The following is a 72089-nucleotide window of genomic DNA, read 5'->3' as shown; positions in this document are numbered from 1 at the left end:
GTGTGTGTGTGTGTGTGTGTAGCCAACAAGAAAATCTTATGGGCTGGCTAGATGGTTCACAGAAGAATGATGCTTGCTTGCCTTTGTGCCTGATGAATCCTGATCTCTGGGTCCCCCATCTGGTGGAAGGGGAGAACTGACTATTTATTGCAAATAGTCTATGAGATCCACATGTGTGCAGCAGAAATGCCTGTGTGTGTGTGCGCATGCATGCTTACACAGTAAATTACAGCATGTACAAAAATTAAAATACAGATCTCCAGGTCTTATAAAAATTTATTACTAATAAGAAATGTGATGAAAATGACAGTGATAAAAATGACAGAAAAGTGGACTATAGGGTACAGTAAAATTTAGCTTCACCCTTCAATACTGAATGCAGTGGAAAAGGATGTGTGCATGTGTGTATGTGTGTTGTATGTACGTGTGTGCATATGTTTTATATGTGTATTGTGCATTGTGCTTGTGTAAATGTGTGTATATGTGTGTTTTTATGTGCATGTGTCTATGTGCATGTTATGTGCATATATGTCTGCATTTGTGTATATATGTGGTGTGAATGGGTGTATATATGTTTGTGTTTTTGTGCATGTATGTGTGCATTTGTGCGTGTATGTGGAATGTGTATATATATGTATATGTTTGTGTCCTTATGTGCGTTTGCATATATGTGTGTATGTGAGTGTGTATGTGTGAGTATGGGAGAGTATGTGTATACATATATATATATGTGTGTGTGTGCATGCATTTGTGTGTATGTGGGAGTGTGTATGTATGTGTATGTTGAATGTGTGTGAGTGTGTGCATGCCTGCATGTGCAAGTGTGTGCATATGTGTATATGTGTGAGTGTGTATTTGTGTTTGTGTGTATGTGTGTACATGTGTATTGTTATTAAGACTTAAAATTTGAGGACATAATTATTAACAACCAGTATTTAGTAGGATGGTTGTGTGACAGGGATCAAAACTAGCTCAAACTAATTTAAATCTTTAAAGGGGTGTTAACAAGATGCAGGTGTCTCTGCATCAAAGGACAGAAGTGACATGTCTCTTGCCCACTTCTTTCCGTTTCTCTCTGTTCTCTTGTTTTGTTTGAGTTGATTGTTGGCTTTATTAAAATGGGTTTGTGACAGCTAGAAAGCTTTTTCAGACACAGTGTATATGTAATTGTCTACTAGCTTTGAGGTGCTGAGAAGAAGGCAGATTCTTTTGTTTTAGGATGAAATATTCTATAGGTGTCTGTTAAATCAATTTGGTTCATAACTTCTGTTAGTTTCACTGTGTCTCTGTTTAGTTTCTGTTTCCATGATCTGTCCATTGATGAGAGTGGGGTGATGAAGTCTCCCACTATTATTGTGTGAGGTGCAATATTTGCTTTGAGCTTTAGTAGGATTTCTTTTATGAATGTGGGTACCCTTGCATTTGGAGCATAGGTGTTCAGAATTGAGTGTTCATCCTGGTAGAGTTTTTCTTTGATGAGTATGAAGTGTTCTCCCTTATTTTTTTTTATAACTTTTGGTTGACAGTCGAGTTTATGTGATATTAAAATGGCTACTCCAGTTTGTTTCTTGGGACCATTTGCTTGGAATTTTTTTTCCCTGCCTTTTACTCTGAGGTAGTGTCTGTCTTTCTCACGATGATGAGTTTCCTGTATGCAGCAAAATGCTGGGTCCTGTTTGTGTATCCCGTCTGTTAGCCTATGTCTTTTTATTGGTGGAATTGAGTCCATTGATATTAAGAGATATTAAGGAATAATGATTGTTCCTTTCTCTTATTTTTGTTGTTAGAGGTGGAATTATGTGTGTGTTGCTATCTTCTTTTGGGTTTGTTGCAAGAAGATTACTTTCTTGTTATTTCTAGTGTGTAGCTTCCCTCCTTGTGTTGGAGTTTGCCATTATCCTTTATAGGGCTGGATTTGTGGAAAGATAATGTGTAAATTTGTTTTTGTCATGGAATATCTTGGTTTCTCCATCTACATTAATGGAGAATTTTGCTATGTATAGTAGCCTGGGCTGGCATTTGTGTTCTCTTATGGTCGGTATGATGTCTGTCCTGGATCTTCTGGCTGTCAGAGTCTCTGGTGAAAATTTGGTGTAATTCTGATAGGTCTGCCTTTATATGTTACTTGATCTTTTCCCCTTACTGCTTTTTAATATTCTTTTGTTTTGTGCATTTGGTGTTTTGACTATTATGTGATGAGAGGCATTCTTTTTCTGGTCCAGTCTATTTGGAGTTCTGTAGGCTTCTTGTATGTTCATGGGCATCTCTTTCTTTAGGTTAGAGACGTTTTCTTCTATAATTTTGTTTGTTATTTACTGCCCTTTAAGTTGGGAGTCTGCTGCCTTCTATACCTATTATCCTCAGGTTTGATCTTCTCATTGTGTCCTTGATTTCCTGGATGTTTGGGGTTAGGAGATTTTTGCATTTTCTTTGACTAGTGTGTCAGTTATTTTTATGGTGTCTTTTGCCCTCGAGATTCTCTCTTCTATCTCTTGTATTCTGTTGGTGATGCTTGCATCTGTGACTCATGATCTCTTTCATAGGCTTTCTGTCTCCCGAGTTGTTTCCTTTTGTGACTTCTTTATTGTTTCTATTTCCATTTTTAGATCCTGGATAATTTCCTTCAATTTCTTCACCTGTTTGGTTGTGTTTTCCTGTAATTCTTTAAGGGATTTTTATGTTTCCCCTTTAAAGGCTTCTACCTGTTTAACCTGTGTTGTGTATTTCTTTAAGAGAATTATTTATGTCCTTCTTAAAGTTCTCTATCATCAGCTTGAGATGTGATTTTAAGTCTGAATCTTGCTTTACTGGTGTGTTGGGGTACCCAGGACTTGATGTAGTGGGATAACTGGGTTCTGATGATGCCCTAGCCTTGGTTTCTGTTGCTTATATTCTTGTGCTTGACTCTTGCCATCTGGTTATTTCTGGTTTTAGCTTGTCTTTCTGTTTCAGACTGGCACTCCTGTGAGGCTGTGACCCAATGAGCCCTTGGTCTGAGGTGTGTCAGCACTCAGGGGAGACCAGTACTCTCCGGGTGGGATTTGGGTGTGGAGAGCTGTGTCACAGGGGTGGCTCTGCGGTGCTGATGGAAACCTGAAGGATCCTGTCTCTGGGTGCTCTGAGATTCCTGTGCCCTGTGGTCTCCTGGAAGGTCCCTCTTTGTCCAGTTATTGGAGCAAAAGGGCTGGTCTCACTTGTGAACTTAGGAGTGACAGCACTCCTGGGAGACCAGCTCTCTCCAAGAGATTTGAGTACCTCTTTCTTTAATTTTTTTTCTTTTTGATGGTGGTGGTGATGGTGTGTGTGTGTGTGTGTGTGTGTGTGTGTGTGTGTGTGTGTGTGTGTTTAATTTGTCAGTAAAGGGGCTGTTAGTTTAGTCTTTATGTTGGGAATACTTCCTCAGCCTGTTGTGGGCTCTCCTCTTTCTATTCTTTATAAAAATTAGAAGAAAATTCTTGTGCATTCAAAACTGTGTGTTGCATCAGTGAAGAGTACGCCCGGCTACAGGAAATAGACAAATTAGCTAACAATGCCTCGAGAGATGAAAGAATATTTTATTCAAGCGACATGAGGAAAATAATTTGTTCTTCAATGAAACTGCATTGTCCTGGGTGCACCTTCCTGTGTTATCTGATTCAGAATCTCTTGGAGTCATTTTACAATTCTGCAAGTTTCAGATTACTAATAACTAGTAATTATAGTCCATGCACATGCAAATGAATCTGATGGGACACCTTTCTCCCATTGTCATAATCTCATAGAAAGACAACTTGCACATTTTTTGGATGTTCTCGAATTTAATTTTGAAGAAACTTAGTTTAGAGTGGTGTGTGTAGTGTACTTTTTAAATTAGATACTTTGTATTTCCATTTGAGATGTTATCCCTTTTCTCCCCCTCCCATCTCCCCTCCCCTCCAGTTGCCTTTGCAAAGGTGCACTCCCTTCTAATTCCCTTCTCCTCTCCATTGCCTTGGCATTCCCGTACATTGGGAAAACATGCCCTCCCTGGACCAAAAGCCTCTTCTCACGTTGATGCCAGACACTGCTATCTTCAGCTTCATATGCACCTGTATCAATAGATCTCTCGATGTGTGCTCAATGGTTGGGGTTTTAGTTCATGGGAGTTTTGGAGGGTTTGGTTGGTTGATAATGTTGTTCTTCCCATGAGGTTGCAACCCCTTTCAGCTCCTTCAGTCCTTTCTTTAGCACCTTCATTGTGGTCCCCATGTTCAGTCCGATGGTTACCAGCAAACATGCTAGGCTGTATCTGTATAAGTTTGGTAGAGCCCCTAAGGAGTCATTTCTATCTGGTTCCTGCCAGTAAGTACTTCTTGGCATCAGCAATACTGCTTGGATTTGGTGGCTGCATATGGGGTGGATCCCAAGGTGAGGTAGCCTCTGAATAATCTTTTCTTCAATCCCTGCTCCTCTATTTGACCTTGCATTTCCTCCTGTGAGTGTTTTGTTTTCCCTTCTAAGAAGGACTGAGGCATCCCCATTTTGGTTTTCCTTCTTTTTGAACTTCATAAGGTCTATGAATTGTTTCTTAGGTATTCAGTACTTTTTGGGGCTAGTATTTGATAACCAGTGAGTGCATACCAAGTGTGTTCTTTTGTGACTGTGTTACCTCACTTGGGATGATAGTCTCTAGTTCCATCCATTTGCCTACAAATTTCATGAAGTCATTCTTTCTAATAGCTGAGTAGTATACTCCACTGTGTAAATGTACCACACTTTCTGTATCCATTACTATGTTGAAGGACATCTGGGTTCTTTCAGCAAGTGTTGTTTCATCAAATAACTTTGGTGGTCTAAGGACTGATAGGTCGTCGCGTTTGTATATTATTTTTCCAGTATAATCCTAGAGTTAATCTTCTTGGGTTTCATTTTACATCCTTGCATCAAATGCTTTTGCAAACGAGAATTCAGAGAGCTTGGAGTCGGCACCAGCTGGCCATTGTGGGGCAGAATGACTTAATTTTAGGAAAGTTGGAGACGCGGGGTAGAGTGGGGTAGGGTGGGGTGGTGGGTATGCCTCTTTTCAGCGAGAGATGATCTACAGCATTTATGCTCGCTCTTCTGCAACGGAGGATTACAACCGCAGAATTTTGTCTAAGACGCATGCGATTCTGAACGTCGCCGCTAGATGGAGTGCGAAGACTGCAGAACGAGAGGATGCACGCGGGGGATCAGGGAGCTCTGGGCTTTTTCACCCACTGCTTCTGCAAGGCTGTCAGACAGGGTGTGTTTGCTCCTTTGGTCAGTTCCTCTGGGAAGTGAGGATGGACAAGGTACAGATCCGAGGTCCTCCGCGCTCTGAAACTACGGGAGATACAGCAGAGGCCAAGGGTGAGGGGCCAGAGTGTTCCAAGGACACAGCTTGTCCTTGAGTGGGTTTGAGGAACTCAGCCCATCACCTCTGGTGGAAAATGACCCTAGTGGGGCTCTTTGGGTCCTGACCCGGGGTGCAGTGCAGGGTAGTGAGGGAGAGGGCTGGTGAGTGAACTCCATTCAGATCTCCCAGCCTGAGAGCCAGACTTTATAGGTCCTCTTAGGCTCCCAGTATCCGAGACTTAGATCCAATAAAATCAAGTATATTTGAGATGAAGAGATGATCTATAGAGGTTAGTGACATTGGTTGCTTTCCCCAAGGACCCAGGTTTGAAATAACAGACTGTCTAGCTACGTGTGGTGGTACACACCTGTACTCTCAGCACTCAGGATGCTGAAGCAGGAGGATTATGACTTTTAAAATCAGCCTGGTATACATAGTGAGACTCTGTCCAAAACCAAATTAACCCCCATTCCCCAAGAGAATAACACCAGCAATAGTCCAACACACTGGGCTCCCTGTGCCCCAGTGGCAAGGGTGGCCTTGGTTTCGAAGCCCTCTCTTCCAAAGACCATTCCCAGTATATCCCACATCTGGTGACTCAACAAGGTGGGGCCATAATGTGTAATTAAATGATGTGTAATAATGTATGGCCTGTGATGTATAATGCATAATTAACCTTATCCAGAATACCCCCTAACACCTCCCTGTTGGGTTGATGATAAGGTCTGAGTGTTTCCCCTTTAGCTGTGCATTGAAATTTAATGGCCGACCTGTAGTAGTAAGAGACGGGCCTCTAAGGGGATCAGGAACAAGGATTCCTCTTGTGAGTGGACATACCCATGTAAAAGAATCTTTATGTGGCAGTGAGCTCGCCTTTTTTGCAGTTTGTAGTCACAGCATCTCTTCCCGCTGGAGGATGCAGAAGGCAGAGTCTTGGAAGCAGGACAAACACGGGAGCTGGCAGGTTTTGCCCTGTTTCCTTCCCTCCCCCTTGCTAAACAGATCACTAAAGCTAGCCCCCAAGGTCTGTTCCCTTATTTGGCCACTGACTCATTCCTGAGACTAAACATCAATGCCCACCAATCGAAATTCATTATTTGGTTTTAGCGGCTAACCTGGGCAATCAGAACTTACTAACTCATCCCAGCTCAGACTTGGCACTTTCTTCTTGACTGTCCCACCTGTAGAGACACCTGCTTACTGCCTCTGTCCCAGGAGAGTCAACCCCTCCACCCTCATTCCTCTTAGGTGATAAATCTCCTTGGTGCTGGGAACTTGGTGTTTGGGTGTGTTTTATACTGACTTGGAGTGACTGGTCCTTACAGGCACCATTGTCTTCGATTTTACAGCTTCCAGAACTGTGAGGAAGGACTCTTATTTAAAAAGATTTATTTTCATTTTTAAACACATGTATGGGCATATGTGTGTTTCTGTGAATGTACACCGAGTGTGTGCAGGTACCTGTGGAAGCCAGAAGAGGGCATAGGATCTCCTGGGTCTATGGGGGGTTGTGGGCAGCTCAGTGTGTGTGACAGGAAGCAACTCTGGTCCTTGGGGGGAAATATCAAATACTTTTAACTATTGTCCCACATCTCACCAGCCTTGAAATTTCTTTTTGTTCTTTCTTTGTAAAACAAAGTGCTCAACCTCCGGTGTTTCCTTACACAGAATAGACTGAGCTAGCCAGGGTGATTTCACATGAACCGGGACTGAGCTCTGGAACAGTACACATTCTGCTGATTGTGGAGAGATGACTCTGGATAGGCATAGGTTCATTTAGTCTAAAGTGAATTTTAAATCCACATGGTTTGAATGTAAAGTGTTCCCCATAGGATCATGTTTGAATACTTGGCCAGTAGCTCATTTTGGAAATGAATGGAAAGTCCCAAAAGGATGGGACTGTGGTCTGGCTAGGGCAGGCCTGGGCTCTCACTGTTTCCTTACCAATATGCTGTGCTGTAAGCTCTCACTGCCGTGGTTGGAGCTGCCCCAGCTGCCGGCCTTCCCTTCCACGGTGGTCTGAGGTTCCTGAAATGGTCAAAACAAATTCTTCCTCTTTGGAGTTTTTTCTGTCAGTTTTCTGTGTTGTCACTGGGACAAAGGCCAAGGCTCATCTTCTGATGGTCTTCTAATCGATAAGAGTGGGTGTTCAGGGACTACGGTGGTTGCAATTTCTCTTCTTCAAGTCATTTAACGATTTATGCATTTAGATACTCTGATGTTGTGTGCACAAATATTTACAACTGTATATCTTTTGGTAAACTTGTTCCTTTATCATTATTTAAGAGACCTTTGTTGTCTCTTTTTTTGTGTTTGACTTTCTGTTTGACTATGTTTACATCAACTAATTGTCTGAAATAAACACAGCTACAGTTTCTAGTTCCTTGGAAGATACACACACACACACACACACACACACACACACACACACACACACACACACACACATGAATATTTCTTTGCCCATTTACCTGTTTACTCTCAATCTGTATGTATCCTTTGAAGTAAAGTGAGTTTCTTATAGACAGCATTTGGTTGAATCCCACACCCTCTATCCTTCCGGTTACTGTATGTGTTTTGATTGGAGAACCATATCTGTTTATCTTTAAGGTAATTAATTATTCACAGGTGTGTATTTGCCACCATCACTTTGTATCTTGTTTTCTGGACAATTTTGTTCTTTGTTTCTCTCCCTTAAAGGAAGGACTGGTTTATTTTGGCTTATGGCATAAAAAGGAATACAAACCAGCATGAGGCAGCTGAGCAAACTGTGTCTGAAGTTGGGGAGCAGATAGTGGTGTCTTCTTTTCCCTCCTGTGTTCCTGTGATGCATTTCACTGTGAAAATGCCTCAGGTCTTTCCTTTTTATATTTTGTGCAATCACTATAGACAGGTTTATCTTCATTGCTATTATGAGGTTTGAATAAAACATCTTATTTTAGTAACAGGCTGTTTTATGTGAGTGATAATTTTTTTGGTCAGAGAGATGGAGACTTTCATTCATAATCTTGCTGAGGTCCACCTTTTCCATCTTAATATCTGTTGTCTACTGTTACTATAGCAATATTTTACTTAAAATATGGTGTCTGCCAATTTGTAACCCTTTACCTTCGAGCTTTGTTGTTTATTTAATTATTTTAGTGTTCTCTCTCTCCCTCTCCTCTCCCTTTTTCCTCTCTTTCTCCTTTCTCTCTCCCTCTCTCTCCTTCCCCTTTCCTCTCCTCCCCTCTCCATTTCTCCCTTCTCCTACTCCCTCTCCCTCCATCTCTCTCCTCTCTCTGTTCCCCATCTATCCCCCTCCCTCTCTCTTTCTCTCCCTGAACCATACCCTCATATATGCTCAGCAAATGTTCTACTTTGAGCTTCATCCCCAGCTGTAGCATCTTTTTTTCCTTTTGTTTATTTATTTTATTTTTTAAAAGATTAGTTTAATTTTATGTGTATGACTATTTTACCTGCATGTATATCTGTGCCTGGTTCACACAAAGGTCAGAAGAGGGAATTGAATTCCCTGAAGCTGGAGTTGTAGACAGTTGTGAGTTGTCATGTGGGAATGGAACCTGGGTCCTCTGGAAGAGCAGCAAGTGCCCTTAATCGCCCGAACCATCTCTCTAGCCCTAGTATTTATGTCTTAATCAGATAGATACACATATTCAAATCAGTGTGGGAAACTTTGCCTTTCAACTGATGAGGTAGGTTCATTTACATACAATTTTACTTATTTCTCACAATTAGCTGTGATCTCCACATTTATGCTTGCAACCCAGTTTGAAGGTTTTAATGGACATTCAGTAAAATATGTTAATGAACAGCAGAATGATTTCCACATCAACTGAACCTTGCATTCTACATACAGTCTTACACCCCTCTGGCTCTATTGATTCATCTCTAAAGAATTTCTTCCGAACCACCATAGCTCAATGACCAATAATCAGCCACTATTGCTTTTTTGTGCACTTGGTGTATATGAGATACAACAAGAGGTGTCTGTATGTCATAACTGGGTCTATCTGGAAAAGCCAGAATATGGTCCAATGGTCAGGCACATTGAAAAAAATCTGACAGTGCAATATTCTAGGGTTGGCATTAGTGTGACCTTATTTATTACCAAAGATGGTGAGGTCTGAAGGGTGTCTTTCCATCACCACAGAGGTTTTATTTCAAGTCAGAGCTGTGTGCCAATACTCCTGCATAACCTGCAGGGTGATGGCTGCATATATTGAAGGCCATATGCTCCCCACTTCATCTCCCAATTTCCCAACAACCCTCAGGCTAGCTTCTGAAGCGGCTTTCTGAGCAGTTTTCCTAGAGCCCCATGCATGTCCTTGTTCCTCAAGCTGTAGATGAAAGGGTTCATCATGGGTGTCACCACTGCATACATCACGGTGGCTACTGAGTCTTTCATGGAGTAAGTGTGCAGGGGTTTCAGATACACCATACAAAGTGTCCCATAGAAGAGAGCCACCACAGCCAGATGGGACGCACAGGTGGAAAAGGCTTTGTACTTGTTAGAGGCTGAAGGAATTCTCAGGATAGCTCTGACGATCCAGACATAGGACATGATCATGAATCCAAAAGGAACAAGGAAGATGAAGCAGCCCGTGGCGATCAGCATCGTGTGATTGATATGGGTGTCAGAGCATGCAAGCCTCAGCAGGACGTACATTTCACAGAAGATGTAGTGGATTTTCCGAGACCCACAGAAGGTTACTCTGGTCATGAGGAGGGTGTGGATGAGGCCATAGAGGACAGACAGGATCCAGCACAAGATGAGAAGGGAGATACAAAGCTTGGGGCTCATGGCTGTAGTGTAATGAAGAGGGCGACAGATGGCCACATAGCGGTCATAGGCCATGACAGCCAGGATGAGATTGTCCAAGGCTACCAAAGACACCAGGAAGAAGAGCTGTGTCAGACATCCTGTGTAGGAGATAGCTTTGTTCTGGGACTGAAGGTTCACCAGCATCTTGGGGATAGTGTTGGTGACAAAGAAGAGGTCAGTGAAGGAGAGGTTGGCCAGGAAGAAATACATGGGAGTATGCAGGTGAGAGTCAGAGCCAATGGCCAGGATGATGAGCACATTTCCTACCACTGTGACCAGGTACATGGACAGGAAGGTTCCGAACAGGATGTGCTGATGTTCAGGAACCTCTGAGAGTCCCAGAAGTAGGAACTCAGAGTCGCCACTCTGGTTGCCTCCATCCATTTCCCAGTTTTCTGCAATGTGAGCACCAACAATGGCTTACCAAGCACTCTTGTTAGATACAGAGTCAGCATAAGCAAACCCAACTGCTTTCTTAGCATTAAAAGTATCTTAGAGCTAGGTGAGCACTCGCCCATACTCTCTGCTACTCAGGAGACTGAGGTTAACTGCTTAGGCCTGGGAGGCTGAAGCCAGCTGGAACAACATGACAAGACTTTGCTCCTTCCATCCCTAAAAAGAAACTCAAACTCAGATTGAATCCAGTGCTTTGTGTGCAGGTAAGTACTTCACTCCTGAGCTACATCTCCAGCTGTGTAACACACACACACACACACACACACACACAGACACACACACACACACACACACACACACACACACACACACACACTGCAGAAAAATGAATTGGGAGGGAAAATCATCCAGAAATTTCCCCAAGCAAACACAACTTCTTTGGAACATTGTGTTCATATTTTCCTTTTTGATTCAATAATCCTTATTCACTTAATGTGGCAGGGAAATGTTCTTTAAGGTATTGTTATAACTTATTGTTATTTCTTAACATCAAGCAATGTAATTTTATACCTTCTTAAGTCTTTCCCCTTTCTTTCTTCCTTCCTTTCTTTTTTCCTTCCTTTCTTCCTTTCTTCCTTCCTTCCTTTCTTCTTCCTTCCTTCCTTCCTTCCTTCCTTCCTTCCTTCCTTCCTTCCTTCCTTCCTTTCTTTCTTTCTTTCTTTCTTTCTTTCTTTCTTTATTTCTTTCTTTCTCTCTTTGCTTTCTTTCTGTCTCTGTCTCTCTCTGTCTCTCTTTCTTTGAGACAGGATCTCACTATATAACTCTGGTTGACCTAGAACTCATTCGTCAGAACCAGGCGGTCTTGAAGTCACCTAGATCTGCCTGACTCTGCTGCTCAAGTGCTGAGATTAAGGTGTGTACCATCACACCTGCCTCTTCCCTTTATTCTTAAAGATTATGATCTTCAGCAAGTAGTATTTCTCCCTCATTGCTTTTGTTGATATACAGTGTGTTCCCCTATAAAAAGTATGTCTTTTTCATTTTAGAACAAGTTTTCTTTCTTTCTTTCTTTCTTTCTTTCTTTCTTTCTTTCTTTCTTTCTTTCTTTCTTTCTTTCTTTCTGAGCACTGGAGTTTGAGCCTAACGCCTCATGTACACTAGAGAAATGCTCTACCATGAGAAGCATCTCAAGCCTCTTTCCTTTACTGTATAATCCGTACTACATTCCATACTAAAACTGTATAATTCATGCTTAACTGTAATGCCATGTAATTAGCACTCAATTATGGTGATTCTAATCTGCCTACTGTGTAGTATTCATAGCAAATATTGCTCTCTTCCTTGGAATAGAAAGGCAGACTAAACTACTCACTTGGACTTACTCAAGAGTTTAAAACAAAATTATTCTAAGTAATCTGCGGAATGTTCTTTCAATAAATTAGTCTTTCTTTATGGAAAAGAGAAAAGTTAACAAATGAATGGAACCAATGGTAAGGTTGTAGTGCGTCTGCCAGAGGCCCAGAGCCCCTGTCAACCTTTAGGAGGGAGAGGCAATAGAATCATTGCAGTTTGAGGCCTGTCTGGTTGACACAGGAAGTTCTAGGCCAGCCAGGGTTACATAGCAAGATCATTGCTGTACAATCAAACCAACCAAACAAAAGCACCTCTGCTCTGAAACCAAACCAAAGCAAACCAAACTAACCCAACCCAACCCAACCCAACACAACACAACCCAACACAACACAACACAACCAACCAACCAACCAACCAACCAACCAACCAACCAACCAACCTTCCCCGACCCAAAACCAATCCCAAAATACTACCAACAAAAAAGAATCCCCAACAACAACAGCCTAGTTTAAGCAAAACAGAAGACAGAACCAAGCCAGGGGTAGGTGGCCCATGTCTTCTTTAATCTGAACACTCAGAAAACAGCATGTTTGAGTCAAGCCTGGTTTATATGGCAAGTTGTAGGGCAGCCAGAGTTACACAATGAAACCCTGTCTCAAACAACAAACAAACATACAAAAAGTAGACAAAAATGAAAGCCCAAATCAAACAGGGATCAGGCATGTATGGTACACAGGCAAAAAACCAAAAAGTCAAATTTCAGAAATAGTTGGGATAACAGTGTGATATCAGACTTTACTGAAGAAAAAATAAATAAACACAAACAAACAAATCTAAAATCTCAGTGTAGTCATTATAAATATAAACAGGGATGGTTTAGATGTGTGAAAACTTGGATTCTCTCCTGAGAAACACACACACACACACACACACACCGAGACAGAGAGACAAAGAGATAGAGAGAGACAGAGTGGCAGAGCTTTCTGTAACCCACATAGGTGCAGGGGAGGGGGAGGAAGAGGAAGAGGAGGAAGAAGAGGAAGAAGGAAGGAGGAGGAGGAGAAGAGGAAGGAGGAGAAAGAGAAGGAAAAGAAGAAGTAGTAATAGTAGTAGTAGTAGTAGTAGTAGTAGTAGTAGTAGTAGTAGTAGTAGTAGTAGTAGAAGAAGAAGAAGAAGAAGAAGAAGAAGAAGAAGAAGAAGAACAAAGACTCAGAAAATCATAGGATATCAAGATCTAGAAAAGCCAGAGGGAGGGGGAGAAGGGATTCAACACACCCATGGGGAACCCAGCTGACAAGTTCCCAGAGTAACAGAAAAGCTCTGGTTCAAAAACCACAGCTGCTGTTGAAGACACAAACCACCCCTATTTGGCTAGTTGTTACTAAGTCATTTACTTCATGAAAGACATTTTCTTTTGTCCCATTTTATAGATAGGGCCACAGAAGTGTTTAGAAGGCTAATGGATTTCACAGATTTTCTTACCTGGTAACTGGTAGGGCTGGAATTTGGTACCTCCAAACCTCCTTCCCCAACAGCTCTCTCACATATCAAGCAAGGGTGATAATGCTCATCTCACCAAGGATTCTGGTCAAAAGCCTGAAATTCCACATGGGGGCATATTTCTACAACCCTAACATATGATTATAAATTGGAGACTTGTGGAAAGGGCTATGGAAGACCTATCCTTAACCAGTTCAATCTTCTGATATATTTTACTCAATTTTTTTATAGGAAATTTTGCTTAGGTGGGAGAAAGGAAAAACTGCATGGCTTCCAGTGACCTCTCCATCTGGAGCCTGGTTCTGCTCCTTCCTTAGGAGAAGCCTCAGCTCATCCTGTACCAACAGAGAAGGGCCTAGGATGCTGAGATGGTTGGTGACCGGTCTGTGTCAGACCCTGAGTTGCAATTGCACAGGAGAGAGGAGCGTGGGGGTGAATTAGTTTTGGTTTCTCTGCAAGAGGAGATTGTCCATGTCAGGTATTAGAGAGCAGCAGACAGAATGAGGTGGGTACCCCAAGCAAGTGCCATGCCAGCAAAGAGACCTGGAGAGGCAGAAGATTCCTCATCCTGGAAGTCACCCAAAGAAGCCTTAGAAGCCTGGCTCTGAATGTTTTAGAGCTGATAAAGTGGGGTAGGTGATGGCTAGGGTTTCTTTATCAAAGAAGGTATCTAGCTGTGGAGGGGCAAGGGTGGTCTTTTGATATCTGAGAGGGAACAGGAGACTACCACAGCTTTTTGTAACCCACATAGCTGCAGATTTCACAGTGCCTGAGAATGCCTTTGAGATGTGATTGTCCAAGTGAAAGGGAGGCTTACTCCCCGAATCAGTACAGGGCACACACAGCAAATTCTCTGCACAAAGGAGATTCCTTACCCTGCAGGGTGGTTGTGGTTAGATGGCTGCAGAGATATAAGCCCCTCTAGTATGTGCTTTGTGTGTGTAAAGAATGTAATGTGAGCCATAAAAAGAACTCTATGCTTGCAGAAAAAAGGCTTTGTCAATTCCTCTGTGAGTGGGGACATGGTTATGGGCTTCTTGTCTCATCTGTGCAGCCATCCTTGTGGATGGAGAACTGCATGTAGGGCACGTGGTAGTACTTTGAAGTAAGAGATAGTGTGAGTGAAAAGATGAGAGAGGATGAGGGAGAAGAGAGAGGGGCAAGTGGAGGGGGGAGAGAGACAGACAGACACACACACACAGAGAGATAGAGAGACACACAGAGAGATGAACAGATGGGGGAGAGAGACAGAGAGATAGAGAGACAGAGAGGGAAAGAGGGAGAGACAGACAGATGGGGAGAGAGACAGAGAGGGAGGGAGAGACAGAGAAAGAGGGAGAGAGAGACAGAGAGAGACAGAGAGAGAGGGAGAGAGAAGGAGAGAGAGAAAGAGAAGGAGAAGGGGAGAGAGAGAGAGAGAGAGAGAGAGAGAGAGAGAGAGAGAGAGAGAGAGAGAGAGAGAGACAGACAGACAGACAGACAGATCTTACCCTCTGCTCTGTGTGGCTCTAGTTCTGCTGCCTTCATTTTTCTCATATACAGGATAAAAATTCAGTCTGTTAGTTTTTAAAAACAGGACTTTGTGACTTGTTTTATGGGCTACAGGTGGAGAGTAGGAGCTTCTTTCTTGGGTCTTCAGTCCTATAAATCAGAAGACAGAATTTAAGACTCTTTGTGCTGTGATTGGTCCATGGTTTCTGAAAACTGATGCTTGAACCTCAGTTTCATGAAGAAAGGGGCTGAAAGGGGCTATTTATTAGTTTTGGAGAGGCCTTGGGGATACAATCCCAAGATGGTTACCCGTGGTGAGCATAGAACTAATTGCTCCAGTGTTAATATCTGGAGGCAAAGGAATTGGGAAATGAACCTTGTTTACAGGAAGGGAAACAAATCATTATATCAGAGAAACCTTCACATTTCCCTTGGAGTAAGGATAAGCCAAAAATAAATGGCTCATAAGTTCTGAAGTTGGCTTGAGCCATTAGAGGTTTGCAAAACCTCAAACACTAGTGACTTCAAGTACTAAGTTAAAGCAGTTTTAAACAATCAAGGGTATAACCGTAGCTCAGTGGTAGAGTGATCATCTCGCATGCATGGGGCCTTGGGTTTGATTCTAAACTTTGGAAAAAATTGCTAAGTCTTTGCTAGATATAATGGCGAGTTCTTGTGACCTTAGCACTGATGATGCAGAGGCAGGAGGATTATGCACAAGGCCTGTCAAGGTCACATAGTGAGGAGTCAAACAATATCATTGACAAGATATTATACACGGAGGAGATAAAGTCACCTAGATCTCTAAGTCTTAAAAGTCTTAAACCTCGACTCTTAAACATGGTGTCTACAGTGTGATGAAGGAGAGGTGGACTGATAAGAAAGTGAGATCACAGGAGTGTGAACCAGCAGGAAGCATTCAGGGAATCCAGACAATGTAGCTGCCAGACACAAACTGGAAAGCAATGATGCTTTTGGTTTAGGGGATACAATGAATCTGAAAAGTCAGTGAGAAAGTTTGATAAACTAAACAGTCATGAGCATTCAGGGAAGATCACAGTGTGAGCTTCTAATCCATCCTCCCCAAATTTTTACTGAAGCACTTATCACAACAACCAAGAGTTGGAAACAGTCTGAATTCATTAGTGTATGGGTCAATATGAAAGTGTGGGGTCCTGTTTGGCTGTAAAGATACCCCAAGTCTAGCCACTGGCAGCAATGTGGATGGAACTGGAATCTTGTTAACAAACCAGGCGTGGACAGACAAGCACTGAATGACCTTACTCACATGCGGAAACTAAATGACCAGGACTTCGTCTTTGCTTTTTTTTCCCTCCACAAATCTCTTCTCTAAACTCTCTGGTTTGTCCTTTCTTAGTTTTAACTTAACTAAGACCCAGCTTAGCAGTATAGCAGTACATGGGTTCAAATATGAACAGATTTTGGCAAATACTGGTTATGGTGGTTTCAATAAAATGTCCCTTATAGTCTTGGATGTCTGAACACTCGATTCTAACTGCTGGTGCTATTTGGAGGGTCTGGGAGGTGAGGCCTTGTTGGAGGTTATATACTACTGGAGTCAGGCTCTGAGGGTTTAAGGACTTGTGACATTTTGAGTTCTATCTCTCTGCTGCTGGGTTGTGGTTCAGGAGTGAGCCCTCAGCTTCCTGCTCCTGTTGCCATAGCTACTGATTGCTCTTATCTTTGTGGAATTGTAAGTCTGATTAAACTCTTTCTTTTATAGATTGTCATGGTTATAGAAGTAGAGTGGTTTTGGGGAATGGGAAAAGTGGGTATTGAAGAGTGGATGCTCTAAGAAGACAGAGTAAGGATGTGGGCTGCACTACAGTCTCACCTGGCATTAGAGGAGCTCTGGGGCAGAGTTCACACTAATAGAGTCACACCTACCCAGAGGCAAGAAAGCCAGCCTTGGATCTCAGTGTCAGTACTTGGTCATGGCTTGCTTACCCATCTCCTGGAGCAGTGGGAACAGGGAAAATTGATCAGCTTCTCAGGCCAGGAAAATGGACATTACAAGGTATTCTCAGCCAACACTCAGAGAAGGTGAGAGTGGGGTGGATGAAACTGCCAGAGAAGGAAGGGTGCCCACAGTAGCCACTAGTACTGAAGTTCATAGAGCCTTGCTCCCAATAATCCATTCTGGGCTATGTGCTCTGGAGAATCTTCACTCATGTCTTCAAAGAAAGCCATTTGGGTTTTATATAAGATGGTAGAAACTAGAAAGTTGTAATTAAGACCTTTCTCTAGCAAATATAGGGACAGATCTAGACCCATATGCATAAAATTTTCTTGTAGAACTCCCTTCATTGTTATCCTATAGGTTTTAGTGCTGCGTTCCATTTCATTCAGTTCTAGAAAGTTGGATTTCTTTTTTGTTTTAATTTGTGACCCATTAATCACTAATCAAGTGCAGCATTCCTGTTGTGTCTGGAAAACATTTCCCCATAATCATCTACCCCGTATGGCTATTACACTCTTTCTGGCCACTCATCTGCAATGATCCGTGAAGTCCAAGGAGGGAGTGTGCGACAAATGCTGCGTATAGAATGGCAACAACATTCTGCAGACTCTTATTCTTCACCTTGGCCAGTTTTGGGTCTCTGTGTTACTCACCATCTACTGCAAATAGAAGCTTCTCTGAGAAGGGTTGAGAGATGCATAAGTCTATGGGTACAACTCTAAGTACAACTAGGAGTCAGTTTAATACTATGCCTGTCTAGCAGAGTAATAGTAGGAGGAGATTTCTATTATTCTACTAAATTTCTACTTTGTTTTTATTACTATGATTATTCTACTAAATTTCCACTTTGTTTTTACAGCCCACTGTCATCAAATCATGCTGCCCATAGGCTATTTCGGGCTATCCACTGGATCATGGGAAATTACCAGTGGTTAAATTGCCAGAGAAAAATGACCATCAATTTTTCAGCCTCTATCATCTGCCAATAGAGTCTCAGGTAAGGGTTGGCCTGTGAGCCTCTTCTTAATCCATGCTGCAATTTTTACCGGCTTGATCCTGCATAGATTCTGTGTAGGTAACCACAGCTATCATAAGTTCATTAGTGCAACAGCTATGTTATGACCAGAAGATGGCACTTCTTAATACTACTTCCATTCATTCCCCATACTTTTTCACATACTTGTTCTTGATATTCCCTGAGACTTGTGAACGGTTGTTGATACTGGTTGTCCATTTAGTGCTGGGCACTCAAGATCACTTGCTCTTAGCACTTTGATTGGCCATGTAGCTCTCCACAGATCACTGATCACTGAAAAAAGAACTTCTCTACCAAGATTGGAAGTAGCTCATATCTACAGGTATAACACATTTTTTAAAACAAGGTAGTCTGACAACATGATCATTTAGCAAAACAACAACAATAGATGCCAACCTAAGGCCTATAACATCCCCAGTCACCAACTTTTGACCAGGTTTACAGTGCCAGGAATAAAATACCCCTTCTGTGGAGAAGGATTCAAGACCAATCAGGAAGTCTTTGGCATCTCCATAACATTTATGTCACCATCAGACAAATGGAAATACCATGCCTTGCAGGAGGATATTGTAGTGTGCAGAGGCCAGAACTGAGTAAGATCATTATTTTTTTTTCTTTTAGCTGTTTTAACAACACATTCAAGCATCATAAAAGATAATTAGCAGAGAGGAAATTTCTCAGTTGGCCTGAGGCTGTTTCTTCTACGTACAGCAACCAAAGTGTGTGGTGTTTTCAGAAATAGAGTTTTGCCATCTGGTCATGGCAGGCAATCAAGAACTTGTAGGAGATGCTCTCCTATGCCTGGTATGAGATTTTTGTTTGACAACCTGTGTCTTCTGGAAGCAACACTATCTACCCATACAGGACATTCACCTTTTAAAGGAAATTATATTCTGTAATTATCTTTCAAACTGGTGGGTTTCAATATGTCTTTTTTACACATCTTAAAATTTGGCAGAAAACACCTATCTCTTCTCCACTTCCTTGCAGTCATCTCTATTTAAACCTTTGACTCCTAGTGTTCTCCACCCCTCTTGCATATAACATGTGTTATACTGTCACATACAGTTGTAATTTTTGATTACTTTCTTTTTCTGAAGCTATCGTCTTTATCTCTCCTGCTATCTTTGGCTTGATGTTTATTTTTTCCCCAGATTTAACAATCAAGCATACTTTTTTGCTCCATTTGCTTGAAATACCTTTCCTTATCATTTTACCATAAGATTGTGCCTATCTTTAATGGTGAACTTCATTTCTCATAGACAACAACCAGTCAACCAACTAATCAACCAACCAAAAAATATGCATCCTAATTTCTAATCTAATCTGCTAGTCTAGTCTGTGTAATTTTATTGGGAGAATTGAGACTACTTAATATTCAGAGTTATTGTTGGATGGTATATATCAATTTCTGCCATTTTGGTTGATTTTGTGGTGTCTTTTGGTTAACTTTCTTTATATTGTTTACCTTTTCCTAGTCATTGCTTAGAAACATATTTCCTTATATTTAGTCCAAAATGTTTCTTCCAGAATCCTCTATAGAACTGCCTTACTGATCATGAATTTCTTTAGCCTGCTTTTATCATACAAAGTTTTTGTTTATCCTTTTTTAAAATTTATTTTTTTTATCCTTTATTATGACAGTTTTGCTAGGTATAATAATCCATCTTGACAGTTCTGGTGTTTTAGAACTTGAAATGCATTTTCCTAAGATTTTTTTGGCTTAAAATTTTCTATTAAATATAACTGTTATTCTGCTGGTTCAGCATTTGTATGCGACTTGGTTCTTCTCTCAGCTTTCAATAGTCTTTTTTGTTCTGTAACTTTAGTGTTTTGACTTTAAAATGCCAGAGTTTGGAGTTCTGTCTATTTGGTGTTCTCTGTGCCCCTTGAACCCAGATTGGCATCTCATTCTCTAGATTTATTTTTATTTTCCTATATAAATTTTTGGACAATATTTTCTACGCTTTTGGCATGGAATTGTTCTTCTTCCTCTATGCCTCTCATTTGTAGGTTTGGTCTTTCTATGGTGTCCCAAATGGAACTCTATCATGTTCCATTTATATATCTTAAATATTATCATTAATCTTGAATGAGTAATTGGCAAACAAATGACCTGAGTTTCCTCTCCTATCTGTCCTCCAAGTCTCTCAACTTCCAGCTTAACTCTCTTCTTTCCCTCATCCCATCCACTTCTCTGCTTCTCCTCAGAAAAGGGTAGGCTTCTCATCAGTATCAACTAGCCATGGCATATAAGTCTAGGCACCTTCTCTCCTGTTAAGGGTAGACAAGGCAACCTAGTAGGAAGAAATGGTCCCAAAGGCAGCAACAGAGTCAGTGACAGTTCTTGCTCTCTGTGTTCGGAGTTCCACACAAAGACCAAGATACATATGTGTATAGGGCCTAGCTCAGTCCCATGCAGGGTTTGTTTGTCAGTTTCTTCTGTGTGAGCTTCATGAATGCAGGTTAGTTGAATGTTTTTGGCATTTCTTGTGGTGTCCCTGATCCCTTTTCCACAAGATAATCACAGGATTGTTTGAGCTCCACCTAATTTTGACTGTAGGTCCCTGCATCTGTTTCCAACAAAATTTTCTGTATCTAATGATTGATTATCAGCTTTTTCTTTCAGTTTGATTATATGACAAATTACATAGACAGATTTTCACATATTGGACCATCCTTGCATCTCTGGAATGTAGCCTACTTGATAATGGTGGATGATGGTTTTGATGTGTTCTTGTATTCGGTTTGAGTATTTTGCATCAGTGTTCATAAGAAACATTGGTTGGAAATTCTCTTTATTTGTTGTGTGTTTCAGGCATCAGGGTGACCATGGCCTCAGAAAATGAATTTGGCAATATAGTAAAAAAATCAAAAATTCTGGCTTGGGGCTTCTTTCCAGCCTTAGACCATTTATGTTTCCAGATGAAACACACACACACAGCCTTTATATATATTTTTTAAACAACTTTATTTTACAAAACAAAGATAAATGTACAGATTTTAAACATTTTTTTGCTTAAAATTATACATTTTTGTCAGTACTTTTTTAGATTTTAAAATAATTTTTACATAAAACTATATGAATATATTTTTTAGTCAGTACTTGATTTTTTTAAAGATTTGATAGTATGCATTGAAAACTTAATAGTTACAATGAGCGTAAAGTACATGTAAAACAAAATGTAACATGGAAATAGTCAAAGTTTTCTTGTTGTGTAAATATTTTTTTTGTTTTGTTTTGTTTTCTTTATTTCTTGGACTTCATACAGTCTGTGAGTTGTTTCTGGGGGAGTGCAAGTCTCTGGGGTTAGCATCCCACTATCAGTGACTGCATATTATGTCTGTTCTTTTGTGACTGGGTTATCTCACTCAGGATGATATTCTCTAGATGCAGCCATTTTCTTAAGAATTTCAGCCTTTATATTTTAAATATCCTTAGACAATACAATAGGTAGACATCTACCTACCCTCCATGTGGATAAAATATATTTCCCTATTGGTAATCCCAAGTCATCATTTACTATTGACTATGTTCCATTTGGTTGCTCTTAACTCCAATTAGGCAGCCCTCTGGGCCACATTTTCTTGGCCCTTAGTCTATGGTGGCTCTCCTTTTCCCTTCTGCATGTTCTTTTATCCTGGTGCTGCTTCTTTTGTTTGCTTCTTCCCTTTTTCGTGTCCTCTCTCTTCAAGCTCATAAAACCTCAACCCAACCTATGTCTCTTCTGTATAGCAATTGGCTGTTGACATTTTTGTTTACCAATTACAGTTAACTAGAGACAGGCTCACTGCTATGTCTACAGATGCTAGAGTTTACATATATATGTAGACTTTAGGTCTAGGGGGCCCACACTTAGCATTACAATAGACATTAAGAGACAAAACCTCAACAAAATTTAACTTGGAGGCAGGGTTCCCAAGGGCTACCTGCACACTCCAGATCTTAGGGGTCTACACTTGACATTAGAATACAAACAACATTAGGTCAACCCACTATAGGCAGTGTTTGTTTTGTTTCTATTTTTTAGAATAATTTGAGGAGTGTTGGTATTAGCTCTTCTTTGAAGATCTGATAAAGTTCTGCACTAAAACCATCTGGCCCTGCTATTTTGGGGGAGGGGGGAGGTTGAAAGACTTTTAATTACTGCTTCTATTTCCTTCCACTTCATTTAGATTTTCTAATATTGTGGAGTCTAGATTTTTGAAGTAAGATCTAATGGTTTTTTGATCTCCTCAGTGTCTATTATGTCCTTCTTTTCATTTCTGATTTTGTTAATTTGGATATTGTCTCTTTGACTTTTTGTTAGTTTGGCTAAATGTTTAATTTATCTTGTTGACTTTCTCAAAGAACCACCTCTGTTTCTTTGACTTTTTTCATTGTTCTCTTTGCTTCTATTTAATTAATTTCAGCCCCGAGTTTGATTATTTCTTGCCATCTATTCGTCTTGGGTGTGTTTGCCTCTTTTTTGTTCTAGAACTTTCAAGTATGTTGTTAGGTCACTAATATGAGATCTTATTCTTAATGGAGGCACTTAGTGCAATGTCCTCTTATCATTGCTTTTATTGTGTCCCATAAGTTTGTGCATATTATACAATAATCTTCATTGAGTTGTAGAATATCTTTACTTTCTTTATTTATCCTCTGACCCAATTTGCAATAAATAAAGAGTTGTTCAGTTTCCATGAATTTGTAGGCTCTCTGTTGTTGTTGTTGTTGAAGTCCAGCTTTAATCCATGATGGTCTGGTAAGATATTTCAATTTTCTAGTATTTGTTGAGACTTGCTTTATGAGAGAATATCATCATTTTTGGAGAAGGTTTCTTGAGATGCTGAGAAAAAGGTATATTCTTTTGTGTTTTGATGAAATGTTTTGTAGATATATGTTAGGTCTATTTGATTCATAACATTGGCTAGTTTCATTATTTTTCTGTTTAGTTTCTGTCTTGATGACCTGTTCATTAGTGAGAGTGGGTGTTACAGTTTCCCACTATTAATGTGTGTGGTTCAATCTGTAATTTAAGCTTTAGTAATGTTTCTTTTATGAATGTGGGTGTTTTTGCCTTTGGGGCATATATATTCAGAATTGAAACAACATTTTGACAGATTCTTTTTCTTTTATTAGTATGAAGTATCTTTTTTCATCTCTTTTGATTAATTTTGGCTGGAAGTCTATCTAATTAGATATTAGAATTGCTTCTTAGGCCCATATGCTTGAAAATCATTTTTCCAGCCCTTTACTCTGAAGTAGTCTCTCTTTGACGTTGAGGTGTGTTTCTTGTATGCAGAAGAATGATGAAACCTGTTTTTGCACTCAGTCTGTTAGCTTGTATCTTTTTATTGGGAAATTGAATCCACTTATATTGAAAAACATTAATGATAAGTAAATGATAATTCCTGTTATTTTGTTTTTGTTGTTGGTTCTCTCTCTCTCTCTCTCTCTCTCTCTCTCTCTCTCTCTCTCTCTCTGTGTGTGTGTGTGTATGCACGCTTGTGTGCATGAGTGTGAACTTTCCTTTTGGTTTTGCTGGTGTGAGATTGCTTATTTTCTGTGTTTCTGTGGTGTAGTTAACCTCCTTGTTTTGGAGTTTTTTTTTAAAGTATCTTCTATTGGGCTGAATTTGTGGATAGATATTGTTTAAATTTGTTTTTTTAGAATTTATTTTAAGGCTGGATTGATGAATAGATACTACTTAAATTTGGTTTTGTTATGGAATGTCTTGTTTCTTCCATCTATAGTGATTGAAAATTTTGCTGGGTTAGCAAGTAGTCTGAGTTTGCATCTCTTTGAGTCTGCAGGACATCTGTCCAGGCCCTTCTGGCTTTTAGAGTCTCTGTTGAAAAGTCAGGTGTAATTCTTTCTTTGTTCTGTAGTTCAGTGTTTTGATTACTATGTGGCAATGATGGGTGTGAGTAGAACAGGACTTTCTTTTCTGGTCCAATCTTTTTGGTGTTCTGTAAGTTTCTTGTACATTTACAGTCTTGTCCTTCTTTAGGTTAGGAAAATTCTCTTCTATGATTTTGTTGGAAATATTATCTGGGTCTTAAGCTTGGATTCTTCTCCTTCTTCTATTTCTATTATTCTCTGGTTTTGTCTTTTCATAATGTTCTAGATTTTCTGACATTAGATTTTCTTTGACAAATGTATCTGTTTCTTCTATCATATCTTCAGTGCCTGAGATTTTCTCTTCCATCTATTGTATGCTGCTGGCGATGCTTGTGTCTGTAGTTTTTGTTCACTTATCTGTATTTTCCATTTCTAGAATTCTTCAGTTTGTGTTTTCTTTATTGCTTCTATTTCCATTTCCAGGTCTTGATCAATTTTATTAATTTCCTTCAACCTCTTTTTTTGGCTTTCTTTAATGGACTTATTCCTTAAAAACATTTTCTTCAATTGCTTGCTTGTGTTTTTTTGTATTTATTCAAGGAATTTATTTATTTCCTCCTTTAGGACCATTATCATCTTTATAAAGTTAGTTTTAAGGTCATTTTCTTGTGCTTCAGCTATGTTAAAATATTAAGAGCTTGCTGTAGTAGAATATCTGGTGGTGATATTTTGCTCTGAGTATAGTTGATTTTGTTCTTACACTGTCATCTAGGTATCTGTGTTTGTGGTGATTATATGTCTAGGTCCTGATTTTTGAGTTTATCTTTGTTGCATGGATATTTTGTTCCTTGGTTTTTGTTTCTACTTTGATCTTTTGGTCTTTGTGGCTTGGATTTCTGGTAGCTAGTATGACCTCTGGTCCAGCAGAGAGTCTATCTGAGTTGAGTCCTAGACCTCTGGTAGCTAGTGTGACCTTGGTCTAACAGTGGGGCTCTAACTGAGTTTGGAGCGGGGCATAGTGATGAGATGGGGAGTGGTAATTGTGGATAGTAGGGGACAAGAAATGAGTAGAGGAGGTTTATGTGTGGGCCTTCTATCATTCTGGCAGCTGAAGTGGTCCCTGGTCCAGCAAGGAGCTTCTGTCTGAATTGGGGGATGGGGTTCTGGCAGTTAGTGTAGATTCTGGTCCAGCAGTGAGACTCTTTGTCTGAGTTTGCCTATTTATTCTTCTGGCAATCATGGAGGAGGCAGATGGACAAACCCTTCCCTCTACCAAACCTAATTGGGACCCCAACACTAATGGAGGTAGGGGACCTCTAGATGTCCACTACTATACCTTCCTGACTCTAATGAGAACAACTACTAGACAGCCAATTAACCTCTCAAAGGTATCTGAAGTTCTCCAGGGAAGTGAAGAACCCTATGCTGGTTTCTTGGAATGACTTCTTAATGCTTATCAAGAATATACCCTGATTAATCTGGATGCCCTAGAAAACCAGCGAGCTATAAACATAACTTTTGCAACTTAGTCAGCCCCTAATATTAAAAAAATGTTACAAATTTGGAGGAATTCAGGTCTGAAGTCATGAAAGTAGTGCAAAGAGTCTTTAGTATTAGGGAGATTGAGGAGAGGAGAAGAAAAACAGGGACAGTAGGAACAGAAACAGGGACAAAAGATTTGCAAAGAGAGAAAGTCAGAGTCACAAAGCTTATGCTGATAAAGTAACTAAATGCTGATAAAATAAGAAAAAAAGAAACAGTAATTTTCCAAACGATCATAACTATATTTCACAGAATGTATTTACATTTCTGCTAGGCCTGCTTTGTTTTAGATAAGGACTATGTGGTTGGCCTCAGACTCAGGATTAAGTTCCTGGTCCTCCTCCTTTCACTCCTGAGTGCTGGAAGTACAGATGCCACCACGCCTGCCTTGATATCTTTGTATTTTCATTCTCTAATATAAATATCTCAGCACCTGAAACTGAAAACGTTTTTACAGTTTTGTACATTGAGTATGTGACAAGAAAGTCACTGAGTGTCTTTGTTTTCCTCTATAGATCTTGAACTCTCCCAGCATTGTTTACTAAAAGACCTGCCCATTTTTTTACCTCTGAATGGACTATACATTATTCTCTAGATGCATAGGATATGTCAAGTTTCTACAGACTATTTCCAGGCCTTCTGATTTATTGTTTTGATTCATTTCTCTAATTTTAATCAAATATGACATGTTTTCTTTTAAGATATGTTATAATGGCAGAACAGTCAAGTACTAAGAATGCTATTGTGCAGGTGATGGAAACTTTTAGAAAGAATTTCAGTCCAGTGACGACTGACACTGGACCTTGCTTGTGGGTGTCAGACCCTGCCTCATTCCAATGAGACAGACACTGAGCACTTGGACAAAATGAACGACAAATATCTGAGGTGAGTATGTGGCTAACATCATGAAATGGAGGTATCCAGGACTGCACGTGAAGGAGCTTGTACAACCCTTGGTCTTGAAGGTAGAAACATAACCATGGAGGATAGGTGAAATGGCCAAATTGCTTTTCTGGGTAGCTGGAAGAAGAGAGGGAAAGCTGTCAAGACTTGGTTTGGAAATTTGAGCCCCAGTTCTGTTCCATCAACACAGGGCAAACTAGTAAAATACCTCTGGGCCTGTTTTTTTACCTGTAGTTGGGCAAATACTGAAGCTACATTAAAGAGCTTTTATGAAGGTTAAGTAAGATACATCTGCAAAATAACAATCAGTTTTTGCTATGTTATCATTCATAGTGTTTGTTGATCCCTTAGTATGCACTTTATGTGTGTTTAATTTGATTATCAAAATAACCCTGGGTAGGTGAAAATGTTACTCTATTTTCATTGAGAAGATCAGTGGGTTTGTCTGCTACATCAGTGCTTTTCATCCTGCACCAGGCTGCCCTAGAAATCATGAAAAGGGAAGAAGGAAGGATGCCCAAGGAAGTAACATCTTCCACCATGATAGGAAAGTTCTGTTTATCTGAGATTATGGCACTGAGGGGCTGGACTAAGACACCACCCCATCTGCCATTTATTCAATTATTAGGACCCTCAGCTTCTAAGATCCTGGAAAATCATAGTGTTTAGTGACATCTCTGTGTTGGACTCTCCTAACAGTTCAGGTTTCCTACTGTCTTTCCCTCATAGGATTCCTCCATGTACCCCAAAACCTTACTAACAGCATCCTGAGGGGAAGGTCCTGCCTTCATGAGGACTCATTAAGCATGTGAGCCTCAAGGAAGCATCTCCCTTTTGCCTCTTTTTGTTGTGCCTCCTTTTTATCTCCAGGTCAATCCAACTGGGACTTGGTTCTCTCTGCTCAGGGTTCTCAGAGATAGCATAAGACAACCCACTTTGGTATCATCTTTAGTTCCACAGTGACTGGAAAAGAATAATAAACTAGACCTCATAATCCTCATGTGAAAAATGGGAATGCTAAACTCCCTTATTACTCTCACAGAATTAATATGAGGGTAGATCAGTGTATTGAGTATGGGGCCTTTTTTCTTTTTAATAGTTAAATGCCACAAAGCATTATTATTTGCTTAATAAAGACCTGGGTTATTCTTTGGATTGCAACTCCCTGAACTCTTCCTTCCTGGGAGGGCCAATTTCTGAGGTCCCTAGAGAGTGACTCTACAGTGGATGAAGTCCCATGGCAACATGATCTCATCTTCATTTTATTTCTTTCCTCATATATGACCCTACCTTGCTCCGTGGGACTAGGGTCTGTACGGTGCCTCCCTCTTTCCTTTCTTTTCCAGAGAAACCTTGCTTAGCTCAGTACTTGCAACAGGTAAGAGTGTACTACTGGGCGCTCCCCTTTGTTCCTTGAGAAGACACTGGAGCTGCTACCAAATGAGGAAGATCTCTTATTCAGAGAATGCAGTAAGGCAAGTCTTGTTCAGATAACCCATTATCTGAAACAAAGAGCTGGGGTGGGGGTCAGCCTTGCCAGGGCCCTTCTGCTACCTGGCACATTTTTTGGATGAAAACTGTTTACTTACTGATTCTAATTGGGGATGAGCACATTCAGAGAATCTAGCCTTTTTGCCTGGACCTATTTCTTAGGAAGCCAGCCATCTTGCCTTCGTCAGAGGGCCTGACTGAGACTCACCATCAGACCCCTAGAGTTTGGTCAGGACATTAGAGAGTCCCTAAGACTCAATTAAGTAAGCCTGCATCTCAGGTTGGATGTAGAATAGCAGGATGGCCTTTCTGCCAAAGTCAGCATCGTAACCTTGTGTGAGACAGATCTCTAATGTTTAACTGCAAATAATTAAAAATCAATATAATATTAAAAATTGTTATCTTGAGATGCAGTTTTGGAGGTTCACCTATATTTAGTTATATCATCAAGTATTTAATTTTCCACCAGCAACAGCAGAGACCCAGAGACACAGGCCTGGTGAGAAGTGGTTCCGACTAGCCAGAGGGCAGAGTCCCTGCTCTGCTTGATTCTGGGACCCAGGAATCCTGCATTGGAATCTCTGTTCTCAGCCGGCGACTTTTGGGTGGAGAATAGGCACTCAAACCATCCTCCACCAGGAACAGCGGAGATCCAGGGACACAGGCCAGGTACAAGGAAAAGGCAAGAACCAATCACTGACAACAAGATGGCAAGAGGAAAGTGAAAGAACATACCCCAGGGAAACCAAGACAACCTGGCAACACCAGAACCCAGCTCTCCCATCACAGCAAACAGCGGAATGCCAAACACTCCAGAAAAAGAAGACTCAGATCTGAAATTCTACCTCAAGATGATGATAGAGATCCTTAAACAAGAACAAGAGGAAAAGCATAAAGAATTAGAAGCTTTTAAAGAAGAAACAAGAAAAAAAAAAAAACTCAAAGAACTCAAAGAACTAGAAGAAAACAGAATCAAGGGGATGAAGGAATGGAAGAAGGAATTTAAAATGGAAATGGACACAATAAAGAAAACACTAAAAAGAGACAACTCTAAAGGTAGAAATCCTAAAAAAGAAATCAGGAGTCACAGATGCAAGTATTTCCAACAGACTACAAGAGATGGAAGAGAGAATCTCAGGGGCCGAAGACAACATGGAAAACTTAGACTAAACAGTCAGAGAAGATGCAAAAACCAAAAATCTCCTAACCCAAAATGTCCAGGAGATTCAGGACACAATGAAAAGACAAAACCTAAAGATAATAGGAATAGAAGAGGGTGAAGAATATCAACTAAGAGGCACAGTAAATATCGTCAACAAAATCGTAGAAGAAAACTTCCCTACCCTTAAGAATGAGATGACCATGAATATAAAAGAAGCCTACAGAACTCCAAAGGTTGGACCAGAAAAGAAATTCTTCCCAACACATAATAGTAAAAACACCAAGTGCCCAAAGCAAATAAAGAATACTAAAAGCAGTAAGGGAAAAAGGTCATGTAACATATAAAGGCAGACCAATCAGAATCACACACGATTTCTCAACAGAGACTATGAAGGCTAGAAGAACCTGGAAAGACATCATGCAGACCCTAAGAGAGCACAAGTGCCAGTCCAAGCTGCTATACCTAGCAAAACTATCAATCACCATAGATGGAGAGACGAAGATATTCCAATACAAATCTAAATTTATACAATATATGACCACAAACCCAGCACTACAACAAATTATAGGTGGAAAACCCAATACAATGAGGGGAACTACATCATAGTAAAAACAAGAAAACTCCTAAGCAAGAAAACCAAAATAAGAAAAACACACAGGCACGATTCAACCCACAAAAGCAATAATAGGAGGAAACAGCAACAATTATTCCTTGATATCTATTAACATAAATGGATTCAACTCCCCAATAAATAGATATGGGCTATCAGATTGAATACATAAACAAAACTCAGGATTTTGCTGCATAAAGGAAACTTATCTTAGAGACAAAGACAGACACAATCTCAGAGTAAAAGGTTGGGAAAAAAAACTTCCAAGTAAATGGCCCCAAGAAGCAAGCTGGAGTAGCCATTCTATTATCAAATAAAGTAGATTTTCAACCAAAAGTTATCAAAATATAAAGAAGGACACTTTTTACTCATTACAGGGGAAATTGGTCAGGAGCAACTCTCAATCATTAACATATATGCTCCAAATACAAAAGCACCCATATTCATAAAAGAAACCCTACTAAAGCTCAAAAAATACATTGTGCCCCACACAATAATAGTGGGAGACCCTAATACCCCACTTTCACCAATGGAGAGATCATGGAAACAAAAACTGAACAAAACACTGTAAAACTAGCAGAGGTTATGAAACAACTGGAATTAATAGATATCTACTGAACATTTCATCCTAAAACAAAAGAATATACCTTCTTCTCAGCACGTCACAACACCTTCTCCAAAATTGACAACATAATTGGTCACAAAATTAGCCTCAATAGATATAAGAAGATTGAAATACTCCCATACATCCTATCAGATCACCATGGTCTAAGGCTGGTCTTTAATAACAACAAAGAGAACAAAAATCCCATATACACATGAAAACTAAACAATGCTCTATTAAATGATAGCAGGGTCAAAGAATAAATAAAGAAAGAAATTAAAGATTTTCTAGAATTCATTGAAAACAAAATACAACATACCCAAACCCATGAAATGCAATGAAAGCAGTACTGAGAGGAAAACTCATAGCTCTGATTGCTTCCAAAAAAAAAACTGGAGAGTGCATACATCAGCAACTTGACAGCACAGTTGAAAGCTCTAGAAAAAAAAGAAGCAGATACACCCAAGAGGAGTAGACAGCAAGAAATAATCAAACTTAGGGCAGAAATAGACCAAATAGAAAGACAAAGAACCATTCAAAGAATCAACAAAACCAAGAGCTGTTTCTTTGAGAAAATTAACAAAATTGATAAACCCTTAGCCAGACTAACTAGAGGGCAAAAAGAGAGTATCCAAATTAACAAAATCAGAAAGGAAAGTGGAGAAATAACAACTGATACTGAGGAAATTCAAGAAATCATCAGATCCTACTACAAAAGACTATATTCAACAAGGCTGTAAAATCGGGAGGAAATGGATTGATTCGTAGACAGATACAAGATACAAAAGTTAAACCAGGTCCAGGCAAACCATCTAAATAATCCCATAACACCTAAAGAAATAGAAGCAGTTATCAAAAGCCTCCCAACCAAAAAAAGCGCAGGTCCAGATGGGTTCAGTGCAGAATTTTATCAGACATTTATTGACAACCTAATACCAATACTCTCTAAACTATTCTACAAAATAGAATCAGATGCAACGCTAACAAACTCATTTTTTTGAGGCTACAATAACCCCAGTTCCTAAACCACACAAAAACCCTACAAGGAAAGAGAACTTCAGACCAATCTCACTTATGAACATTGATGCAAAAATACTCAACAAAATCCTTGCAAACCAAATCCAAGAACACATCAAAACGATCATCCAACATGATCAAGTAGGCTTTATCCCTGGGATGCAGGGATGGCTTAATATATGGAAATCCATCAATGTAATCCACTATATAAACAAACTCAAAGAAAAAAAACCACATGGTCATCTCACTAGATGCTGAGAAAGCATTTTACAAAATTCAACACCCATTCATGTTAAAAGTCTTGGAAAGAACAGGAATCCAAGGCTCATACCTAAACATAATAAAAGCAATATACAGCAAACCAATAGCCAACATCAAACTTAATGGTGAGAAACTTGAAGAAATCCCACTAAAATCATGGACTCTACAAGGCTGCCCACTCTCCCCTTACCTATTCAACATAGTACTGGAAGTCCTGGCCAGATCAATAAGACAGCAAAAGGAAATCAAAGGGATACACATTGGAAAGGAAGAAGTAAAAACCTCATTATTTGTAGATGGCATAATAGTGTACTTATGCGACCCCACAAATTCCACGAGAGAACTACTACAGCTGATAAACAAGTTCAGCAAAGTGGCTGGATATAATATTAACTCAAACAAATCAGTAGCCTTCCTATATTCAAAGAATATATATGTTGAGAAAGAAATTAGGGAAAAAATACCCTTCACAATAGTCACAAAAACTATGAAAACCTTGGTGTGACTCTCATTAAGCAAGTGAAGGACTTGTATGACAAGAACTTCAAACCTCTAAAGAAGAAAATTGAGGAAGATCTCATAAAATGGAAAGATCTCCCATGCTCATGGATTGGAAGGATCAACATTTTAAAAATGGCCATCTTACCAAAACAATCTACAGATTCAATGCAATCCCCATCAAATTTCCAACCCAGTTGTTTATTGAGTTGCAAAAAGCAATGTGCAATTTCATCTGGAATAACAAACACCTAGAATAGCAAAGAAATCCTCAACAACAAGAAAACATCTGCAGGCATCACTATCCCTGACCTCATGCTATATTACAAGGCAATTGTGCTAAAAACTGCATGGTACTGCTACAGAAATAGGCATGTGGATCAATGGAATAGAATAGAAGATTCAGAAATGAGCCCTCATGTATATGGTCAGCTGATTTTTTACAAAGGAGCTGTAAACATTCAGTGGAAAAAGGACAGCCTATTCAACAAATGGTGTTGGTCCAACTGGCACTCAGCATGCAGAAGAATGAAAATAGACCCTTTTTTGTCTCCTTGTACAAAGCTCAAGTGTAAGTGGATCAAAGTTCTCCACATCAAACTAGGTACACTGAAACTATTACATGAGAAACTAGGGAAAACCTTAGAACTCATAGGCACAGGAGAAAATTTCCTGAACAAAACACCAATGGCTCAAGCTCTAAGGTCAAAGATTGACAAATGGGACTTAATGAGATTGCAAAGTTTCTGTAAGGCTAAAGATACTGTCAAGAAATCAAAACCGCAGCCAACAGAGTGGGAAAAGTTTTTTACCAACCCCACATTAGATAGAGGCCTAATATCCAAGGTATACAAAGAACTCAAAAAGCTAGACACCAGAGAATTAAACAACCCTATTAAAAATGGGTTACAGACTTAAACAAAAAGTTTTCAATTGAGGAATATTGAATGGCTGTGAAACATCTAAGGAAGTGCTCAATATCTTTAGCCATCAGGGAAATTTAAATCAAAACAACCCTGAGATTCCACTTCACACCATTCAGATTGAACAAGGTCCAAAACTTAGATGACAACAGATGCTGGCGAGGATGTAGAGAAAGAGGAACACTTCTCCACTGCTGGTGGGGTTGTAAATTGATACAAGCACTCTGGAAATTAGTTTGGCATTTCCTCAGATAAATGGACATCGTACTACCTGAAGACCCAGTTATTCTACTTCTGGGCATTCACCCCACAGACGCTCCAACATATAAGAAAGATACATGCACCACAATGTTCATAGCAGCTCTATTTATAATATCCTGTAGCTGGAAGGAACCCAATGTCCTTCAGTAGATGAATGGATACAAAAATTTTGGTACATTTACACAATGATGTACTACTCAGCTATCAGAAACAATGACTTAATGAAATTCTTAAGAAAAAGGATGCATCTAGAGAATATCATCCTGAGTGAGATAACCCAGTCACAAAAGAACAGACATAAAATGCAGTCACTGATAATGGGATACTAACCCCAGAAAGCTCTGAACACTCCAGAAACAACTCACAGACTCTGTGAAGTTGAAGAAAAAAAAAAAAAAAAAAAAAGAAAAGTAAAAAACCATTATGCTTAATTCTTACACACCAAAAAAACTTTGACTAATTCTGGGTTACATCCTGTTTTACATGTACTTTATGCTCATTGTAACTAGTAAGATCTTAATGCACACTATCAAACCTTTGGGGAAAAAAAGGCAAGCACTGAAAAAAATGTATTCCTATAGTGTAATGCAAAAATGCTTAAAATTTGTTCATTTATCTTTGTTTTTTAAAATAAGGTTGTTCAAAATATTTAATTTTCATGATATGGGACAAATTATGATTCCTTATTAGCTCATTAATAGAATCCTAAGCTCTTTCATCCTAATATTCTGAAGTTGTTCTGTAGATGTTTCCACCAGGGCTATGGACCCCAAAAGAAATGGTTCTGTATTTTGACTAGTTGTATTTTTCTCTATTAATCTCAGTCTTCTCCAAAGAAAAGCTCTTTAATGAGGGGTGGTTACTTTTGTTCAGAGTTCCATCATGACTTTGTAGTTGTGACTTGGGGGAGTATGTAGGTCTAGATCAAGAGTGAGGTTGAGGCAAGTCCAAACCAAAAACTTCATCCTGAGACCAGCAGGAGTAGGACTGTTTCCTCCCTGCTCTGGGCTTCCGTGTCTCAGCTCACATAAATATTACATCTCCCACCTCTGCTGACTTTGAGGTGGTCACTTATCCTGGTGGCCAGATTTCAGGTTAAACTTCCTCTCTCCTTATTAGGGCCTATTTAACAAGCACCTAAAATCCCTTTTCATTCAAATGAAGCTTTCTCTGCACCCCAGAGCCAGTAGTACACAGTTACCCAAAAAATTCCTACCTTCCAGGAGCTTCCTGGCCCAAAGCAGGTTGAAATGAGACACAGAGCTGGACTCAGGCATGTCTTTAAGACTAGTCATCTTCAGATATTCTAGCTCTCTAACTATACTTACTGAATGCTGATGATAACTTCTAAAAACTTTTAAAAACTTTCCTGCTAATTCTGAGTGTCAAGAGCTGCTGGTTTAGGCGATTAACACCTTTAGCCTAACAGCAGGTGACTAAGTAATGTAGCCTTCATTCTACAGCCACAGGAATTGCAGGTTCTAACTTTCAGCCTGCTAGTTGAAGTTGCAGGAAGAAAAGGGGACACTTTGAAAAATGAATTTAGTGTTTATTTCTAATTTATGAGAAGTTTCATATGCAAGCTCTCTAAGAAAAAGGGGCATAAGCGGGATCTAAGAAAAGCAGGATAGATAAAGAGTACTAGGAAGAGGGGTATAAGGAGAATAATGCTAAGAAAAGTAGGACAAGGAGAGAATAATGCTCTCCTCTCTTTGTCCTCAGCATTTATACATCTTTCAGAATACATGATCACATGGAAAAAAGTTCATCACAAGTTTACACATAAATTCAAATCATAAATTGTATAAGAAGTTTACAAAAGAGAATGATTACATGCATTTCCTTTAGGAGATATCTGGCTAAGCATTCATTACCTGTCACTGCTCCATAGATTCATAGAGAGTTAAAAACCATAACTAAATTATTAGTGAGGTTTTGTATAGATAAACCTAGTCAATATTTTATCTTCTGTACTAGCACCTATAACAAATTGTTAGTTTTCTTTTATGACGTTTGATTAATGGTTTTACAATCTTTTGGAATGTGCTCTGAGTTGTAGAAATAGTAGCTTACTATCTCAAAAGCAATTAACTCATCACACCAAAGACAGGCAGAATTATCACAGGTAGTACTGACTATCAGAAAGTGCCTAATAGTAGTCCCACTATAAAAGAGCTTAATAAATACTGATATGATTTTAGGAATTATTATAGGATCATCATTAAGAATTAAGAAGTCATCTATTTGTCTAAATAACATCACCACAAGAGAGTATATCTTCATTGTTCTGCAGATATCTGCTCAAAAGTGTGGGCTAATACCTAGTGAAAATACGTATAATAAACATTGTTATACGTGTTTAGTAATAATAGGGAAAACATTTTAACAGCAGGAATCTTTCCTAAAATGAATGTCTTCTGGGCCTTGCCTATCAGAGCAAGTCTACTGTGGATTTATAAAATCTAAGTTGGACCATCTCAGGAAGATCACCTGCTAGTTATTAGCCTATCATATGTCAGCTCTTGACACCTACCCACTCCCCAAGGTTTATATAGCCCATGTTCCCCTCCAGTAAGGAGAAATGTTTTACTGAACACTTTCCAGAGAAGGCTGTTTCTTCCACACTCACACCCACCAAAATCATGCCTAACTCACCTAAAGTTTTATTTTTTCAAGTCCAGTCTGGTGCACAATGGTGCTTAGATTCACTGAGGGCAGAAGCAGACCCAGAGCACAAATAATAGGAAAGGCCTGGAGATTGGGATAGCTCCATCTAAGGCTGTGTGATCTGAAAGCATGGTTGTGATATCATTTTAGACAGATACAGAAAGCTTAGACTGGAAGTAGGATCAGTCTCCAACCCTCCAAGGCCCCTATGCTCCCACTCAAAGATTCTAAGACTCTCAAAATAGCTCCATCAGGTAGGGAACACATTCTCACACATATAATTATGTAGGGAATGTTTCACATTCAAAGCATAATGGGACCCAAATGACTAGTACAAGACAAACCAAAGTTGAAAATTGAGCTCAGCACTGGACAGTCATTGTATTATGACATTCTTACAGCAATGTAGCGGCAGTTTCCCCATTTTACTCAAGGTTTATTTAGGAAACGATATTTACTTTTACCATGAATTTCATTGATGTTTTAGTTTCTGCTGTCACGGACAATTTTCAGAACAGTATTTTTAGTTTTATATTTAAGAAAAAAATTTGCTGCAGAATGTAAAGCCTCTGTATTCATGTAATAAATCCTTAAGCAAGAGCATTGGTGACTGTTGTGGTCTGAATGAGAACAGCTTTCATAAACTCATATGTTTGAATGCTCAATCCCTAGTTGGTAAAACTGTGTTGTAGATTGTCTGGCAACTGTTCATATTTTGATGTTAATCCCACTTCCCTAAGAAGGGCTGCCTAGTCACTTACTCAGGTAATTTCATCAGAATCTTCCCATTTTAATTAGTAAAGTAAGGGCAAGAGCTGATGATTGGGCAGGGGAAGGGAGGTAGAGAGGAAAAGGGAGAGGAAGGGAGGACAGAGGAGGACCAGAGAGGAGGACCAAGATGGAGATTGAGAAGATTTAATTGGATTCAGGTAGACTTAATTGGTATTAGGTAGTGTCTTAGTTAGGGTTTTATTGCTGTGAATAGATACCATGACCAAGGCAAGTCTTATAAATAGCAACAATTAATTGAGGCTGACTTACAAGTTCAGAGTTGCAGTCTAATATCATCAAGACAAGAACATGGCAGCATCTAGGCAGGCATGGTGCAGGAGGAGCTGAGAGTTCTACATCTTCATCGAAAGGAATTCAGGAACAGACTAAGTATCCTCAGGCAGTTTGGAGCAGTGTCACCTAGCCCACCCCCCAGAGTGACACACTTCCTCCAACAAGGCCACACCTTCTACTAGTGCCACTCCCTGGGCCAAGCATATGCAAACCATCACAGGTAATTATACACATTTTGAGGGTCTTATAGGTCTTTTATCTAATATAGAAGGGCAGTTTGTATCTTTGTTCATTTGATATAATCTTATTGTGTAGAGGGTTTGTGAATTAAGAATTGAATATATAAACCTGTATGAAAAGCTATTGGGCCTTAGAGTTATGTTTGTGCTGGGCAGAGTGAGATCCTGAGCAGGCTCTATATTAGAAGTGATGCCCACAGAGTGAGACCGCAGAGGCTGATAAAGAGATAATATATTCCAATTTTTAATTTTTACTGCAACACAACTTTTCTGGAGGAGTGATGTCATGAGGAACAGGCTTTGAAGTTTTAAAAACCCACACTATTTCTAGTTAGCTCTCAGCTACTGCTCTAGTACCATGAATGCCTACATGTTGCCTTGCTCCTGGCCGCAATGGTCATGGACTCTAACCCTTCATACCTGTAAGGCCCCAATTAAATGCTTTTTAAAATAACTTGGCTTGGTCTTGGTGTTTTTCCATGGTGGTAGAAAAGCAACAAGGATGGAGGCAAAAAACAGTATGAAGGAGTCAGCTTGCCATGAGGACATTTATACTTCTGGTAATAAGAGTAAATGGTAGCAGAATTTTATCAGACTTTTATTGAGGATATAACACCAATACTTGCCAAACTATTCCAAAAGATAGAATCAGATGGAATATTACCCAACTCATTTTTTGAGGCTACAATAACCCTCGTACCTAAACCACACAAAGACCCTAACAAGGAGAGAGAACTTCAGACCAATCTCACTTATGAACATTGATGCAAAAATACTCAACAAAATCCTTGCAAACCGAATCCAAGAACACATCAAAATGATCATTCATCATGACCAAGTAGGCTTCATCCCTCGGATGCAGGGATGGTTTAACATAAGACAATCCATCAACGTAATCCACCATATAAACAAACTCAAAGACCAAAATCACATGGTCATCTCACTAGATGCTGAGAAAGCATTCGACAAAATCCAACACCCCTTCATGTTAAAAGTCCTGGAAAGAACAGGAATTCAAGGCCCATACTTAAACACAATAAAGGCAATATACAGCAAACCAACAGCCAACATCAAACTTAACGGTGGGAAACTTGAAGATATCCCACTAAAATCAGGGACTTGACAAGGCTGCTCACTCTCCTCCTACCTATTCAACATAGTACTGGAAGTCCTGGCTGGAGCAATTAGACAGCAAAAGGAGATCAAGGGGATACAAATCGGAAAGGAAGAGATAAAAACATCCCTCTTTGCCGATGACATGATAGTGTACTTGAGTGACCCCAAAAATTCCACCAGAGAACTCCTACAGCTGATAAACAAGTTCAGCAAAGTGGCTGGATACAAAATTAACTCAAACAAATCAGTAGCCTTCCTGTACTCAAAGGACAAACATGTGGAGAAAGAAATTAGGGAAAACGTACCCTTCACAATCATTAAAAAAACTATGAAATACCTTGGTGTGACTCTAACTAAGCAAGTGAAGGACCTGTATGACAAGAACTTCAAACCTCTAAAGAAAGAAATTGAGGAGGATCTCAGAAAATGGAAAGATCTCCCATGCTCATGGATTGGAAAAATCAACATCTTAAAAATGGCCATCCTACCAAAAGCAATCTACAGATTCAATGCAATCCCCATCAAAATTCCAACCCAGTACTTCATGGAATTGGAAAGATCAATGTGCAATTTCATATGGAATAAAAAAAGACCTAGAATAGTGAAATCCATCCTCAACAACTAAAAAACATCTGCGGCAATCACTATCCCTGACCTCAAGCTATATTACAAGGCAATTGTGCTGAAAACTGCATGGTACTGGTACAGAAATAGGCATGTGGATCGATGGAATAGAATAGAAGATCCAGAAATGAGCCCTCATGTATATGGTCACCTGATTTTTGACAAAGAAGCATTAAACATTCAATGGAAAAAGGACAGCCTATTCAACAAATGGTGCTGGTCCAACTGGCACTCAGCATGCAAAAGAATGAAAATAGACCCTTTTTTTGTCTCCTTGTACAAAGCTCAAGTGTAAGTGGATCAAAGATCTCCACATTAAACCAGATACACTGAAACTATTAGATGAGAAAGTAGGGAAAACCTTAGAACACATAGGTACAGGAGAAAATTTCCTGAACAAAACACCAATGGCTCAAGCTGTAAAGTCAAAGATTAACAAATGGGACTTAATGAGATTGCAAAGTTTCTGTAAGGCTAAAGACATCGTCAAGAAAACAAAACGGCAACCAACAGAATGGGAAAAGATCTTTACCAACACCACATCAGATAGAGGCCTAATATCCAAGGTGTACAAGGAACTCAAAAAGCTAGACACCAGAGAATCAAATAACCCTATTTAAAAATGGGGTACAGAGCTAAACAAAACGCTTTCAGTTGAGGAACACCGAATGGCCGATAAACACCTGAGGAAGTGCTCGACATCCTTAGCCATCAGGGAAATGCAAATCAAAACAACCCTGAGATACCACCTCACACCAGTCAGATTGGCCAAGATCCAAAACTCAGATGACAGCAGATGCTGGAGAGGCAGCGGAGAAAGAGGAACACTTCTCCACTGTTGGTGGGGTTGCAAGCTAATACAACCACTCTGGATATCTGTCTGGCGATACCTCAGAAAATTGGATATAGTACTACCTGAAGACCCAGCTATTCCACTTCTGGGCATATACCCCAGAGACACTTTAATACACAACAAAGATATATGCACCACAATGTTCATAGTGGCTCTATTTATAATAGCCAGAAGCTGGAAGGACCCAGATGTCCTTCAGAAGATGAATGGATACAAAAATTGTGGTACATATACACAATGGAATACTACTCAGCCACCAGAAACAATGACTTAACCAAATTCTTAAGAAAATGGCTGCATCTAGAGAATATCATCCTGAGTGAGATAACCCAGTCACAAAAGAACAGACATAATATGCAGTCACTGATAGTGGGAAGCTAACCCCAGAGGCTTGCACTCCCCCAGAAACAACTCACAGACTGTATGAAGTCCAAGAAATAAAGAAAACTAAAAAATATACATATATTTACAAAACAAGAAGACTTTGACTATTTCCATGTTGCGTTTTGTTTTGCATGTACTTTACGCTTATTGTAACTATTAGGTTTTCAATGCATACTGTCAAGCCCTTGAAAAAAATCAAGTACTGACTAAAAAAATATATTCACATGGTTTTATGTAAAAATTATCTCAATGTCTAAAAAAACAGTACTGACAAAATGTATAATTTTAAGCAAAAAATGTTTAAAATCTGTACATTTACCTATGTTTTGTAAAATAAAGTCGTTTAAAAAAGAGTAAATGGTAGATATTATCGAATAATGAGAGAGAGGGAGAGAGTTATTTCAGAGGTAGAAGCTGAAAGTATGACTTAGCATTCAGAATCAGGCTGTTAGCATAGATCACAGGTTATTATTACTGGGGTTAGGATATTTTGGTTCATTTTGGAACATTGTTCATCCTACATAAACATCACTAGTCATCAAAATAGCAAAACTACCAATAGTGTCCAAATGTTCTGTACAAGAAATTATAGGTGGAAAACCCAATACAAGGAGGGAAACTATATCCTAGTAAAAATAAGAAAATACCTAAGCAAAAAAACCAAAAAAAGGAAGACACACAGGCACAATTCTTCCCCTAAAAGTAAAAATAGCAGGAAACAGCAACCACTATTCCTTAATATCTCCTAACATAAATGGACTCAATTTTCCAATATAACGACATAGAGTATCAGACTAGATACATAAACCGAATCCAACATTTTTCTACATACAAGAAACTCATCTCAGGGACAAAGGCAGACACTATCTCAGAATAAAAAGTTGGGAAAAACCCTTCCAAGAAAACAACCCCAAGAAGCAAGCTGGAGTGGCCATTCTAACATCTAATAAAGTAGATTTTCAACCAAAAGTTATCAACAAAAATAAGGAAGGACACTTTTTACTCATTAGAGAGAAAATTTGTCAGGAGGAACTATCAGTCCTTAACATATATGCTCCAAATACAAGAGCACCCATATTCATAAAAGAAACTCCTCTAAAGCTAAAAAAATAAATTGCACCCCACACAATAATAGTGGGAGAACTCAACACCAAATTCTCATCAATGGACAGATCATGGAAACAGAAACTGAACAAGGACACAGTAAAACTACCAGAGGTTATGAACCAATTGTAATTAAGAGACATCTACAAAACATTTCATCCTAAAACAAAAAAATACACCCTCTTCTCAGCACCTCACAGCATCTTCTCCAAAATTGACCATATAATCAGATAGAAAACAAGCCTCAATAGATATAAGAAGATTGAAATACTTCCATGCATCCTATCAGATTACTATGGTCTAAGGCTGGTCTTTAATAAAAACAAATACAATAAAAATCCCATATACACATGGAAACTAAACAATGCTCTATTAAACGATTGCATGGTCAAAGAAGAAATAGAGAAAGAAATTAAGAATTTTCTAGAATTTAATGAAAACAGAACCACAACATACCCCAACTTATAAGATACAATGAAAGCAGCACTGAGAGGACAACTCATAGCTTTGATAAACCTTTAGCCAGACTAACTAGAGGTCAAAGAGAGAGTATCTAAATTAACAAAATCAGAAAGGAAAGTAGAGACACAACTGAAACTGAGGAAATTCAAAAAATCATCAGATCCTACTACAAAAGCCTATACTCAACAAAGCTGGAAAATCTGGAGAAAATGGATGAATTCCTAGACAGATACCAGATACTAAAGTTAAACTGGGACCAGGTAAACCATATAAATAATCCCATAACACCTAAAGAAAAAGAAGCAGTCATCAAAAGTCTCCCAACCAAAAAAAGCCCATGTCCAGATGGGTTCAGTGCAGAATTCTATCAGACATTTATTGACAACATAATACTCATACTCTCTAAACTATTCCACAAAATAAAGTCAGGTGGAACACTACATAACTAATTTTTGAGGCTACAATAACCCTCGTTCCTAAACCACACAAAGACCCTCCAAGGAAAGAAAACTTCAGACCAATCTCACTTATGAACATTGATACAAAAATACTCAACGAAATCCTTGAAAACCAAATCCAAGAGCACATCAAATCGATCTTTCACCATGATCAAGTAGGCTTCATTCCCTAGATGCAGGGAAGGTTTAATATACGGAAATCCATCAATGTAACCCACCATATAAACAAACTCAAAGAAAAAAATCCACATGGTCATCTCACTAGATGCTGAGAAAGCATTTGACGAAATTCTATACCCCTTCATGTTAAAAGTCTTGGAAAGAACAGGAATCCAAGACCCATACCTAAACTTAATAAAAGCAATATACAGCAAACCATTAGCCAACATCAAACTTAACAGTGGGAAACTTGAAGCAATCCCACTAAAAAATCAGGGACTTGACAAGGCTGCTCACTCTCCTCCTACCTATTCAACATAGTACTGGAAGTCCTGGCTGGAGCAATTAGACAGCAAAAGGAAATCAAAGAGATACAAATTAGCAAGAAAGAAGTAAAAACATTACTGTTTGCAGATGACATGATAGTGTACATAAGTGATCCCAAAAATTTCATCAGAGAACTTCTAAAGCTGATAAACAAGTTCAGCAAAGTGTCTGGATATAAAATTAACTCAAACAAATCAGTAGCTTTTATCTACTCAAAGAACAAATATGAAGAGAAAGAACTTAGGGAAAAGATACCCTTCACAATAGTCACAAACAATATGAAATACCTTGGTGTGACTCTAACTAAGCAAGTGAAGAACCTGTATGAGAAGAACTTCAAATCTCTAAAGAAGAAAATTGAGGAAGATCTCATAAAATGGGAAGATCTCCCATGCTCATGAATTGGAAGGATCAACTATGTAAAAATGGCCATCTTACCAAAAGCAATCTATAGATTCAATGTAATCCCCATCAAAATTCCAACCGAAATCTTCATGGAGTTGGAAAAAGAAATGTCCAATTTCATCTGGAGTAACAAAAGACCTAGAATAGCCAAATCAGTCCTCAACAACAAGAAAACATCTGTGGGAGTCACAATCCCTGACCTCACACTATATTACAAGGCAATTGTGTTAAAAACTGCATGCTATTGGTACAGAGATAGGCAAGTGAATCAATGGAATAGAATAGAAGATCCAAAAATGAGCCCTCACATATATGTTCACCTGATTTTTGACAAATGAGCTGTAAACATTAAATGGAAAAAGGACATCCTATTCAACAAATGGTGTTGGTCCAACTGGCACTCAGCATGCAAAAGAATGAAAATAGACCCTTTCTTATCTCCTTGTACAAATCTCAAGTGCATGTGGATCAAAGATCTCCACAGTAAACCAACTACACTGAAAGTTTTAGAATAGAAAGTAGGGAAAACCTTAGAACACATAGGCACTGGAGAAAATTTCCTGAACAGAATACCAATGGCTTGTGCTCTAAGGTCAAAGATTGAGAATGGGACTTAATGAGATTGCAAAGTTTTTGTAAGGCTAAGGACACTATAAAGAAAACAAAAGTGCAGCCAACAGATTGGGAAAAGACTTTTACCAACCCCACATCTGATAGAGGACTCATATCCAAAGTATACAAAAAACTCAAAAATCTAGACTCTAGCAGTTAGACACCAGAGAATCAAATAACACTTTTACAAAATGGGGTACAGAGCTAAACAAAAAGTTCTCAATTGAGGAATATCGAATGGCTGAGAAGCATCTAAGGAAGTGCTTGACATCCTTAGTCATCAGGGAAATGCAAATCAAAACAACCCTGAGATTCCACCTCACACCAGTCAGAATGGCTAAGATCAAAAATTAAGATGACAGCAGATGCTGGCGAGGATGTGGAGAAAGAGGAACACTTCTCTACTGTTGGTGGGGTTGTAAACTGATACAACCACTCTGGAAATCAGTCTGGAGATTTCTCAGAAAATTGGACATAGTACTACCTGAAGAACCAGTTATTCCACTTCTGGGCTTATTCCCCTGAGAAGCTCCAACATACAACAAAGACACATGCACCCAAATGTTCATACATGCCCTATTTATAATATCCAGAAGGTGGAAAGAACCCAGATATCCTTCAGTAGAGGAATGGATACAAAAATTGTGGTATTTTTACACAATGGAATACTACTTAGCTATCAGGTTCAATGACTTTATGAAATTCTTAAGAAAATGGATGCATCTATAGAATATCATCCTGAGTGAGATAACCCCATCACACACACACACACACACACACACACACACACACACACACACAAACAGACATAATATGCAGTTACTGATAATTGGATACTCACCCTAGAAAGCTCTGAACACCCCAGAAACACCTTACAGACTATATGAAGTTCAAGAAAAACAAAGGCCAAAAAAAAAAAAAGAGAAAAATCATTATCTTTAATCTTTACACACCAAGAAATGTTTCACTATTTTCAGGTTACATCTTATTTTACATGTACTTTATGCTCAGTGTAAGTAGTAAGATATTAAGGCATCCTATCAAACCTTAAAAAAAAATCAAGTACTGACAATAATGTAGTCATATACTTTTATGCAAAAATGCTTTTAAAAATTTATACATATATCTTATTTTTAAAATAAAGTTGTTCAATTAAAAAATTCCCCAAAAAATGTTAAATAAGATAAACAGAAAAGTCAGTACTGCACACAAAATAAAAGTACACACTGTGAGGTCAATGAGACTCAAAGAGGATATGGAACAGGGAGTCTATAGCATGGGCATTGAGACTATGTACCTCAAAATGGTGCAAATTCACATTTAAACTCTAGTCCTCAGATTCTTGTATGGCTATAAGAAAATTGCTGAATCATGTGAAACTCAATTTATTTATATGTAATATGGGAGAAATATAGGTACATTACAGAATCATTTGATAGACTGATTAGAGTTCAATCGAGCGTGTGTAAAGTTCTTGGTAAATGAATACCCAGTATAGTTCTTGGCAAACATGTGATAAAGGTTATTTATTGTTACTAAATTACTAAAAGTATTGGCCATTCCCTACATGGAACTCTGTGTGTATTGTTGAATTTAATTCTTATAGATAATCTAAATAAGGAAATCATGTGCATTTCACAGGTAAGACAGTCGAGAGCCAAAAAGGATTTCTTAGTAGTTGCTAAGAAATAGAGGATGTGTCCCTCCACCCCACAGAGCGTGCACTACTTCTGGGGTTTGGGCAGATAATCAATTGACTGACAGAGATTGAGCATGAGGGTTGTGTTGAACAGGTGTTCCAGTTCCTTCTTTCATCATCTCTATTACTAAGGCTCCTGTCCTCCAAAGATCTTCCATGAAACCCACAATAGGGAACAACTTTGCCCCCCTTAACTTCCTTTTTTCCCCAGCACCGTGCTTCCATGGCCTCTCCTAGGATCATTACATGAGTCTCAAGACACAATCCCTCTGGCCCTCACTAACAAGGTTTTAGATGAGAACACATTATCCTTGAGGATTTGTTATGGTTATAATGAGCCTCTTCTGATTCATCTCCTTCCTTGTGTTTCTTCTTCATTCCCAGACCCAAATTATCTTTTCTCCTCATCCAAAGCTTAGAAACCAGTCTTGTACAGTCCTCAAATCCTGTTTATAGCAGGTATGTAAAGGAGCTATATTCTCAGCTCTGAAAGACCCTGTTTAGTCCTGGTTCCTCCTATAATTCCCCGACTGACTTGGGGACATCAGACAGCCTTTTATGCCCCTGTTTGTTAAACTGAGCTTTTGTCCTATTTCTTCTATGTGCCTGTCGACACAGTATGAGGGTGAAAACAAAGACAGAGGAATAATTCTGAATCTTTACTACGGTGTAAAGCTCCTTTGCCTCACCAGGGTGGTGTTTATTAGGGCTTGTGTTTTGACCTGACTTTGTCTTGTTCCAACCCTCCTATCATTTCTTGGGACTAATTTTGAGGTCCCAAGAGGCTGACATTATTAAGGAAAGTACCCAGGACAGAGATGTCTGAGTCTGTTTTGTTTCTCTCTCTTATATAATATATATAAAGAGCCCCCTTTTGCTTTCATTGAAGCTGAATGAATTTGTCTGTTTCTTTTTGTGTTTTATATCCTTTCCTGATAAACCACACTGTTCCCTGTACCATCACCAGGTGAGTCTTCATGCTTCTTCCTCTGCCATTAAGTCACCAGAAAAGAACTTAGGCTGTTTCTCAGAGAGTTGACCTTCCTGACTTTACAGATATGTTGATCAGTGTCTCAATAGCAAGAAAGACACCTGAGGTTGAAGAGTCTTCCCCAAGTGAATGCAAGAGCAGGATCAGCATCAGCGATGATCCTCACCAGTGATGGTCTTCTCAAGATCCCATCAACCACAAATATCTTGCATTGTGCTGCTAGGTGACTATCCATGCTTAGTCTCTTGTGGGTTGAGATCAAGGTAGCAGCTACCATTTCTGTGCTGTGATATGACTAGGTTTTATTTGCTTTTGTCTGACTGTAAGCATGATTTCAAAGGTGTTTGTGAGCATGTGGCTTGCTAGAGGGTTGCTAGTAGGCTCATGATCTACCTAGAATCATCTCAACTGCTCAGAAACCTGTGCCTTCTCGCTCAACTGGTACCATCCTCCATTCAAAGACCTTCAAAAGTCTAGATCTTCCCAATTCATAGTGGCCACATAAAAATTATCTTTTCATGATCCTTGTTAGTCACCGGTGCTCTTTGTCTGTTGACACAAATGCAGTCCTTCATTTGTGTAGTGGTGCCAGACACAGTGTATCTGTAAGTATAGGTCCCAATGAGAGATCAGATGTGGATTTTGCTCTTGAATTATACTGAACTGATTATGTCAATAGCTAAATGATTTCTATAAGGTAAGTACCATGTAAAATATAACTAAAATGCATAAGGGCTGTTGAAGACTTAAGTGTCACTTTGGGATGGGGAGGGACCTGTCCAGGTAGTGCTCTGGAAGTAGCTTCCTTTATATCAAGTTGTGAAGATGTGGCCAGGAGACACTACAAGAACATTCTACACAGAGAAACTAACAGAGGCAATGATAAGGATACAAAAATTAAGATGAAGGGCAGCTATGGCGGTTACCCATTAGGGAGCTCATTTGAACCTGAAGTACTTCCTTGCAAGACAAGATATTGAGTCCACAGAAGCTCAGCCACAAAGATTATGGGTGAACTTTGAGCTATGGAGTGGTTCAGAAAGCTTCAAGAAGTTAAAAAAGGCAAGGTCTGGAGCCCTTGAGATACTGGGGTTAACTGCAGTGTTAGAAGTTACGGGCTCTGGAGGGTAAAGCTTGCCTGTGCCTCTTGCTTGATGCATGCTCATGCTTTTCTTGATGGGAAGCAAGGATTAAAATAGTAATTCCATGCTGATGCTGAATGAATTACTATCTACTGCATGTGCAGTCCTTAGAGTAGTGCCTACATGCACAATCGTTAGAGTAGTGGCCAGCCCAGAGGAAGTTTACCAGCTTGAGAGTTATCAGAGAATGCCCCAAGAAAGCGATCCACATTCAAGGCACTGGCTTTAACGGAGGTGGCATTTATTTCCTTGCTTGTTTCAGTTTTCCACATTGTCTACAGTTGAGGCAGTTTTTAAATGATGGCCATGTAAACCTACTGAGTCCCACAGCACAAAACTAACTGAGCAAAGGAGAAACTATGTTCTCTTTGTGGCAGCCAGTGTGTGTGTGTGTGTGTGTGTGTGTGTGTGTGTGTGTGTGCGAGTGTGCATGCGCATGTGTATGTGTAGCATTCTCTTACTATATACCATGAGTGTTTCACTTCTTTAGGAAAACACAAAAGTGAATTATTTTTCATTGTTTCCTGTCTATGTACACTGGTGACACATAAGTAAACAAGGACTTCTTAAATCTTAACTCCTATTGTCTTGACAACACTTTTTCTTCCAGATAAACCACTTTTTCCAACATATGACTTAAAAAAATCTCTCGAAATCAACGCTATAAATGCTACAAAAGTTATTTAAAAATTAAATATAAGGGTGACACCTACTCTGCTGTCATCCTCCGAAGATAATCAGATGTTGTCCTCTAGAAAATCTTACTATGTCACAGTAGCCAAACACTGGGTGGATTTTCACTAGCATAAAAAGTGGAATTGGCATGTGAATTGTGTGTGCATTAGTAATTGATCTGATACACCTTACAAACACATTGGCACTCAAGCACCCTCAGTTTCTTTAAGAGCTATACCTCAACATCAACACTCGTTATATTTTTCAAATGAGCTCTCTTATTTTTTGAGGTCATTATGTAATTACATCATTTAGAGAAGAAAAGGGAATGGACAGAGTGTTATGTTCCCCTTTTAAGTATGCTAATTTTACATTTTACAGTAGGAATGATTGAAATTTCCCTGTTTCATTGAGAGGTCCTGTTTTTCCTCCTTACATGCTTCTTTAAAGGAACTCATGCAGGAAAATTCTAGAGCCAATGGAACCACTGTTACTGAGTTCATTCTGCTGGGTTTGGTGGAGACACCAGAGCTGTGGCCAGTTGTCTTCATACTCTTCCTCTTGGCTTATATGACCACTGTTGGGGGCAACCTGAGCATCCTGGCAGCTGTCTTGGTGGAACCCAAACTGCACACCCCTATGTACTTTTTCCTGGGGAATTTGTCAGTGATGGACGTTGGGTGTATCAGTGTCACTATCCCCTCCATGTTGGTTCGGCTCTTAGCCCACAAGCGTACAGTTCCATATGGAGACTGCCTCACACAACTCTTTTTCTTCCATCTGTTGGTTGGGGTTGACTGTTTCCTGTTGACAGCCATGGCTTATGACCGCTTCCTGGCCATCTGCCGGCCCCTCACTTACAGCACCTGGATGAGTCACACAGTCCAGAAGATTTTGGTGGCTTCATCCTGGGCTTGTTCCTTCAGCAATGCACTGACCCACACTGTGGCCATATCCACACTTCACTTCTGTGGCCCAAATGTGATCAATCACTTCTACTGTGACCTTCCCCAGCTCTTCCAGCTGTCCTGCTCCAGTACCCAGCTCAATGAATTACTGCTCTTTGGAGTGGGTTTCATAATGGCACTCATTTTTGTCTCCTACATCCAAGTGGCAGCTGCTGTTCTGCGAATCCGCTCTGCTGAAGGCAGGAAGAAAGCTTTCTCCACGTGCAGTTCTCACCTCACTGTGGTTGCCATGTTCTATGGCACAGGCATGTTTAACTACATGAGACTCGGTTCTATCAAACTTTCAGATAAGGATAAAGCTATTGGGATTTTCAACACTGTCATCAACCCTATGCTGAACCCACTCATCTACAGCCTCAGGAACCCTGATGTGCAGGCTGCCCTCTGGAGGGTACTCACAGGCAGGCGACCAGTAGCTTGAGGAGGTCTCAAGGTTCCTTTCCACCCATTTCCTTTACATCTAAAGCTGAGCATGGGATGCCGTGTAGTGTTAAACAGTAGAACAATTTATTCAGAACTTTGTCCATTTTAGGGCTTAATTTAAGGGATGATAATTATTGTCACCCAAAGAGGTTATACATTGGTATAGATGACGGTGTGTGTATAGGTTCTCCCAGGTCTGCCTTTTGACCACTTCTACCTTTAGTTACTATATATTCCCTTTATTTAGAGTTCTCAGAGTGTCTCAAAAAGCATACCCCGTGAGAGTCTTCTTTATACCTCAAGTTCAGGTAGAGTTGGTCTCTCTATGCACCCTAATCCTTGAGGGGAAATAGTTCATTCCTCTTATAAATCTCTTATAAGATTCAGAGGAAAGGCGAAGGAAGCTTGCTCTGTGGTTTCATATTCCCTAGTAATTCTAGAGAACATGTCTCTGTGTATAGCTCACAGCCCTGACTGTAAACGTGAAAACTTCACTCACATGCAAGATATGTTATGATGGAAAAACAGCTCCCCTAAACTATCCTTCTCACATTTCTCAATTTTAAAAATATATTTGTGATATAAACATTTAAATATTTCAACCACCTCCATTATTCAATATCATTTCCACTGTAAATTCTCTCGTCTCACCTCTAAACCTCCACGTTACAAATCTCTGTGTGAATGCCCATCCCACTGTGATGGCTCATCTTGTCAGGGAGAGTGTGGCTCTAGTCTAGAGTGTTCTCAATCCTGCTTTCTGTTTCCCAGCCACTTATCAGGTCCTCGATTAGGTGCATCTTCCTCCTTTCATGTATTTGTAGAACTAATCACTGATTTAGACAGTGCTACTGTCTCATTGATATGTCTCCAATCCATCGAACACTTGCACCTGATCTGAATCGATGATTTAACTTCTCCATGATATATGATGTGAGTGGGTATGCTGGAGGGATGGGCTGAGGTAGAGATGGAAAGAGGACATAAGAGAAAGTAGTAGGTAGAGGATCTGTGGTGACATAAGAAGAGATTGAAATCGAGGATCAAGGAGCTGAGAAGAAATAATAGAAGCATTACTGAGGCCGACATGGGCTATGGGGATAGAATAGCAGATGAGAAATAAGAGACTAAGATGCTGTTAAAAGATTTCAGAGGGATAAAATTTATATGTTAGAGATGGATTCTTTGAGTTTTCCTATTCTGTGTGGCCCAGCAATAACTGATTTTTGACAGCCCTGAAGCCATTACTGTAGTCTATCCTCTGCCCTAAGAAAACAGTATCTATCTTGTGTTGGAGTGTCTTAAAGGCTCATCGGACATTTCTTTAACCAGAGAGGCACCTATAAAGCCAGGGAAAAGGTCTGCCAGACGAGAAACTATAGCAGGGATGAGGGGATGTACTGGGTATGTGTCCAACAAAGATCGTCACTAACACCTGGGGCACATTCCTGCCTTTGGATTCCTGACTATGAATGCTCTTAGAAGACAGTGGAAAGACTGAGTTTTCTTAATCCTCTTATTACCCATGAGTCAAACTTCAGGAAACAAACAATGAGCTTCTCTACTGGAAAAGCTCCAAGTGTTCTCATGCTGTATCCTCGCTGCTCACAGTGTTCTTCACCTTAAGAACATTCTTTTTACCCTCTCTTGACTTCTTTGCAGGAGCAACAAGACAATTGTCAAGGCTCTCTCATTACTAACACCTAGTTCTGTTAGTAGATACCTAGGAAGATCCTAATTCTAATAGTATAGGGAATTGCCACTTCCTCTACCACTTTTTTTTTCACTACCAGTGTTTAACACTGCAACACAACACAGCCTGTTTGGGTCCAAGATCCTTGAGCCTCAGGCATTTCCTCTACCTGGCCCTTTATGCTATGTTTCAAGGGGGGGGGACTTGCCTAATGACTTGTCATGACACTGTCACTAGGGTGATCCAGAGCAATGGGTATCACCATCACAAAGAATCTCGCGGGACATTGAGCCCACCTCTTGGTTTACCCAGAAAGATCATGGGGTTTCTTTAACAAATGGGAAGCCTCATTTTCCTCTGAAGTCTATGTCCTGTTTATTTTTATTCCAAACTAGAAATCTTTCCACAATTTAAATTTGTCATTAGCAATGAAATACATTGTGTTATAAAAGCTCGAATAGTGCAGAATGCCACCACTGCCTTTCTACACTAGAATCACAACAATGTGCTACACAGATTCACTCACACACACATTCAAAACACCATGCAGGTTTGCAAGAACTTTCTTTCCTCTTTTATGTTATACAGTTCTCAAACCATTATACAAGTACATCTTACTCATTAAAAAAATCTATCTATAAACCACTCCATTTTTATATATCAACTGTGATCTACTTCACCAACACATTTATATTTTTTTCTTTGTAATTGTTAACGGTTCTCAGATTAATATTTATCTGTGTATCCGTACATATGCAATTACCTCCACTGGCTAAATTCCTATAAACAATGTATATGTGATGGTGTATTTGCATGTTTGCTAAAGCATATAGAAAGACAAATATAAACTTTGGTAAGTATTCTGTCTTTCTTTTTGCCAAAAGACCAAAAAAAAAAAAAAAAAAAAAAAAAAGCCCAAAATACAAAAGCCAAAAAAAAAAAAAAAAAAAAAAAAACCATGTGTAGCATTCCATATCTTGATTGACAGTATGAGACTATTTTTGTTACTGCACATCTTTCATGTCACTGGGTATTATAAATATATCTTTTGTTTTTTTAACAATTAAACACGTGTTCTCCAGTTTGAAACCTTTATAAGTGTGGTTCGTTATCTATCAATGGATGGATGGATGGATAGGTAGACAAAAGATAGATGTCAGAATATATGTAATTTGTTATTATTTTCCCTTTCAGCAAATGTCTGTGTTGGTATAAGTGAGGGCACAGTTATAAACCCCCAAACTGACTGCTCCATGTTTAGGGGAAAGGTTTTTGTTGCAGGTGAGAAAGAGAGAACAGCCAGAGGCATCTGGAGGGAGTCTGGAGGAGACAAAAAGAAGTGGATCAGGGATAGAGAAGGAGTTCACGGAAAAATCATAAGGGTTATAAGGAGGACAAGTAGATGAAGGGAGGGAAGCCTATGAGCCAGAGCTGCCTGGGAAGCCTGTGAACTGGTATAGTTTCGGAGTATAGGGTAGAGGAGGAGGTGAGAAGGCCCAAGCTTCTAGAGAGCATCATGTGTAGAGACTAGCATGGGCTTGGAAGTGTTAGGGAAATGTAAGGGAAGTGTAAGGGAAATGTAAGGGAAGTTTTAGGGAAATGTAAGGGAAATGTAAGGGAAGTGTAAGGGAAATGTAAGGGAAGTGTAAGGGAAATGTAAGGGAAGTGTTAGGGAAATGGTCTAGTCTGGCAGGCAGAACCCATTTTACAGATGCCTGAGGAATGCTTCCTTTTTTCTCTTGTTCAATTGGAGCTGAACCAAGACTGTCATTTTCAGGTTATCCATTGTGTTTTTGGGGAACTAGGGTTCCCTTTGGACCTGACATCAGATTTTTTGGGGATGTGGTGGTTGCCCCTTTGTTTAATTTGATTACCTTCTTTATTTTACTCCCTTCATTATTCATTAAATGAAATTTATCTGGTAAGTAAACATTTTACATATTCCTTGGATAGCATGCTTTAATGCCCATATACATTGCATAAACTTTGCAATGATTGGGAAACCTTGTTTATGTTTCAAGGTGGTGCATTTGCCCTGTACCATACACACATCATCTGCAATTTCCCATCTGTATTTGACTTTTAGAACCCTGGATTTCACTGCCCAAATCAAGTTTCTCATTTTCATAAAATTTATAGTCGTTTTTCTGTGACAACCTCATCATAAAATACTTTTCCATTTAAGCATTGTATCAACATTGTATCTTTGAGTGATATCCTGGTTTCCCTTTAAGCCATGTCTTTTATGTATGTAGTGCATATTTTGTGTGTCTCCTAACTTTCATCTCAATTGAATACAACTTTCTGATCACAATAAGATATACACATGGTCACCCATAAAAGATAACAGTGTGTAAGATGAGAGCTGTCATCCCAAAGACATTTGTCTGATAATCAACAGGTACTAGGAAAACAAACCAACCCCCTAGTAATCCCATAACTTCGTGATGACAGGTGGAAACTTTGTTTCTCTTACAGTTCTAGCAGGGAACCAAAACATGGGGTTCAGATAGGCAAAAGAGGAACAGATACTTTACAAAGAAAGATATAAAATACAGGATAGATACACAACACCATCAGTCATCAGATGAAGGCAAATTAAAGCTACAAGACCACTAATACTGAGGTTCTGGAAGATTCTGTTCCCCTCAGCTTTTAACTCATTTCCTCATCACAGAAATGTCCCCTGGAGCTTCCCAGTAAACTTGAGCAATGATGCAGGTGGTCCCTGAGCCTTCAGGCTCTTTTCCCATTGCTCCTCCAATGTGTTGACCATCATCTGCCTGAGTTTTCACACACATCTCAGTGGTTTATTGGAACTAACTTCAAGAATCTTTGCAAGATCTAGTTCTGAAGTTGAGATGGTTTTGTCATGGCATCTAGCCTCAATCCTTGGTCAGAACTTGTTCTTTCATTCCTCCAGGAACTAGAGGAATTTTCAAGACCAAGCAGATGCCTAAATAGTAAGTCACCCCCGTACTGCTACTGAAAGACACATCTCTATATACTGGATGTTTTAACACCAGAGACCTATTACTTCATCTTTCCAGATTCCGAAAGCTCAACAAATTGATGCAAAAGAGTGGGACCATAATAGCCCAGGGTTACTGAGTAAGGGTCAAGGGAGCTTCAAAACTGGATACCTCGAACATGAGGTGGCAGGAGTTGGTTACCTACCCTCTCCCAACCTGGTATCACAAAGATGGCTCCCCCTGGACCAACCCCAGAAAGAAGCTGTTATCCTGAGACTTTTCAGGCTTCAATCCTTGTTTGACCCTACAGCTCCTGAGTATAGACATGAAGAATCTTCCAACACTCTTGCCCTGGCCAACAGTACACAAAACTTGTCCCAGAGATCCTGGCTTCCACCCCCCAGGAGGCAATAAATACCTCCCCCAGCTCAATAAACAAAACCAGTTCTCTGAAGCTGTTACAGGACGGACGTGTTTATTGCCTGAGCACTCATCACCAACCAAGACCATGCCCTGCACTCACCCACACCCAGCTAAGCTTCCCTCTTCCAGTCTAGCTAGGTGCACAAAGACCCTGGCTACCCCAGGAGGAAGTTGACCTGGGATGACATAAGGGCATTAGCAGGAACATTCTTCATGGAGGCTCTTTGGGAGAAACTATTCCAGGTGTGGAGTTCTTTTGGCTCCTAGCATTCCTTGACTTGCTGCCACAGCCTTCCAACCCTCACTTATAATGACTTCCATCAGCACATTCCCTTGTATTTTACAAGAATAACTTTGGGATTGTCAGAACTGGTTACACTGGACCACACAGAATAGGAAACATATTTTTTTAAAATCTCTGATGTATTGATTTTATCCTTCCCTTAATCATAGCACATTGCTTTCCTGTGTCCACAACCCACCAGTTCCAGAGCAACCCACCACTTTCAGAATTATTTTTAGATTCCAAGTCACCCTTCCAGTGGTCTGCCCTGACAAGGCTCCTGAGAGGGTAAGCTACATTCCTGCAGACTCATTAGGAGCTGAGACTGAAGAAGCCTTCCCTCTACCCCTTCTCCCTCCCAGGGTCTTTTCTTGCTCTCAGGTTCAAGTTAAGTCTGAAAGTGTGCTCCTCTCTGCTCAAAAGCCCTGACATATGGAAAAGAAAACATCTCCTTGGGAAGCCCAATTCGAGTCCCCTGATATACCTCTTGCTCCCAAGGTGACAAATAAAGACACAGTCATATGCTCTGGGCCATAGTGACCCTATTGTTCAGTGAGACTTGCACAGTCTGCCTCTACTTCTTCTGCATTAGGCTGGGGTACAGAAAACCTCACCAGCAGAAAGTGTGAGACTCTGTGACCATGTTAAGAGCTGAGGTGTTTCCTTTTACAGATTTCTCCTAATCCTTCTGCTTTTTATAGGAGGGTCAACTTCTGAGACTCAGGGAATGGCACTGCTGTGACAAAGGAGATACCTTCCTGGTTTTTCTTCACTTAAATTCCAGTCAAGCAGCCTTGGGTTGCTTACAGGAATATGGGTGTGGGATCACTTACAGGAGCAGAAATAACTCACAGAGAGTTGTATGGCCAGAGCCCACCCCAGCATGAGTGATCACTCACAAAGCGTGGGAACCTGGAGTATACTGCTCAGCCTGGAAGCAGATCAAACAGGTTGGACAGTACCCTCTCCAGGTATCTCAGCTGGTCTAAACCTCCCTCAAGCTTGGCTGGTTTCTGTTTCTTCTAGGTCGCTGGTGTGGCCTCAGAGTCTTCTCTGCAGCTGGGCTTTCCTTGTTAGAGTTCTCTTTGCAGGTTTTGTTGCTTACTCTGTTAGGGAGGGGCCTCTCCAATCTGGTCAGTCTCAGGAACTTCCTGAAGCTATTGTACGTGGTTTACCATTCTTCTACGAGTTTCCTTGCATGACGTAATGTTTCTGTCTTGAAGAAAACTTAACACAGCAAGCATCAAAATTAAATACTGAGGCAAGAGCCCATCAGAGGAGTCTTGCAGGAGACAGAACATGGGAATGATCAAGCTTATAGTCTGAAAGGGGAACAGTCAAGAGCCGGTGAGTTCTCTGCTCTAGTCATCATATTATCTCAGACATGAAAGAAAAGTTCCCGGGAGTAGATTCTCTTGTGGCTGAAAGGTGGACTGTCATTCATAAGCTCATGGATTTGAACTTGGGCTGACACCTGTTGGAAGTCTGTCCTTGCTTGGGGTATGAGACACAGGGCCCCATCAGACATAGTGGGGATTCAAATTGCAAGCTTAGTGGGAATGTGATATGAACTGGCACAAAGAAGAAGAAAATAAAAACATCTCTTTCTGAACTCTTGCTAAACCAGAATCAGTTTCTGACACCACGGGGCTGCTGAGGACACAGAGAAGCAGCTGGTATCTGTGCTCTATCTATTTCTCTCCCAATGAGGTCCCAGGAAATTACTGCTTCCTCCAAACCTTGGGTTCCTTAACTATAGTGGAATCCATCCTTAGGGCCTCTCTTTAGGCCATCTAAGCCCACTTAGTACTTAAGTGTCTTGTAGATTGCCATTGACAGGCTCTAGCAAGACCAAGGGTGGTACATATAACTCTGGCAGGCCTGGCCAAGGCCTATTTCCTCATCTGATCACTGTCATCTCCTGAGGATGACTACCAAGGATCAGCTCTCAAAGTACTGATTTCCACCAACCAAGAGCTCCCATTTGAATACCTTAACAGGTCCATTCAAAAGAATCCAATTCATCCTAATTCGGGGGTTTCTCTTTTAACCTTTATAAACTGTCATTTGCCTCTGGACCACATCTGTCTCCTCTTTGTCCAGAGGAAGTTCTTTGTCCCTTTGGGGCAAATATCCCTTCCCCTTCTCTCTTGTTCCCTTTCTCTTCTCCCTCATTCACCATCTCCTGTCTTTGTCTCCTATACCCCTACCCTTTGTTCCTCTGGGTTAAATAAATCTCCCTAGGAATTCTGTAAAATCATTGTTTCTATTAGCTGAGTAGTACTCCAATGTGTAAATATACCAAAATTTCTATATCCATTCATCTACTGAAGGACATCTGGGTTCTTTCCAGCTTATAGCTATTATAAATAAAGCTGCTATGAATATGGTGGAGCATGTGTCCTTTTTATATGTTGGAGAATTTTTGGGGTATTCCTAGGAAAATGGATAAATCTAGAGAATATCATCCTGAGTGAGGTAACCCAGTTATAAAAGAACAGACATAATATGCAGTCACTGGTAATTGAATACTAGCCCCCAGAATATAGCCTTGTGGTAATTCTTGGTATTTAAAAATCATTATGTTTAATCTTTACTCACTAAGAAAACTTTGACTATTTCCATGTTACATTTTGTTTTACATGTACTTTATGCTCATGCTAACTAGTAAGATTTCAATGCATACTATCAAACCTTTAAAAAAATCAAGTACTGACAAAAATACATTCATATAGTTTTATACAAAAATGCTTTTAAAAATCTGTACATTTATCTCTGTTTTTAAAAAAATAAAGTTGTTTAAAAATGAAAATAAAAAAATATATACATCTCCCTTTGCTAAGAACTTGGTCTTGTTGTATCTCATGCTGCTACCTGTCTTTTTATTGGTTCCAGTTCCCTTGGCAATGAGCAGCTGTTACTCTGTGAATTGTCCACACTACACATTGAATGGCTCCTGGACATGAATTACTCATAGAGGCAGACCTACCTGGAGGCAAGAAGCCAGCCATGCAGTGCAGCCTCAGTATTTAGTCAATGGCTGTTCCCTTGGCTGTAGGGGCAGTGAGAAGAAGAAAGAGTATTCAATGTGTCTGAGGAAAGGAGCAGGTAATGGAAGGTAAATAGGGTCAAAATTCATGAAATAGGTGAGTGGAACACAGTGGATTATTTATACTCAACACCCAGAACGATGAGGATAGGATGGGTGACTGGCCAGTGAAAGGTACTGAAAACATACACTACTAAGTTCTGAGGTGCTTATAAGAACCCCCAACCATCCACTGTCAGCTTTGTGCCCTGGTGAACCTTCACTCATGTCCCCTTACATAGAGAAATGTACATTAAAAAAATCATTTCTGTATGGTATAAAAGTGGTGAAAACTATAAAGTATTAAGAATTTTTGCCTTTCTAATAAATATATTATGACAAATATGTTTTCTATTTAAATGATATGTGTATATTATTTATATATAATATAAAAATATATAGAAATCTAAATTGCCTTTTTGTTCATGTTCTAGCTATGTCCCATGAGTTTTATATGCTGTATTTCTCATTTTGTTCAATTACATGTAGGTTTTAAAGCACTGGTCACATGCATATGGTTCACATGGTAGTTGTAAAAGGAGTTAATTCTCCTGTGATTGGACTATTCTTCTTGATCTTTCTCTTACAGATTTCTAGTTTGCTTTTATAATAATCATAGGGCACAGTATGTTGGATTCTAATTGTTTTACAGTTGTTGAATCTTGTTGTATGACCCAAGATTTGGTCTACTAATGTGATCTGTGATCACTTCCCAAATATAGTTTGTTCTGCCCTGGTTGAAAGGAGTGGCCTTTGCAATTTTCTGTGCATCTTTTTTTCCTTCTTATCTAGTTGTTTTATCTTTTTTTTCTTTTTATATTAATTTTTTACTTTAAACCCCACCAAAGTTTCCTTTCCCTCCTTTTCTCCCAGTCACTTCCTGCGTGTACCCCATCTTCTAGTTCTCCCCCTTTTTCCAGAAAAGGAAAGGCCTCCCATGGATACCAGTATGCCTTGGCAAATCCAGTTGCAGTAGAACTAGGCTGCATCTTCTCCTGTTGTTACTAGGCAAGGAAGTTTAGTTAGATGAAAGGAATCCAAAGACAGGCAACAGACTTTAATACAGCCTCTGTTCCTGCTGTTAGGAGTCCTACATGAAGACAGAAATGCACAATAGTTATGTATGGGCAGAGGAACTAATTTTGGCCCATGTATGGTCTCTGTTTGGTGGCTCAGTTTCCATTGGCTCCTCTGGGTCCAGATTTCTTGATTCTGTAGTGTTTTTTGTGATGTCTTTCACACCTCTACCTTCCCCAATCCTTTCTCCCAGTCTTCCCCAAAACTCCCCAAGCTGTGCTTAATATTTGGTTCTGGTCTCTGTATCTATTTCCATTAGTTGTTCAGTGAAGCCTCTCAGACGACAGTTACAATAGGCTACTGTCTGCAAATATAACAGAATATCATTCACAGTGTCAGGGGTGGACTCCCCCTTTCATGGCATGGGTCTCAGGATGGACTAGTCATTGGTTGGCCATTCCCTCAATTTTTGCTCTATCTTTACCCTTGCACATGACGTAGGCAGGACAAATTGTGGGTCTAAGGTTTTATGGCTGAGTTGGAGTTTTAGTCCTGCTATTGGAAATCTTTTCCAGTTTCAGAAGATGCCTATTTCAGGTTTCACATCCCTTGTTGTGAAGAGCCTTAATTAGAGTCACACTCATACATTTCTGAGAGTTTAGATTGTTCTGGGTTTTAAGTTTATCGCAGAGATTTAGAGGGGAATGAGAGTGTAGATCTACTTCCTGTTGATTAGGGGCACTGAGTTTTTAAGTGCAAATCCAATCTTTGTCATTGGGGTATCTCCAATCAGCAAACAGAAACCTAGCAACCAACAACCCAGGAATCAAGCCATCCACTCATAGCAAAAGAAGCAAATGCAATGCCATAAGCCATCAGTAGCAGGGGGAGCAGCAGCTGCTGAATCTCTCTAGCTTTTTGTACCTTCTCAAGAGTCCTCACCATCCCAAACATCAACTGTCTTCAGCTGGGTTTTACAGAGGGGAAAACAGAAAGGAAAATATTATTTGAAATGTAAACAAACAATGATTAATAAAAAATTGGAGCAATGTATTTATAATGACAATTAAACAGAAGGTCACAAGGAGGTTTGCCTCACTGTGAAAGAGAGGATGAAAAGAGTGTAACAGCCAGAGAACTTTGGGAATGAGGTCAAATAATGTCTTCTGGACATGACAGGAACTTTGCCCTCATGAGCCTTCAACAGCTATAGTTGCCCGTACAAGGCCATACCAGGTCCTGTCCACAGTGTAGGAGGTACAGGCCATCAGCTTCTGCTGCTGAGGGAGAATCAGTTTTCTTTATGGAAAGCAACTGTGGTAGGTTGTTCCCATCCCTGTATTCAATCAAATCCCCTTACATATGTGGAAAGGTTAGTTTGAGTCAGTGGGAGATACATACATGTGAGTATCAGTACGTGTGTGTACAATAGATAAAGAGGGCATGGATTTAAGAGTGGGACATGGGTGATCATTGGAGAAAGTGGATGGGTGAGTATGGAATGAATATGACCAAAATGCACTGTGCATAAATTCTTCAAAATCTTCATTTCCTTTTGGACAAAAAAAATTAGACTTCAGCTTCAGAATAATTGTCCCCATAAAAACAATTGTCTTGTATGCCATCTTTCATTGACTAAACCATCTCTCTGGGGCATATGATTATAAAATAAATGAACCAAAAAGCCATTTAAAACAAATCAAAGCCTAAAGAGACATGTTCATTTTTCTCAAATCTAACATCTTTGAAATGAGGAGTCAGGGAACGGGCTATGACAAAGCAAATGTGAGATACAGAAGGAGACACTCAAGGTAGAAATTACTGAAAGATCTTCAGCAAAGGATTGAAGGATCCCTTCACTTTTTCTGAAGAAGTCCCTGGGCCCAGGAGAAGGAGACTTTGCCCTTGAGAATTCTGACCAGTGCTCCCTTCATGTCTTTGTTCCGCAGGCTGTAAATGAAGGGGTTCAGCAGGGGAGTCACCACTGTGTACATGACAGCAGCTGCTGTGTTCTTTACCACTGAGTTAGAGGAAGAGGATGAGGGACACAGATAAGCCCTTATCACTGTCCCAAAGCACAGGGCCACTACAGAAAGGTGAGACCCACATGTAGAAAAGGCCTTGAGCTTCCCCTGGGCAGAAGGGACCCTGAGGATAGCTGATACAATGCGGATATAAGACACAAGGATGAGCAAAAAGGGGATTAAGATGACTGCACCCCCCAGGAACAGAAGCACAAGCTCATTGATAGAGGTTTCAGAGCAAGCAATCTTCATCAGGGGTCCCAGGTCACAGAAGAAGTCTGGAATGACCTTCTTAGAGCAGAAAGAGAGCCGGAACATAAGGAAGGTGTGTGTCATGGCAACAAGGTTTGTAAGGGTCCAACAGGCTATCACCAAGTGTGAGCAGCGCCTGAAGCTCATGATCATCATATAGTGGAGAGGGTGGCAAATGGCCACAAAGCGGTCATAGGCCATTGTGGCCAGGAGGAAGATATCCATGTCTCCAAAAGTCAAGAAAAAATAGAGCTGGACCAGGCATCCTGCATAGGAGATGGCCCTGTTTTGAGTGTGGATGTTCACCAGGGCCTTGGGTACTGTGGTGGAGGTGAAGAGGATGTCAACACAGGACAGGCTGGCAAGGAAGAAGTACATGGGAGTGTGGAGTCGAACATCAGTACTAATGGCCAGGATAATAAGCAGATTCCCAGCTACAGTGACCAGGTACATCCACAGGAAGATCAGGAAGAGAATGTGTTGTTGCTGTGGCTGCTCTGACAGTCCCCAGAGAAGGAACTCAAAGGTGCTGGTCTGGTTCCCTCTTGCCATGAGCACAGAAGTCAATAATTAATGTCTTGAGTTAACTTTCTGAGATGTTTTGCTCTAGATGAGTTCCCAGCACAAACTTTCTCTGATCTCTAGAGTAAATGACAGTGTTTGTACAGTAACCATCTGGTATATGCATTGGATATTTAAAATAACCTGCTGAAGATATTCTTCCAGAAAATTCTGCAACATGCAAATGTGAACCATTAAAATAGTTTCCTTGCATGCTTTTCTACATTTATCTGGCCAACAGATTTACTTGTACTATACAGTTTTACTTATTTATGCTCTGAAGATCAAGGAAGCATTGTTCAGTCCCTTTCATGTTTCTTATAACTGTGTAATGCCAACTGTTTTCCTGGTTCAGTGTTAAATAGCCAAGACAGTAATAATGCTTAACCTCTTAACCCCAGACAACTTTTTAATCTGAAGAGATGGACGTAACTACCTACACTGAAATCATAGATCTTTTGGATTCAGTCTGCAATACATACACAAACCACTCTTAGATCCATTGCCAGCACCTGTTCTGATCCATCAGTGTAATAAACATAATATTCTGAAGACAAAATTTCATGTTTCTATTAGGTAAGAATAGTACTTAGTGAAGACCTGTGATATCTATTATATTCTTCAAAGCTTCAGTGAAATGGGAAAAATATCAAAACCTCTGTCTTTTAGTATTGCAAAGCTGGAGGGAGGCACTTGTGATTTAGCTCATGGGAGATGGAGGTAGAAAGATGAGCAGTTAATAGCTAGCCTTTACTTCATAGTCAATTTAAGTCCAGCCTGGGCTCCATGACAACTCATTTAAAAATAAAAAGAAAGAAGATGCTAAACATAATAATAAAATGTGTAGATAAACATATACATTATCATCATATTACAATTAATCAATGAATGCAATTCACCTCCAATTTCTTGAATAAAACTGTTCAAGATCTTAAAATGGAAATAAAAACAATAAAGAAAATTCAATCTCAGGCAATCCTGGAGATGGACAGCCTGTGATAGAGAACAGAAATTACACACACAAACATTACCAACAGAATACAAAAGATGGAAGCAAGAATTTTAGGCATAGAAGATACCATTGAAGAAATTGATATATAGGTTAAGAAAATGCTAAAGCTAAAAAGTTTCTAACACAAAACATCCAGGGAATCTGAGATACTCTGAAAAGACCAAACCTAAGAACAATAGGAATAGAAGATGAACATTTCCAACTCAAAGGCCTAGAAAATATCTTCAACAAATTCATAGAAGAAAACTTTCCTAACCTAAAGTAAAAAATGCTTATATATGTACAAAAAGCTTATAGAACACCAAAAAAGTGGTGGACTAAAAAAGAAAATCCTCTTTCCATATAGTAATCAAATCACTAAATGTACGAATAAAGAATTAATATTAAAAGCTGCAAGAGAGATAGGCCAAGTAATACATGAAGACTGAACTATTAGAATTACACGAGACTTCTCAGCAGAAACTTTAAAATCTAGGCAGGCTACAGAAGATATTTTACAGGTTTGAAGAGATCACCGACATTTATACCTAGCAAAGATTTCAATCACCAAAATTGAGAAAAACAGGATATTCCATGACAAAATAAAATTTAATAATATTTTCTACTAATCCAGTCTACAGAGGACACTAATAGAGAAACTCAAAGACACGAGGGGAACTACAACCAACAAAATACAAGAAATATATAATTGTACTCCACCAAGTCCATAAGAAGAAACATGCATGTGAACATGTGGGTGTGATCACGTGAGCACACACACACACACAGACACATAGACACACACACACACACACACACACACACACACACACACACACACACACTGAGCTCCACTAGCAACATCAAAAATTGCAGGAAGAGATAGTCATTGGCCATTAACAACTCTCAACATCAATGGTCTTAATTCCCCAACAAAAAGGATTCAGGCTAACAGAGTGGATGTGTGAGTAGGATCCTTCATTCTCCTGCATACAATAAATATACCTCAGCAGCGAAGATGGGCATTTCATTAGAGTAAAGGACTAGAAAAAGGTTTTCCAAGCAAATGGACCCAACAAACAAGCTGGAGTAACCATTTTAATAGCTAATAAAATAGACTCTCAACCAAATGTAATCAAAAGGAGAAGGACACTTCACATTCACAAAGAAGAAAAAAAAAACATCCACCAACATGACTTCTCAATTTCGAACATCTATTCCCTATATGCAAAGGCACTCATATTCATAAAAGAAACATTATTAAAGATTAAACCACACATTAAACTCCAAACATTAATAGTGTAAGACTTCAACACTCCACTCTCACCAATGGGCAGGTCAGTGAGACAGAATTAAACAGAGGAATAATGAAACTAACAGAGGTTATGAATCAAAGGGATCTAACACATATCTGCAAATATCTCCCAAACACAAAAGATTGTGCATTCTTCTAAGCACCTCATGGAGCCTTCTCCAAATTTGACCACATACTTGGTCACAAAGCAAGCCTCAACAGATCTAAGAAAATTGAAATACCCCATTGTATCCTATCAGAGCACTATGGATTAAAGCTGATCTTGAACAACAACAGAAACAACAGAAAGCCTACATACTTATCAAAACTGAATATCTCAATAACCACTGGTTCAGGTAAGAAATAAATAAATAAATTAAAGACTTTCTAGAACTTAATGTTTCTAAAATTAAGCTCTACTATAGAGCAATAGTTATAAAAACTCTGTGGTATTGGTACAGAGACAGACAGTTTAATCAATGGAATAGAATTGAAAACCCAGAAATAAAACCACACATTTACACACATTTTACCTTTGACAAAGAAGCAAAATATACAGTGGGAAAAAAAAGCATTTTCGATAAATGTTGCTGGTATAACTGGCTGTCTCTGTAAAAAATAAAAAGACACACATTCGTCACCTTATACAAAGTTAAGTCCAAATAGATAAAGGACTTCAATATAAAACCAGATACATTCACCCTAATAGTAAAGAAACTGGGAAAGAGCCTAGAACTCATTGGCACAGGGGGAAATTTCCTAAACAGAACTCTAATGGATCATGTTCTAAGATCAAGAATCAATAAATGGGACTTCATGAAACTGGAAAGCTTCTGTAAGTCAAAGGACATAGTCAAAAAGAAAAATCATCAACCTACAGTTTGGAAAGAAATTTCATCAATCCCACATTCAATAGAAGGCTAATATCCAAAATATATAAATAACTCAAGCTAAGCACACACACACACACAACAAAACCCAACCCAAACAACACCATCCAAAAATGGGGTATAGAACTAAATAGAGAACTCATAGCAGAGGAATCTTGAGCTCACAAACCTCAGTGATCAGAGAAATGCAAATCAATTTACTCTGAGATTTCAAACCTAACACCAGTTAGAATGGCTAAGATCAAAACCTCAGGTGACAACACATGTTGGCAACAATGTGGAGAAAGAGGAACCCTTCCTCATTGCTGGTAGGATTGCAAACTGGCACAACCACTCTGGAAATCAATTTGGAGGCTCCTCAGAAATTAGAAATAAATCTACCTGAAGACCCAGCAATACAACTCTTGGGAATATACCCTAAAAATGCCCCACCATATCACAGGGGCAAATGTTCCACTATGTTCATAGTGACCTTGTTTATTATAGCCAGAAGCTGGTAAAAACCCAGATGTCCCACAACAGAAAAGTGGACATAGAAAATGTGGTTCATTTACACAATGAAAATCTATTCAGCTATTAAGAGTGAGGACAGGGAGTTCAATGTCTGGTGTGTGGGAACATCATTGTGGAGACAGGGAAAGGTGGGGAGGTGGTATGGAATGTGAAACAGTCAGAGGATGGACCAGGAGAGGACTAAAATCTGGAGTGTATAAAAAACATTAAAAAATAAAACCAAGTCACAAACACCAAAAAGACAAAAACAAAACGAAACAACAACAACAACAACATCAAAAACCCAAACCAAACCAAAACAAAATCCAAAACAGCCCAGACTTATGGGACACAATGAAAGCAGTTCTAAAAGCAAAGTTCATAGCAGGACTATAAAGTTAGTCTCACAAAAGTAACAATTCAACTTATGACCTCCCATAAAAATTCAATTAAAATTAAGCACAACAGACCTTAAAGAAGATAGTACCACTTTTAGAAATTAAAATGCCCCATCAACCTGGGAAAAGTGTTAAATGTCATTAGGAGATATTTATTGATAAGACAAAGGTACTTTAGAACTCTGAATTATATAAAATATGCAATAGGCTATTGCCAAGCAGAACTACTGAATGTGTGTGAACACTGCCACTACCTCCCTAATAACCGCATATTGCTCTCACCCACCCCAAATCTCTTCCAGAACTCTTCTTCCACTCTATAGTACTCTATTCTACGTAAGTTTAACTGTCATAGGGTACTATAATTAAATAATTAATATTTAAATTAATTTAAATAAATGTGCACTTATGTGCCAGTTATAATACAAAATGATTTTAACTATCTAAATTATTGAATGTTTAGAAAATAACAAAATTTGTGTCACACATCAGAGTCTATGGATTATCAGCACAGTTAAGAAACATCTAATGTCTCAGATACTATCAATAGATTCAATAAAAAAAAAAAAAACCCACACAGAAGCACCAAAGCAAATCAAAGAAAACCAGGGGCAAAGATAAACATTTAAAGTAAAAATGAAGCTAAATATTAGAAAGCTAACAAAACTTTTTCTTATGTATATCCAACATTTAGTATTCTGTGAGCAAATGAATAAATTAGAAACCCTCTCTTATATTATATACCACATGAATTCAGAAGGCCTAAAATATTAGAGCTAAAACTGTAAAAGCGTCAGAAGAAAATATAAGCCTAAGTTTTCAAATAAATCAATGGTTTCTTAGACATGACAGCAAAGTACATGTTAGACAACAAAATGTCAGTAAAAAAAAACACCATCAAATTAAATTAAAATTAAAATTAATTAATACATATAAATTAACTTAAACAATTAAGCTATTTGTGCTTCAAAAAATATCTCAAGAATTTAGAATGTGGAAGAGTTTCTTTTTTGAATCAGGGCCACATGTAGCCCAATCTGTTCTCAAATTCTCAGCATTGCTAAGAACTACCTAGAACTAGTGATCTTTCTGTCTCTACCTCCTGGGTTCTGAGATTATAGGCAAGTGCCAGTGTGTCTCATTTGGAGAATAGTGTTTAAATTTTTGTATACAATATATAAGCAACAATTACAGTTTGATAATAAGGAAATAGTTAACAATGATATATTTTAAGCATTTTCCAGCATGAATTTTCCTAAGCAACTTTACTGAAACAATATGATGAGATGTAGTTTTCTTTCAGTCTATGAAATTGTTTACTAGAAAGAATATCTCTCTTTCTTTAGATATAGAAAATAATTTATATGTTTTATATTCTATATAGAGAATATTATCTATGTGAACAAATACCAAGCAAAATTGTTTCGAAAGCAAAGAAAAAGGACAATGAAAGAAACAGTCACACAATGAGATGCCATTTCACACCCTCTAGGATATAGAGTCAATAAATCAGTAACATCAAATGTATCAAGAATGAGAAGAAGCAGAGGTCCTAGGACCCTGTTGGTGAAATGTGAAACCGTGTGTCCAGTTGGGACAACACTTTGGCATTTCTCTAAAGGCTAATCAAATGGTTATCTACCTGGTTACACCTAAGAAAATGGAAAACTTGTACATAAATAATCTTCACATTCTTTATTATACACAAAATCTGAAAATAACTCCAGTGCATACTAATTGGCACAGGAATCCATGGTGGAACAGCAGAGCTGCCTGACTCTGGAATGCAGTGCATGGAAGTTAGTGCATCAGAGCCTCACATCATGAGGGTGCATCATGAGGACTCACACTTCCAATAAGTGCCAGGGTATGCTGATGCTGGGGAGGGAGAGCATGGTACCCTCCTCAGTCAGCCCTTACACATGAAATATGCTGTTACAGAATAAGTCTGCAATAGGAATCCTAACAACCATGTGTCGTGCACGGTTCTGGACTAGACTCCATTTGGACTAATGGATCAAAATGGAGAGAGTCTGAAATAACTAGAGAAAATTGAATATGGGCCAATGATAGGCCAGAATAAAGAATCATTATTAATGAAATTGGGGTAAAGATGCTTTTGAGGAGGCATGTAAGATGCTTTTTTTCTGATATACTGATTTAGGGCTGTAATACACAATAAGTATAGTTTGGTTTAAAATATTTCATCATCCAAGATGTGAGATATAACAACCTAAGATGATGGTAACATTAAATGAGTGTAGAAATAATCATGTATTTTGTGATATACAAAGTTAAGGTATACTCTTCAAATTCAGATGACAAAGTCAAAGAAAATAAAATAATGAGAAAAGGAGCTATAGTTATAGAAACTAAAGTCCCAAGAGGTAATCCAAGAGTCTGAGAAACCCCAAAGGAAGAAATAAACAAAATTCTGGAACCTAAAACAATTTTCACTAAGATGAAATGATCCTGCACTAATAAATATCAACCATTTCTCAAATTTTACACATGGTTATAAAGATTAAGACAGCTCATATATTTGAATATCCTGGGATGTTTTAGTGTCAGTGATACTCATTGATCACACTCTATTCACACTAGCAAGCATCTCTTCTGAGATCTCGGTCTGGAGTTTTTCATCTCATTAGCATTGTTTGACCATTAATTTCCATTTGCAGCGGAGGAAGCTGTCACTCAGAGAGCTTGTCTAATGCACACAAAACATTCCCAGAACTCCAAAATTTTTGACTTTGGCTTGGACCATATCAAGTTGACTCTTGCCTCTCATTTTTAAGCAAAGCTAGAGCTGTGTCTCCCCCATAGTAAGAACCCCCTCTGTAGGTATGAGCAGATGATGTTCTCAAGTTTAGAGTGTGACATCCACTCATCCCAATATGTACTGTGAGCCATATTGGGATCTATGAAGGAGATCATTCACTAGATGATAGATAGCGACTAGAGAAACACATAGACCTGATTTGCCCAACTTAGATAAACAAACTAGAATTTGAAAAAATTACAGGATTAAAATGGCAAGAACAAAATAATCTATAACATATATAAGAATAAATACAAGTAAAGCTTCAGATACAAATGAAGAAAATTATACACGTTTATTTTTTTGAAGGTGGCTCTCTTTATTTTAAAAAAGGACAACCCCCCATATTCTAGAGTGAAAAATTATTCTCATAAAAATTCTAACCCCCTTCACATCAAAATATTATCATACAATTTCAATTAAATCAGTAATTTAAATTCTTAGGTCTCACTTCAAATAATGAGACAGTTTTTCTGCATTATCTCATTCACTTGATAAGCCATGACACTCTTTTTTGCTAAGTTTATTTTTCTCATATCTTACTAAAAGTTATTTGTTTTATGTTTTAAGAGTATAATATAATTCATCTTTTCCCTTCCTCTAAAATCTCCTGCATACCTTTTATTGTTCTTTTTCAAATCCATGTCTCTTTTTTTCATTAATTATTTTCACACACACACACACACACACACACACACACACACACACACACACACAAACAGGCTCACATTAACATATCTACTGCTGTCCTTGTTCAGTTCATGGTTAAGCAGTCTTCCTATTTCATGTTCACAACTGTGCATTCATCCAGACTGAAAACACAATCTACATACTGGTAACTTAAATCCCTTCAGAGTGACAACTAGTCAACCTTTCTGTAATCCTCTGCTGAGTGAGAAGGTAAGGTCTGCGAGTTGCCTCAAAGTCACACACCAGAAAAGAGCAGAACCTGGGTGTGATCTTTACTCTTTTTGATTCCAAATGGCATTCTTTATATTGTGGGGTTCTTTAGACAGAAAAATAGCCTTTCAGAGCCCATGTTTGGACCCAGATATTTTTCCTGATAGCTGTTGCGCAGTGACAGGGTCATATTCTTGCTGATGGTCTAACAGACCCTGCTCTCTACCTCCTCAGTTTGTCTTTCAGGGACAGCTCAGTCTAGGTGATCTCCTAGGGACCTGCCCCTTATCTTTTTCACAGTAGTCCTACCTTTGCTGTGTCTGCCCTGTTAGTCAAATGCAATAGTTTTCAGTTCCTTAGTCTGGAAGATTTTCTGCCTACCCTTACCTAGACTTCTTGTCTGGATGTTGATTCTCTTTCTTGTATATGGAATGTCTATTCAGCAACCAGGACTTGGCTGTGCTTTTACTGGCCTGTGATCATATATTTCCTCCCCTCCTTGCACTCCGGAGCTGGAAGGCAAACCTTATTTACCTTAAGGATGGTGTTGCACCCCAGTTTTGAGCTCACCACATTGCATGTGTCTGTCTCAGCATGGATCATAATAACCTGGTGCCATTTCTTTAGTCCTCTATGTTGATTGATATAACACAAAATTTTCCCTGAGACTCCGAGGCTGTTTCTCTTTAAAGTGGAATCTGATAAGAGCATAGCCAGCTGCCTCCTTTGGTAGCCATGGAAGTTCTACACATTTCTTGTAGCAGCACTGCAGAGTGATCTGTTTCTCAGTATCAGAACTTAGGTAATACTCTAGTGTTTCAGACTTGGACTATCAGAGGACTTACCTATCTATTTCCCTGAAGAACCAATGTGAGGCCTTATCTCTTGTGGGATACTGAAACTTAGCAACTGTCCCATATATTCTCCCAGGAGCAATTTATTGAAAAGGAGAAGGATGTGGTCCACTAACATTGGGCTTTTTCCAAGAATATTTATTAACTGCCTGTTTCTTGGAATGCACTAGAGAAAGCTACCCTATCCAATAAAATAAAATCTCCCTTGGCCTATGACATTATATACAACTCCTTTTAATGTAGCTAACAAACTTTTGTTGAAATTGTTTAATTGTGTGGCTTTCTTATGTATATATATAAAATATATATGTATATATACATACACATATGTATATGTGTGTACCTATGTGAGCTTATACATAGCATGTATATGTTTAAATATTTATTTATATAAGCACAAAGACATTTTATAATATCTATCTATATCTATATTTCTTTTTTTTATAGCAGTCTTTTTTTAAACAACTTTATTTTACAAAACAAAGATAAATGTAGATTTTAATCATTTTTTTGCATAAAATTATACAATATATTTTTGTCAGTACTTTTTATTTTTAAGGTTTGATAGTGTGATTACGATCTTACTAGTTACAATGAGCATAAAGTACATGAAAAACAAGATGTAACCTGGAAATAGACAAAGTTTTCTTGGTGTATAAAGATTTTTTTTTTTTTTTTACAATGAGCAAACAGTACATGTAGTACAGGATGTAACCTGGAATTTGTCAATGTGTTCTTGGTGGGTAAGGATTGAGCATGACTTTTTTTGTTTTGTTTTGTTTTGTTTTCTTTTTTTCTTGGACTTCACACAGTCTGTGAGTTGTTTCTGGGGCAGTGTGAGCCTCTGGGGTTAGCATCCCACTATCAGTGACTGCATATTATGTCTATTCTTTTGTGACTGGGTTATCTCACTCAGGATGATATTCTCTAGATGCAGCCATTTTCTTAAGAATTTGGTTAAGTCATTGTTTCTGGTGGCTGAGTAGTAAGTATTACATTGTGTAAATGTACCACAATTTTTGTATCCATTCATCTAATGAAGGACATCTGGGTTCTTCCCAGCTTCTGGCTATTATAAATAGAGCTGCTATGAACATTGTGGTGCATGTATCTTTCTTGTGTATTAAAGTGTCTCTGGGGTATATTCCCAGAAGTGGAATAGCTGGGTCTTCAGGTAGTACTATATCCAATTTTCTGAGGTATTGCCAGACTGATTTCCAGAGTCATTGTATCAGTTTACAACCCCTGTGGTGTGGATTTTTTCTCAGTCTTTGAAGAAGGTCACTTCAGTAATGACTTAGTGTTGTTAGAGGTAAGTGAGTAAGGCTCTAAGATTGGTGGGAATAGACCAAGACACAAACCATGTTGTAGAGTTTTTATTGGCTGAGTTTTGGATAATATAACAACATAAGAGTGGTATAAATAAAATATAATTATGTGAATAAAAAAATAAGTATATCATGTTGGTATATGTAGACCGTTATGTAGATGGCTAAATAAATGAATCAGGAGATGAGAGGGGAGGGGAAGAAATAGAAAGACAAAGCTAGAAAGTACACTTAGTCTTTGGATATAATTCAACAGATAAATTTAAATTTGAAATAACAATACTGGTGAAATACCAGAACAAATTTTCAAGCCACTTATATTGAGAACAGAAAAGTTGCTTCAATCAATACACATCTTTGTATATGTCACCTTTCCCAAATGATCAAAACTACATGTTTATACTTGGATAAATCATGTGTAT

General features: G+C 39.1%; 3 protein-coding genes across 3 annotated transcripts; 1 reads left to right on the top strand and 2 right to left on the bottom strand.

Annotated features, from left to right (window-relative positions):
- Positions 1 to 9602: 9602 nt before the first annotated feature.
- On the bottom strand, positions 9603 to 10561 carry LOC308425176 (olfactory receptor 1D2; the record flags this gene model as incomplete). The annotated part of the gene is made up of 1 exon (XM_080922410.1): positions 9603 to 10561. The coding sequence occupies exon 1, from the start codon at positions 10539 to 10541 to the stop codon at positions 9603 to 9605; it is 939 nt and encodes a 312-aa protein (XP_080778536.1). The 5' UTR covers positions 10542 to 10561.
- A 37890-nt stretch (positions 10562 to 48451) lies between these two features.
- LOC308426174 (olfactory receptor 3A1-like) lies at positions 48452 to 49384 on the top strand (the record flags this gene model as incomplete). The annotated part of the gene is made up of 1 exon (XM_080923933.1): positions 48452 to 49384. One exon carries the CDS (start codon positions 48452 to 48454, stop codon positions 49382 to 49384), a length of 933 nt encoding a protein of 310 aa, XP_080780059.1.
- Positions 49385 to 60718: 11334 nt separating this feature from the next.
- Positions 60719 to 61696, bottom strand: LOC308426186 (olfactory receptor 1P1-like; the record flags this gene model as incomplete). Its single annotated transcript, XM_080923942.1, has 1 exon — positions 60719 to 61696. Exon 1 carries the CDS (start codon positions 61688 to 61690, stop codon positions 60719 to 60721), a length of 972 nt encoding a protein of 323 aa, XP_080780068.1. The 5' UTR covers positions 61691 to 61696.
- Positions 61697 to 72089: the final 10393 nt, after the last annotated feature.

Source organism: Micromys minutus (assembly GCF_963924665.1).
Source record: "Micromys minutus genome assembly, chromosome: 10".
NCBI classification, from domain to species: Eukaryota; Metazoa; Chordata; class Mammalia; order Rodentia; family Muridae; genus Micromys; species Micromys minutus.
This window is presented reverse-complemented; position numbering and strand designations above follow the sequence as displayed.